This window comes from Trachinotus anak, unplaced genomic scaffold (genome assembly GCF_046630095.1).
Source record: "Trachinotus anak isolate AG129_WGS33_773 ecotype Australia unplaced genomic scaffold, CSIRO_AGI_Tana_v1 ptg000008l, whole genome shotgun sequence".
Lineage (NCBI taxonomy): Eukaryota > Metazoa > Chordata > Actinopteri > Carangiformes > Carangidae > Trachinotus > Trachinotus anak.
The window spans coordinates 7,223,515-7,283,856 of record NW_027273859.1 but is presented as its reverse complement, the minus strand read 5'-3'; the positions used below and the strand labels follow the sequence as shown (position 1 = coordinate 7,283,856).

At 39.7% G+C, this 60,342-nt stretch overlaps 1 protein-coding gene across 3 annotated transcripts; it reads right to left on the bottom strand.

Annotated features, from left to right (window-relative positions):
• Positions 1-26,819: 26,819 nt before the first annotated feature.
• atad1a (ATPase family AAA domain containing 1a) lies at positions 26,820-36,904 on the bottom strand. 3 transcript variants are annotated; one of them, XM_071482153.1, is made up of 10 exons: positions 36,801-36,904; positions 35,792-35,991; positions 35,511-35,609; positions 35,267-35,387; positions 33,465-33,665; positions 32,582-32,688; positions 32,268-32,357; positions 31,475-31,525; positions 31,105-31,277; positions 26,820-29,671 (listed from the first exon to the last, which is right to left on the bottom strand). In XM_071482153.1, the coding sequence occupies exons 2-10, from the start codon at positions 35,963-35,965 to the stop codon at positions 29,542-29,544; spliced, it is 1,146 nt and encodes a 381-aa protein (XP_071338254.1). In that variant the 5' UTR covers positions 35,966-35,991; positions 36,801-36,904; the 3' UTR covers positions 26,820-29,541. The 3 variants fall into 3 exon arrangements, with proteins under 3 accessions (XP_071338254.1, XP_071338255.1, XP_071338256.1); XM_071482154.1 differs by having other exon boundaries at positions 36,728-36,895; XM_071482155.1 differs by having other exon boundaries at positions 29,397-29,671; positions 36,805-36,886.
• Between the last annotated feature and the right edge of the window lie 23,438 nt (positions 36,905-60,342).

Genomic DNA, 60,342 nt, shown 5'->3' with positions numbered 1-60,342 from the left:
TGTACATGTTATTATGTGGGAGGACTTTTCAGCACAGATACCATGGATACTACCATCCATCACTTTTATTAAATTTCATGCTCTTTTCTTCCTCCTATAAAAATGTTCCACTGGGACTAGTCTGCATTAAAAATGACAGAAATGGCCCCAAAGTCCTTTCTACCTGATTTGGGAAATAACGTACAGTACATGCAAAAATATACTTGATACATAAGAACACAGATTTGACACAGTTTAGTTAAATACTATCATAGACAAATATAAATTGTGAAAAGGTGTGAAACACAATTGAGCTATTATGCATAACTCTCAGACATGATAGACTAAAAAAATGAAGTTAGTAATTTAGGTGCTAAATATTATGTAGTTGGCCTTGGTAAATTTTTAATCCTACACATCTAAGGATTATGGATTCCAACATTATCTGCTACTGACTGAAAGGATTTGGCGTAAAATAACCACGAATGAATTTTGCTAGAAACTGTTACACAGCATGGTACATTCAAACACTTGTAATTATTCCAGTGGCTGGTCATTTAAACATTTAGTCACTTGCTCTGCTGGTACATACTTAAACCTGTTGACAATGTTTACCCACAGTGATGGGTTCAGTGCTTAAAGGTGGAGTATGCAGTGCTGTAGAAAGACTCTTGATCTTTGAACTCAACTGCAAGACAAATACACACCTCCCTCATGGGCAGCCATTGCTGAAGCGACAACACAATGATGGAATCCAGAGCAAGTGGGCACTTTTTAATATAAAATGGCATCAAATATTCACACAAACACAGCGTCCTAAACACAACAGAGTAAAAACTAGCAAGAGTTAGTTGTTAAGATTGTTTTTACAAAACTACGGTGACAGACGAGGGGACTGCAGGACTTTGTAGGTAAGCTAACAAGGGAGGTGACATTACCTGGCACAGTATTTCCAACTAGGCACCCAAACAAATAAATCCACTGTGTTAGCAAACTTTGGTCTTTGTGACAATAAAACCCTCTGCATGTTGAAACAGCAAACTGCTACAGTTGCTGCTGTAAAGCTAACATGCAGAGAGGGTGAGGGAGTTTCCCATTGACAGCACACCAGCTCCATACAGTGATACTCACAACTCTCATCTCTGGTACTACAGCTAACATCATACCAACAGCATATCTGACAATAAAATAGCCACCCATCAAAAGCATATGTAACGCAGTCTTATTAATAGTTTATAGAAAAGACATTAATGTGTCTGTTGCTTGCTGCTTTACACAGTTGGGTGCCTCCACAGGGACGGCCAGACATTTATGTTACCACCTTGTTGCTGCATCCAAACGTGCTGGATAGAGTTCATGCTCTTGTCTGCACTGTTACTGTGACAACCAGTCTCTAATGTGTACAATATCTAAAAGCAGTACAGTCACTTATAAATAATAATGAGAGTGGTGGTTGGAGATTCTCATGGTGTTCTCCTCCTAAACATGCAAAGTTGCCAACTGTCTGCACAGGCCTGACCAGAGATTAGCTTCAGAAGGTTAGAGAAACTGTTGGAGCAACGTCTTCTCAGTTTCTCTATGTGCACTGACAAAGGGCAGGACTGGTTCCCATGACATTTCAATCTTCAAGTGATAAACTGATGATAGGATGGATGGTTGCTCCTGGGCCTCCCCTACCTCCTCTGTCTCTCTACATCTCTGACACGTCCTCCTCCCACTAGTAGTCCAGTACTACTTGTATGTTACCTGGGAAATAATAACATAGGGTCTCAGACCACAAGGGAACACAAAAGTCTCTTCTGGGCTTGTAGATGATTTAACAACAGCTTCCTAATTTCTGTGAATGTACCCTATTTGCCCAAGTTAACTCAAGAATTAAGAAAGAAGTCACAACGCTGAAATAAGGATCAAGTCCCAGTAATCATGATTGTTGTTCTAGGACTATAATAGCTTTAGATGCTGTGCATCCAGCTGTGCCAAAAGACAATAACACATCTGGATTTATCACTGTACTCTTTTTTATACAAATAGATTTTTTTTTTTTTTTTTTTTTTTTTTTTACCAAAATACCCTCCAAACAAAAAGAATAAGTGATGTTTGAAATACAGCACTGTGCATTGACTAACTTCAGTTTTGATGATCTCAGAGGGTTGGCAGTGAGATTCATTTCAGAATGATTAAGTAAATATTGTCTCTGTAAAGCAGAGACTGATAAGAGACACAGAAGTTCCTGGTTAGTTTGGAAATGTATGGACTGCTTGTGGCCAAAGGTGAAAAGAAAAAAATCACTCCAGATACAGTATCAAAGTGGGACATAAATTCCTGTCACTTTTTATCTGAATGCGGCTTGCTTGTTATCTTGAGGTAAGAAAGAACACGGATACTTTGACTTTGAAAAAGCCACTCCACGGCGCTCTGCTCACTCTGCCAGATGATAAGATTTACATTAATTGACAATGGGATATTTCTTTTCTAGCTCTGTCTAGCTCTTGTTTTGTATTGCAAATATTGTACCATGATATTTCGTGGCCCTTTGAACTTGTCCCCAAATGAAGCAGGACATTCATTAAAAAGAAAAACCCTAAACAATAGAAGTCACATGATCTGTGAATAATCTGATGATCAGGTGATCTGAAAAGCAGAGCAGAGACAAAAAGCCCTTGAGAGAAAAACTCAGGAAAATTATCAGTCGAAAAGAACATTAAAACAAATTATGATTTTATTTGACTTTAATTTGGAGTTGATTATATGCTTAAAAGTGAGACACTGCATCTGCGTTCATGGTTTTTATCTTTGCTTTCAACTGTCCACAGAGACACTTGACTACAGGGGATAGCAAAAAAACACCAACAGCAGCTTGGTGAAGAGATCCTCATCTATTGATGGAATGAGACATCAGAGCTCAAATGTTTGGACATGTTTGAGTTAGATCATGAAGAGGTGGATGAAGTTGTTGAACTGTTGACAGATGTATTTTGTACTCTGCAGAATCTAAGAATGGACTTCCACTGTTAGGAAACCTTTCCCCGCCTTGTGATAACTGGAGATTTGAGATATTTTATCACTTTTGAAACCATCAAATTTAGATTATTTAGTGTAATTGGCTCACTTGTCTCATATGCTTAGCAACACAATGAGCCATCCATGCTGCCAACTGACTTAAAGTGAATTTCAAGTGAGTTAACCCTACGGTACAGGACAACTGTATTACATGGAGTGGCACTAAGTAAAGAGGTTTTCTGCCTTTTGTATTGTCATAGCTGACAATACCCACAACATAACTGTCAACCCTTTCATTTAACAATGGGTGATGTAAACTGTGCCTGTTTGTAACAAACACAGGAAAACATTCAAAATGAACTCACCAATCTGACATGAGTAATTGGATGTGCAGGCACTATTAATGTATATCCCAAAATCATTCATACTATATGCAGTGTACACATACTGTTTAACTAGTGTACAGTTATGCATCACACCTCTCCAAAGTGATTTCATTTTTTTTTCATTTTTCAATTTGTTTTCTCTTTTTCTGCCAATTTGTTAAGTCTTGCTCTTGCTCAGTACCACATTCCTTGTCGCTGCTGATGCCATTCTTGGACTGGGAGGTTGTTAACAGCCAGGCGCGTCATCTGATACACAAGGGAGTGTCAGCGAAGAGCATCACTGGGAGAGTGTAACCCTCCCTCTCTCTGTGCAAGTGCACGGACAACCAGTAGCCAGTCAGCTGTGCAGCAACGAAGACATAATCCCTCACCAGCTTCCCACCATTAATACTGTTGTACATAACAGAACCCTACTTTCAGCTTTGCTCCAACATAAAATTAGTGAAAATAAGTGAAACTGTTGTTTTGTTGAGGTTATTTATCAGTTTAGGGATTGATTTACCATATATTAACAAGATAATATAATTAGAATATATCCAATGATTTCTTCTACAGATTCCAAACTCATAACGTTGTTAACTTTGCAAATTTGTCATTTCCTGTGCAGAAGAGGGTTTACTTGGAGAAAGAGATCCCTTTGAAAAGCCACAGATTGAATGTCTACTAAATAATATCAAGAGGTAATACAGAGAACTGTAAACTGACATTTATTAATAAGAAAAAAACTAAGGTGCTACAAACCTTGATCCCTCTGTACTAACTGACTGATCCTGCTTCCACTGATGTGGAGCAGAGTGGTGAAATGCTAAAAAGGATGAATCACAGAATTTCATGAAAAAAATAACACCTCTCTGTTTGACACCCTCAGTTTTCACACTTTGCTATTGCAAGATTTCAAAGTCTCACAAAATCGTCACAGTTTGCTTTGTGGTATGTGTGCATGGAAACGTTGCTGCCTTTCAGGTCCTGCAGCTCTGAAAGTGAAACTAGACGAAGACAAAGCGATGTCTCTCCTTACATCTCAGAGCAACTTTCTGTCCCATAAAGGATCTGTTGCCTGTTTGCATTCATCATGTAATTTACTGTCCACTTGTGGTGGCAGCAGGGTATTGTCCCTGCAAGCTAGCTTGCTTTCCAGCCGCTGTACCTATTGTTTCTGTCATTTCTGTCACTTTCGTGGGTGTGACTGTGTCCCGTTGACAAAAACTGGAGCTTGGCAAGCGACGAGGAAAGCAACTTCATTGTGAGGTTTGCGCATGTGCATTGAAGAAAATCCTGGGCTCTGACTGGTGATTAACTACAGCCAGAGTGTGCCGGGCAAACTGTCTTTAGCTCAGCTTCTACTGTGCTGAGATCAGTTGTGATATTGCACGCAGCAGGTGCAAAGAGAGAGAGAGAGAGAGAGAGAGAGAGAGAGAGCGGTGATGCTGGCGACTGGAACAGAGAGTTAGCTAGTTAGTGGAGGTTAGTTAGCTAGTTTCAGCACAGGAAAGACAGGCAACACAAAATCATGAGACAGGACAGGCCCTGAATTTATGAGATATTTGATTTGCTACTGTCATGAGAAGGTATATTTTAGTCTGGTCCATATTTTTGGTATTTATGGTCTAGTTAATGAAAAGAAGATAAGAAACAAGCTGGTAGCTCCACTGTTAATGTTAGCACTGAACACACCTTGTGGGAAATTAAAGGCAGAAAGAAGTCCCTGGATATAAATTCAATAATACACTCCATGCCATTAAAATATTAAAAGAAGCTTGTTTATATTCTTTACATCCTGAGAGGAACAAAATAATGGAAGGTTAGCTATTAAGGTTTATGGGTTACTGTTAATGAATAAATGTATGTTTTTCATTCAGATCTTATATATTACAGAAAGCCTCTCCTGCATGACAAATAGATATTAAGGGTGGGGGTTGGGTTGTCAGGCTGGGGTGGGGGTCGGGGGGTCATGGGGTCATGGGGGTGTGGGTTCTGAAAAAAGAAGTAAACCAGAGTATAAAGAACATAATACAAACATTTAAATCCAGTAATCATACACGTTAAAATACGAGGAGGTTGCCTGGAAACTAGAGAGTAGCTACTCAAATAATAAATCCCCCTCAATAATGATCAAAACTGATACATTGCTACTGAGGTGTACGATCAGAAATGACTGTGTGAATACAACTAACTAATTTTGATAGACAGACCTGTTAATGACTTGTACCAATGAATGCATGTGCATATTAAATATGAATGCAATAATAAACACTTTCAAATGAAACATTATGGAAAAGGACATGTCAAAGATAGTAACATTAGAGCACAAGCTCTGCACCAGTAGTATCTAACACCACTGACATTTAGCTTCTCCTAATTAGGCTTAATTAGCATGAGAAGCTGTAGTGGACATGAAAAAAGAGCAAGAATAATTTTAAGGGGAGTGAATGTTCATGCAACTATATAAATATGTGAGTTAAAGTACTTGAAGTCTTGATCCTATACACTGGGAACATACAGTACCATTCTAACAGGGGGCAATGAGATAAATTTAGTTTAACATTTATTCATTTGGCATATTTTATCCGACTTACAAGTGAGGGACATCACTAAAGCTTCAGTGCAGTAGGAGACCTTGGTGTAAGTACTAAGTACTACATCTTTTCACTAAGTGTGTGGAGAGACTTGTGGTAAACTGAACCCCAGAGAGCAAAGAACACCTCCACATCATCATTATTGTTCCACGTCAATCGTTACAGTCCTGGGGCCAAGCAAGTTCATGATATTTGACACCAGGATGCCAGACATCCCACAAAGTATAATGGCCTTCACAAAGTCGAAGTGGTCTTTCATTAGGATGGCTCCTCTTCCATCATGGGAACAATTATTTCCTGCAGACAGAGCCATATTTCAGGTACATCCACCTTGATGTATTCTGTAACCTGGAGGATTTCCTGCAGTACCTGAAGGATCTGCAAGGTGGGCAGCGTCCCTGCTGCATGCAACAGGCCCATGTACTCATGAGTGTTGCATCTACAACAATTCTTACAGATACTGACAGCAGTGGTGTGCTGTTCAGGCCCATCACATGCCTCTTTGTCTCGGACATATCATGGCTGTAGAGAAAATTCGTCAAGTTTTCCTTGGATACTGTCTCCACCTCATCTTCAGTTAGGGGTTGTGCAGCAGAGGTAGAGGAGACACTGGTGCCTTTTCTGCACAGTCAGACACTGTCATTTTTTATTCCATGCACTCTTCTTCATGGTAAAAATTTGGCACCTACATTACCCATAATGCAAATTGAGTTTCAGGTGTGATATGCAAGTGGCAACTCCACATCCCTGATTGTTTTCATTCACCTTTCATCACCTGAGGCAGTTTGTCAGATTCAGCAAAGCTCTTTCTGGAGTCTCAGAGGCTTCATACAATTTTGTTTGCATTTTTTTTTTTGCATATGCAGTAGTACTTACCTACACCTGTAAACAGATTTGCATATGTAAAGTTTAGTTGTGTCTGGAGGCTTTTCTGGAATAATATTATACTTAACTGTGATGAAACTCATGTACATATCAGATGCATATATGGCTCATTTTCGTCTCTTTTTAGGCTAAATTAGGCTGCTGTCTTTCATACATCTTCATTGCATTAGAGCCTTGCTGGTTTAAGATCTACAGGCTTGTACTGAGGGTGTTGTAGAGGTAAGGCCATAGTTTCGAAAAAATCAAAACGGTACCTTCCACAGTAGTAGTTAGCCTGTTGCATTATGCAATATCTTGTGCCCAAGTGGAGCGTTTTATAAAAGGGTGGTGCTGCCTCTAAAGGGAAGGCCATGAGATGAATATTCACACCAAATTTCATGGAATTCTGTCCATTAGTTATGTTGGGTACAGAGCAGATGATGTAGGACCACGATTTTCCCCTAATCTTAACAAAGGCCTGTGAGTGCCCTAACTGTAAAAAAACCCAACATTTATCATGCTGTGATTGTGATGAGTGGGTATTGCTGGGAAAACAAATAAAACATGGTGTCAGTGAACTGTTTTAGCATATGAGCAACTGAAAGCGATGTTTGTTCTTCGAGAGAAGAAAAGTTTGTGAGCTGACCCTCTCCGGGTAAATAAAGCTTAGAAAAGCCATCACTTGTATTGCTGACACTGTGCTGACAAGAAGTGTAGGATTCAGACCACTTGTTGTGGGCTGATGCTGTGAGAGTGAGTGGTCAACTCGATCCACTTCACGCACTTAAAATCTGCACACAGCTCTGAGCAGGTGAGGAGTTTTGTTCTAAAACGAGGCATCCTCATGAAAAAGTGACACCTACTCTCACAATATTTAGATTGCAAGAAATGTAGGGCTTTTTAAAGACTGAGGACTCTCTACAGGGTATTTCCTGCTTCTCAGAGAAACACTGAACATTGAAGTTCAGTTGCCAAAATGGACAATGTTTGGGGAAATGAACATGTTGGTTCAGTTTCCAGAGAAAAGCTCTCTCAGCATCTCTGGCCCTCTTGTCGGCATCCTTAGCACTGAAGCTAATTCACACTTACATCTTAGTCATATACCGAGGCTCTTACGCAAAGCAACTTATAATCAGTGCCACTCAACTAGGAGAGCTGGTGTAATCACAATCACTGTAAGCCTTCATTAAAAGATGGGGCTGAAAAAATAATATATAAGAGCATGGTTGGCACCCCCATAGCAGCAACAGCCAATGGAGCACACATGTCACAATGCAAAGCGGGATCGCATATGAAACACACACTTCCTTTTGGGTCCATGTGTCTTTGTTGAAATAATTAATGACTTGATAAGGATTCACATTTGGGCGACAAGATATGTAAATCCTTCTCCCTATTGTCCTGTTCATCTCCCAGCCACAGTTATATTCAATTTACACATGAGTATTCTGCTGAGGTACTAAAGCCTAATGAGGAAACATGATTGAGGTGCCCAGGTAAGGTGGCCCAAGTGCCTGGAGGAATAGATTTTCTATCACCATTTCCATCCTCTAATCATCGCTGGATGCTGCATTTTAATATTTCCAGTATCAGCAGTGTCAAAGGGTGTGAACCCAATCTAGTCATGGATTAGTTTACACTTCATAACAGACAAAGTAAATGCACTATATCCCTGTATGTTTTTGAAACTTGGCTGATTTGTATTCAGTTAACTATCTTATGTCAAGATAGCTGCTGGAGGATTTTCATATCAAATACAACCTTTTTTGCATCAAATTCTAAAAAATAGAATTTTTTTCGAAGTTACATTTCTAAAAAAAAAGAATAAAGAAAAATGAAAATCAGTTTTTCACTGATGTATGGACAGCAGATACAACCATAGCCCACCGCAGTTTAGTAGCCTTACATGCTACTTATCTTTTCTGCCTAATACATTTTGAAGAAACACATTTACCTTGTGGATTGAGCTCAATTATCTCTTTTTTCAGAGTTAGACATGTTCTGCATTCTGAATATATCAATGTAAACATAACTATCTAAATTCAAACAATTTAATAACATGTACTTGAAGCACTTTTGCAAATTGTAAATGCAAAACAATGCGTTTTTAAGTTGAATGATTTAATCCCCCTTCTGCCTCACAGTGGTTTAATCCACTGCCTGCTACCTCGATCCCACACACACTGGACTAGTAAGAGTGCTTGTGCTTGTAAGTAGATACTTTGCTAATGTTGATTTAAAACAGTGGATGTGTCAAACATGTGTCTTTGCTTCTACCAATCAACAGAATAACACACATTCACATTTCATCACTCTGTTACCTTGCAATTTACAAATCAACCAAGGACGGTCAGACAGGATGGAGTTTCAGGGAAAGTATGTTGAGCCTTTGTTAATCAGTGTTTTTTGAGAAGTAATAAGTGTTTCCTCTATATCTTATACGAGTTAAAGTGGGCCAGAACAATCCGGCACCTTTGATGAATAAATAAATCAGTGTCTAAACAAAGAGTGAGTCAGACGAGCAGATGCACACACACACACACACACACACACACACGCAAACACACACACACACACACACACACACACACACACACACACACACACACACACACACACACACACACACACACCAACACACAGGCAGGAGAGAGAAGCCCCTCACACAGATCATCACACTAAGTGAGGGTCCTTCTGCTCCTATCATTACTCCAATCATCCCATCCCCCGCTTCTCATCTCTCTCCCCCATTTCTCTCCTCTCAACCCAAATGGTTGAGGCAGATGGCGCCCACCCTCAGTCTGGTTATGTTGGTGGTTTCTTCCTGTTAAAAGAGTTTCTCCTCTCCACTGTTGCCAAGGGCTTTCTCATTGTGGGAGCTGTTTCTTTTCCTTCTATAATATTGTAAGGTCTTGACCTCACCCTGTGAAGTTCCTCGACATAATATAAGTTGTGATTTACTTGGCACTGTACAAATAAAATTGAACTGAACCATCTCAAATGACTCAATGTGAAGTGTGACGTCAATCCGGCATCAGCCCGCCTGTCAGTCTCCCACTAAATCTTAGCTTCACTTGACTTCACAGACTCCAGGATTCTTGAATTCGAACCATTCTGCACTTGGGGAAGAAACCCATTCCCAACCTAAATGGGGCAATCCACCATTCTCCTGCTCAGTACCTCAGCATCGGACATTGAGATGCTGACTCAGATTTTTAAATTATTGACACAAATTTAAATTTAAATCCTACAGTAACATGGCAGACACCGGTAACCTCAGCCTCAGGCTAGATGCTGCGGGGTGGTTTGCTTGTCAAGATGAGCAACAAGTATTGAAACACTGGGGCATACTCTAGCTTTAATATGGAAAGAAATATTCCTCTGGGCTGTTAAAACAACACCACAGAGCTAGCTTCCTTTGCAACATTTTCAGTGATTTGTACAGCGCGACAGAGTGCACAGCATTCAATACTTAGGGCTTTACCTGCCCTGTCATGTATCTGCTGTAAAAGGAGCAGACGACGACACAGAAATATAACCGTCTAGCTTGGGTGTATCCTCTTATAAAGGAAATCAGCAAAACATTAAAAAGGGGGAGCAGACTGTTTTCATTCATGTCACCATAGGCCAGAGCTCTGCTCTATGCACACTGTTTACGCTGCAGATCAACTGATGCATAGAGAATATAATTAACATCTGGGTATTCCATAAAGGTGAAACGTGTATGAGTAAACACATTCGCAGACAGCATGGAGGATCCACTGAATGCAGCTGTAAGTGGTAGAAGTGAGCAGAGCTGTGAGAAGAGATTAAAAATCCTCCTTGCTGGTGTATAGTCCCACCCTGGAGACCCTGCGTGAACAAATGTCTCGGAGGCGTATGAGTGTTTGATTTGTATACTTCTGCTCCCTCCTCTCCAACCTCCTCGCTATCCTCAAGGAGGATCGAATGGGGAAGTGTTGCATGACAGCAGAGAGAGTCAGAATGCAGAGAGGGGAAGGATACGTGGCTGTGTGCAGATCATTTGCTCTGTCTGACCATGACGAAAACCCAAATCACATGCAGGAGCAATGTTTGTCTTGGGAATAAAAATCAAAGCTCTTGTGTTACAGTTGGTTACATCTAGGCACTGGGATGCCTAAATATATATTTCTAAATGACATCTTGGATTTAGAAGAAATTGTACTTGAGTCTACTACAGTTTTACTGCTATATATTCCATTAATCATGCAATATGTTGCCTGCCAGCTGCTGCTTGTGTTGGACGTTTTCTTTCTCTCAGTTGAGAGTTTCCCATCTGTTGTATCCTCTACTACTTGTGGCCACTGAACATCTGCACTGTAAAAGGTTGGCGGTGGGCTGCTTTGTGTTAGGAGCTGCTCAGGGAGGGGAGCATGTTACTTGTGTCCTTTTTCCCACGCAGATTTTCTCAGCTGCTCTGAGGAATGGAACTTGGACTTTGCCAGCTTCATTAAAAAGTAACAGAGTTACGATATCTCTTTGAGAGGTCCAGAAATCTATCATAGGAGACGGTAGGAGACCAGTACAGTTGAATTGTCAGGATTCATGTGACTTTTGGATGCCACTCGTAAATCTACACAGTACATATGAAGCTACAGTCAGACAGTTAGCTTAGCTCAGCACAAAGGCTGCTCATTTCCTTACTGTATAAAAGCTAAAGAGAAGTAAAAATTGACCAGTTGTACCTTTATACAGAGCTGGCCTTCAGAGCGTCAGAAACGTACCACTGTACTGTAAACGTGGCAAGAAAAAAAGATGACTGAACATGAACAACAAAAAAGGCATTGAACTCCAAATCATTAGAAACAAACATAAGCATCCTGCATCCAGGCCCATGGTGCACCTGTATATGTTTATAGGCTCTGCATCTGTTGTCAAGTTGAACAGATGGGTGGTTACCAGGTGTGTTTTCTCTGTGTATTCACTGACTATAATTGGCTGAACTCCAGTTGAACTTAATTTGCATATATCCACACAATTACACAAACAAATTGGATAAGCACTTATCGTAGTTTCCACATAAGCACATGATTGGTCAAGCACTGACACTTCACTGAGCAGCTATGAGCGAACAGCAGACTGCAATTTATAGCTGAAAGCCCTGGGCGGTGGTCTACAGAACCGTGGGAAAATCGCTAATAAAAAGTTCACGCATATTTCAGAATTATTTAATATTCAGTGGTACATAAATGGAGCAGGTAAAGTTGTCCTGACAATATAGATAACACTTGTTGTCACAGAGTTCATTGATGGCAGCTTATTACATCATTTTATGGTTTGCCTACCAACAAAATATTGATTCTCATGCGCTATTTTGTGGTTATTGGCTGTCATGAAACTTTTATGAGAGGGATGAACAGAGTCAAGGAAAATATGCAAGAAAATTTAAAGCACATTTTCATTCTGTCCCCAGAGTGGTGAGGAATGAGTTTGCATTCTGAGTTTCTTTTTATAAAAACGTAACCGTGTGCTCACCTGGACTCCTCACAGGGAAGTGGCTTTTATTCAAAAGGTCGTCTCTGCAGTGACACGACCCTCCATCCACACCTCCCTCCAAGGGGCCTGGCCTCAGGCAGTACCTGGGCTGCCAGCCCCACTCTCTGCACACTTACTATACCAACAAGCATACGCACTCAGAGCTGTAATTACTGTCAGGGCAGGCTGTGCAGAGAAAAACAGGCTGCAGCCAAGTTTTTCCACAGTCCTTCCATCTGGCTTATTGTCCATGTAGATTCACTTTACTCTGACTCTTCTGAGAACAACAGGAGTCTGACTGGTCAGAGACGGTCTCAGGGACTGGGTAGTAACTGCAGAGCGACCTGTTATGACATTAAAGCCTCCATTTATTTGTGCCATTTTGTACTCTGTTATTAACAGCTGTTGTTTTGTGACAGCCATATTATTATCACATCTCCAACCTCTGCAGTAATCAGACTTCCATTTATTTTCACTGTATGCTGAGTGACTGCTCGCAGTGATTGATGCGAGTAGTCTCAAACTGTTGCTAAAAGCTGCAAGATGAAGTCTGCAAATAGTCCCACAACACAGAAACTCAATTTAATTTGCAACTCCACATAGTCTGTTGACATTGAAGTAAATGAGATTACACTTTGTCTGAGTGTGTGTGTGTACGAGCTTGTGTGTTTTTTTCTTTTAGAACTATTCCTTAGTTGAACTTGTCATCAAGCTCTTCTCACTGAAGGATTAGGGAGTCAGATGTGGACGCTTTCCAGCTCCATTTGAGAATCAACCTCACCTGCAGCACACTGACAAGCTATCCTGCCTTCCAGCTGCTGCCATGATTTCGTTTAGGTTTTAACTTCTGGTGGTGGTCTCTAAGCCCCTCCTGTCTGTCTGTAAGACCGACTATTTCATTCAGTAAATTAATCAACTAGTCACCAAGAATCAGTCACAAGTTGCGGTGCGGAAATGTTTGTCTTTTGCTGGACAGGCTGGCAGTTGGGTAGCTCAGTTAGGCCTGTGTTTTTGTACATTTAGTGTAGAAAAAGGTGAGATTTTAAACTATAAGTATATTTTTTACACCATGTATGAAATAAGCAGTTGCTAAGACGCCTGCCTGCTGTTGTACATTGTCATAGTTACACAGCACAGAAGGTGCACAGCATTTATAAATAGTGACTGTCAGAGCAAGTGAAGGAATGAGTCAGCTGAACACCACGAGACATGAAACCAGACCGTGCACTGAAAGCTACTTGAATCACGACTTTTTGTGGACAGGTGAAGGACTCTGTTCAAAATCATTCCCTTAATTACTCATTTTCATTTCCCTTTAAACCAGATACACAATGTGTCTGCAAGCGGATGTTTCTGACACATCACTGCCGTTTTGCATCATCACTGACAGCTCATTTTTGAATCTAAAGTATATAGTATACAAAGCGTGGCACATTGCACTGTGGGTTTGTTAGCAGGAGATGCCACTGATGCTATGCTTTTCATTGTTTTTGAGTGCATACATTTCACACTTGGAAATCAGACTCTGAATTAATGTGGCCAAGGGTAACTGTAGCACACTAGAAAAAATGGAGAGTGAAAGCTCAGAGGACATCTCATGGAATAACCTCTCTTCAGACAGAAAAGATATCGGAAAAATATCAAACATCTAAGAGAGGTAAATGAAAAACAGAAGAGATACATGAAGTCAACTGTGCATGTTTATTGTCTTTATAATCTGAATTAATTTTACTATTGAAAAGAATAGTGTATGGTTTTCGCAAATTGAATTTCAGTGACTCCACAAATTATGTGTTATTTTTTTTACTAGCTAATATTTTGGGGTGTAAAATAGATAAATACATTTGTTTGATTTGTATACTTTTTTAGATACAACTTTATGAGACCTTTTTCTTCTAAGTAACTTTAAAGAAGTCAGGGTTGAGGACGTATCAGCTCAGTTTGTAAAGATGCAAATGGAAGATTTTTTTTAGCATTGCTACTGAAAGATGTGGTAAAGTTATTTTTTGGGTTAAAATTCAATAATCACTTTTCAGCATATTGTAATTTAAATAGTCTGAGCGCAAACTCCACATCTGCACCTCCTTCTAGCTCTGTTTTTATATTTTAATAAATCTAGCGCATGATGGGAGACTTTGGCCAATCACAGGTCTTATCAGAGAGAGAGACAGCGCTCCTATTGGCTGCTCCATGAATTCAGATGAGTGTGTGTGTGTCAGATGGATATGTGTCAATATCTGTGAAGTGTTTCAGAGATGGAAAGAACTTGTACTTCTGGACAGGTAACTGCTAACTTCAATTTCCTGTAATATCCAGATGTGTTAGTTAGTTTACAATGGAAGCTGGCAATAAGTGGCCATATTTAATGTTGCCAATCATTTAGCCTTCTGCTGTGGATGAGTTGCTTGTGCTGTGTACCTGTATGAAGTGTGTGTGTATAAGCCCATGAGGAGAGAGCTGCAGGAGGGCAGGTGTCTTTTCAAATTCAGCCCTTTATTCTTTTTTTTTTTTTTTTTTTTTTCTAGATTTCTGCCTTCCCCAGCTTCAGCTGACAGTGACGGGACTCTTATGCATGAGATCGTTAAAAGTTATTTTACAGTCACGTTTTGCAGTTTTTGTTACTATAAAAAAAAAAAAAAAACAGGACATGATCACTCTATTAGCTGAGATTACAGAGTGAGCCCCCTGAAACATTGTTTACTTATCTTTACAGCACTGGTTGAAGACAGTGTCTTACGTTTGTCTTGACCTGAGACTTTTATCATGTATCAGTTACAGCACAAACCAGAATTAATACCTCATGGTTGTATTACTCCAACAATGAGTAAAGTTGCAGGAAATATGGTCACAATCCCCCCTTCTGTTCCTGAGTTACAGCATTATGATATCATGGGGAAGTTGATCTTTGACTGTTATAAATATATATAAATAAACATATACTGGATATAAAATATACTTTATTGTTTTATATCTGTAAAGAATCTCAGTCATGCAGGTCATGTTATCTCTTAAAACTTCATGAAGGCAACTGGATGTGCTTGAAGACGATCAGTTCATCCTTGAGTCCAAATGAATTTTTGTGCCAAATTTGATGGGCTTCCCTTGATATCACGTTCACAAGAAAACATTCAGACCTGGCATCAATATGCATCTTCAGTAATTTGATTAGATTTAATGAAATAAGATTTTATTATTTATTTATTTAAAATAATAAAATATTTGTGGTTGATTATGAAACTGTGTTGGTACTAATTAGACTGTGGCAGAGGACGTCAGTAAAGTAGGCAGTCCTTCAAGGTGGTCCAGGACGCATTTGTGTTCACGCTGCTGAAAGAATGTGGCCACATTTGGCCCAGAAAACCTCAGAATGTGGTCTGAGTGATTGGATCTCAAATGCGTCCTCAATGCATCTTGGAGGCGTTCACGCCTGAACTTTGAGCTGTCCACTTGTGATCAGAAAACCTGTTAATGTGGAGTCTGAACAGGGCCGAATAGTGTAAATATCTGCCTATGCACTAAGCTGAACAACATCCTCTGACAGCTATGGAGCTCCATGGATGCAGACCAACCCATTCAAAGTAATAACAAGAAAGAAAGACAAGATGCAAAAGGGAGGGAGGAAAAGAGACGCACACAAACAGCTTTTGCTTTTGCCAGTGGGCGCTGGCTGTTTGTTCCACATCAGAACGTCAAGCATGGCAGCAGCAGTCTGAGTCACAGAGGTGAAAATAATGTCAGGCATTGGATAAGACAAGTCACCAGACTCCCAGGACCCAAAAGTCATCATCAACTCAAAGCAATGCAGACAGCTGAATACTACCACTACCATACAATTTCCTCCTCCAGGAGACATGTGTGTACGCAGTGGAAATAGACCCTGAGCAAACGTGACTTCTTTTTCCTTGATACGTGCAGTTCTTCCTTTCTGGTGTGTGTAGCATGAGGGGAAGGGCTGTGAACAGGAGGCTTTGAAAAGGTCTCGGTGTCTTCACACCACAAACCACACGAAGAACCAGCTGCCAAATGTCATTTCAATGAGCACAGACACTTTGTGCTGATGTGACATGTTCACCTTGATTCTGTGTGTGGGAACTTTCAGCTAATCAGCCAGCAGCCACAGACGACATGTCGGCATGTCCCGGCTCAGATCAGCCATCACACAGCATACAGCGATGTGGATGTGAGTGGTGTCAATCTTGTCACTCCTCAGTGAGTCCAGACACCTGGGGGCCAGATGCATAAATGATGTGTACACACAAAAACCATGCGTATGCCAGACTGTGCAGTGAGACTGTGTGCACCTCACACATTCTTTTGATTATATGTACACATTTTTTTGGAGCAAATGTTAGACACTGAAGTGAAAATGCAAAATAAGGAGAAACACACAATATAACATAAAACAAAATAGCCAAATTAACAGAGCCTAATGAAGCCATCCCTAATCCTGACAAATGAAGTTCAAAATAAAATAGGACTTTACAGTTGATGTTATAGTACTAAAGTTTAGTGATGAGCTCCTGTTTGTCTGTTTGAAATTGTGTTTCTTTTCTGTTGTTCTTTTCTGTGCCATGCCTGATAACTTGTGGCACAGACAGTGTTTTTAAATGCAAGCTGATGGATTAAGGGAGTGTCTTCATCCATTTATGGCTAATTGTGACACTGGAAATGTCCACCAATTTCTTAATGAGTAAGATTTACAAAACAGAATCATGTGTACGAACTGCTTTATAAATCTGATGAAAAGAATACATATGTATATTTCTGGTTAAGTGTGTACACATAGTTTTAGCATGAATCCACACAGAGTTTTGTGCATCTGGTCCCTGGAGGTTCTTTCTGTGTCTTCTTGGTCATGAGAACTGAGCGTCTCTGCAACCGATGGCAAGAGTGTCTCATCAGTCCGACTACACTTATATTGGCTGGACCTTTGTATTGTAGGTCACAAAAATAGTGAGTGCAAAGATCGGCAACAAGGTACGAGTATCTGAATTAGTTGACTGTGATGCAGAGATCTGAGTGCGGTGTCATGGTCCTGCTGCTGGCTCCCACAGCATCAGATCAATGACAGACTAAATTAGCATCTGTCCCCTGACACTGGGCCAGAAGACTGAGTCTGGCCTCTGGGAAAAAACAGGATCTTAGATGTTTAGTTTTAGGTACTTTATTGTTACTTGTGTTTTAACAATGATTAGAAATGTTTAGATGTAGATTCATGCCAAAAAAGGACAAGAAATAGAACTATAACTAAAATGAATATCAAATAATAAGAATAAAATGAAGTCGGACATAATTCAGGAAATGAAATCACAGGGAGAAACAGTCATGTCTATGGTTGACCAGCTATAGCTGTGCATTCATTTTACCCCAAAATGTGTTACTGCTTTGCTTCCTTAATCCTCAGACAGAGGGTTTGAATGGATGAGTGCGATTATTTCACAGACAGGAAATTAATTGTGAGGGTCTTCACTCTCTGCTCGTCACTTACATGGCACCTAAAATGTGAGTGCTTGGCCCAAATCCTCTTCAGGAAGTTTGCCTTTGCTTTTCCAGCCCTGAGCTTAGCGTTTGACAAAGCGCCACCTCAGCAAAGGAAATGATTAATTCTAATATGACTTGGAGAAAGTTTTTCCTGCAGTGTGATTATGGCACTTCAAAGGACAGGTTGCCATTAGTGTGGACTCTTTTTGTTGCTTTTATGTGGTTATATAACCGAAGAATATTAAAAACTGTGAATGCACACTCAGGTTTTCATGATACAAACTATTAAAAATTGGCTTGATGTTTTTCTGATGGTAAAAATAGTGCAGTAGCACCAGGGTCACATTCTGATGATGTGATGGAGAATTGTATGGGACTCCATAACCTAGTTTACATTTGAGAGTATTTTGATGGTTGTCAGCAGAACTGACAGTGCTGAGGAGCTCGTGCCTGATTTAATCTGGACTGAATACTCTGTGTGGTCAGAATCTAAAGAACGGTTGAATGGTTTAGGCCAAAGACAATACATTACAGAGTACAGTGTGTGGACATGAGCTTCAAATACTGTTAACAATAAACATCAATAATTAATGTAATGCAGTTGTGATTCAAGCGAATACAGTTCATGAAAAGCCTCTGCTCCTCTAAACTCTGGATGTCCAGTAAGTCTTTCCTGCAGCTCAGGATATATTTTTATGTTTCTTTCATATCTGGAATAAATAATAGAAGACCTGGGCTGTGTTTGAGTGACCACTGTAGAAATAAGACACAGCTAAAGACAAACATCACAGCAGAAAATAAAGTGTAGCAATGAATGAGAACCTTCATTCCCCGATGGACGCAGTTTGTTTCCAATAGTCACAGACCCTCTTCTTTGATAAAAGTCTACATGTCATTTTGATAACAGTAGTTCCTAAACAGTAATTTAGGTTGATTTCAGGGTTTAAGGCAAAAAGTGAAAAGTGCAAGCTGATGTTGAATATTTGAATTGCTTTAAATCATTCTTATTACCTCTGTTGTAAAACCATCAAGGAAAGCTAATGAAGCACAGTGCCACATGTTGTGGTTTTACAAAACAAAAGCCTTCTTTATATTAATCCACAAAACACAGATTCATATGACTGTTAACATTACTGCTCATCTACAAGTACAATTATAAGCCAGACTGACTCTGTCTCCCCACTAATCCAAAGACCCATTAACGACCTGCTCTAAAACCATGAACACGTTTCAACATTTATATCCCAGCCATGTAACAGCAAACATTTGCTAATGACGGAGAAAACATATTCAGCAACCAGTGTCAAAAACAACTGGAGCTGCGTTTACAGCCCCCTCCTCTAAAATCCCTTTCAAGTGCCTATCTGCATATTCATTAGCGAACCTTTCCACACGAAGTTCTGCTAGAAATCCCCTTCTTATTGAGCACAGTCAGACTCATCCGCTTAAATAGCTGCATGAAAGTGTAATGAACTGCACCTCTGAATGTTAATATTAAAGATGGGAGACACTGCAAAACGGCTTTGATATGCATGATGGGATACAGTGCTTTTCCTGATGTTTCATTCTCATGCTCTGGCTGAGGATCCGAACTCAGCTTGTTGTCATTACATAAAGCTTTTGCTGTAATTTATCTTTTATTGCAGTGCCATGAAGTCAAAACATTGTGATACGCATGGCCAACCAGTCCTGTCAAGTCTATTTCTATCCTACTATTGTCTACTTCACTCCTGCTATTTCACTGGTGAAGGTGTAGGTAGACCAGTCAGCCAACCACAGAGACTGTCGAACTGTCAGTAATTATCAAAGTTAACTCACAGAACTCAAATGTCAAGCTACCACTCAGATAGCAGAGAGGGAGAGGAAAACAAAAAGGAAAAGAACAGGTAATTACAGTGCTTTTACTACAGTTACTGTGTATTTAAAGAGTAAAAAGGGGAGATGAGCTGACGCTTGATATTACAGTCTTCATACCTTGTTCTTATGCTGTAGTGAAAATAATTAAAATAACAATGATTAGGTTGCTCATTAAAAATTAGTCATATTTGATCCACATACTTCTACATCTGAGCTGTTTTATTCAATTACTTTATTCTTCTGTAGTTATCCTCCTTGAACGACAATAAAAACCCGCCATAGTTTTACACTCAGGAAAGGTACGTTTGGTATCTTCTCCAGCGAACCTTTTATAAGCTGCTGCACTGTTGGATGAACACACCTGCTAGGAGCACATTCTCTTGACTTGTCCTCATAGTCCTTATTCAAAGTAATACAATGCAGTAGAAGACATAAATATGACAAATAAACTGCAGCGTGTGGGTGCCGCTGCTGGCCAAAGGTAAACTTAGGAAAATAATATTGATGCTTAATGAGTGGAACTTTAACATGTATTTTACATTACACTGTAAAAAGAAGGTATCTGGGCTGTGGTATAATGTGTGGCTGTTCACCCCTGTGCTTCAGTGACACTGTAAGATTGTGAGTATTATCACCATTATATTCCTATTTTTCAGTTTTGTTTCCAGTAATGTACCCTTTAAATATTTACAAAAACACTTTGAGCATAATTTATTCATACTTTCTGACCTAAGGGGCACATGTAGCCAAATCCAAAAAAAATCCTCTCAAATCACAGCTGATGTCTCAAAAACATCCACAGCTGAGTTTCAGCACTGAGATGGGAGGAAATTCTGGGATTTGTGGCTGAAAATGAGTGCTGTGTGAAAACCAGGAAATCCGTGTTTAAGCAAATAAATTAAATTAGTATAGTAAATAAATTCAAAAGCATTAAGCCCCCAGTAACAATAATAATTTGTTGCTTCCACTCCTCTGCTCATCTGAGTATGAGGCTTGGTGCTTGATATAATTTAATAGTCTGCTAAGTGTGAACTTATGTGAGAGATAAACACGTGATGTCGTGTTAAATATACATGCGTGTTAATTAATAAATGATTGGACATGCATAAACAACAGTTTTTTTTTCAGAGCAGCTCACACATTTGCATCACTGGCTGAGACTAATAAAAGGCATCTTGCTGAGATACCCATGTCTCACTTCATTCAGCTGCCTCCTATGTGGAGCCTTCAGCGGGAAGTGAGTCATTCCCTCCTGCTCCTGTGTCGGTGGTGAAGAGATGAGCAGCATGACCCCAGTGCATGATTAATTAGTGATCATTATCCCATCTCCGCTCTTCTCAATGGGTGCTATGCTTTTGTCTTCAGCTTTATTAACATAGCTTGCAGCTCTACCAACTGCCTTTTGACGTGACTCTGGAACGTGGGAATGTGAGTGGTACAGAGGTCTGGCAGAGGCTGTCCGATATTCTGATCAGAAGCTTTGGTGTTCTGTTAGCATTTCTTTATTTCCACAAGAAGAAGATAAAGAAGGGAAGCCAGCAAGGAAGGAAGGAAGCGTACAATGAGTGTCATTAGGCTTCTTTCAGAAGGATGTGAGTTATTGTGCCCCAGATAAATGGTGGCTTATTCATGGAAAAGCACAACTAACAAAGTTTTAAAGACCCCCTCCGATGAAAATCAAGTTTCTAAACTTGTTAACATGTCCATGTGATGTTTTTTATATAATAGAAGACATATCATGAGCAAAATAAGCAGTCAACGCCATGACTGATGACTGATTCAGACAGCCAGGGATACAAATCCTACAGAACCAATCTCATCAACGGGGACAGGGGGCGCGGCAAAATAAACTTTGTCAGTTGAGAAAGAGAGAGAGAGACTTTAGCATTAGCACAACCACTAATTCTGTGTCAGCCACTGCCGGTTACAAGCTAACAAACAACATAAACAAATAAAAGATGCTAACCACGCTTGTGATTCTGATACGTCTACTAGTCTCTGATTCTGGCCACAAGAGACTTCTCATCTGAGTCTGGGTCTGGTTCAAACATTTAGCTGAGTCTATCTGATGTAACCATCTGGATACACTCTGCTCTCTCACCTGCCACTGAAACCTTGTCAGTACAGGGAGCGAGAGTACAAATCAAGACTCAATAGTCTGACAATGGCATAACTGTCAATGCTAGAAAAAAAAAAAAGTTTAAATTGAAAGTCAAATCGAATTATGGATTTGGAGAATCATGACACCCCCGTCATTAATGCCTTGGAGAACTAATGCAGGGTACTATACATGTGGGCTGATGAGAACCCTAGTCCATACTGATGTACTTTTTCACAACTTCCAATGATGTAGTTATTATTCAGTTGTTACTGCACCCAGCTTGTATTTGAATACAGGACTAATATTGTATGACATCACCTTGGAAAGCTTTTATTTTGAAATTAGGGGAATATAAAATTGAACCCACAATCAGCATTTAAATGATTGGCTGACCTGGTACCGACACCTTGTTATTAGCTGAGCGGGGGTTAATTTGAAACTATTAGAAGCATAATCTAAAAACATCTGAAAATGAAACCCTGCCAAAGCATGTAATGAAATGGGTGAATAAAAATACTTTGGAACATTGCATCAAATTAAATGCATAAGACTAATTATGATGAGCAAGCATGAGCATCTATAGAATACTGTATGATGCATCTTGCAATGGCCTAGATTTAGAAATATATTTTGTGTCTTTGCAAGATTTAAATGTTTTGTTGTTTAGTTCACACATTTCCACAAGAATTCCAGTTTGTTAAGTAGCGGTGGATTTTCCAGTTTAACTGATCCAAATAAATCAAGATTACGCTCTCCTCTTTTCAGTTAACTGCTTTTGCTGTATACTGTGAGATTTTTAAAGGAGCAGCTTGAAAGGTGCTATATGTAAGCTGTCGCTGACGCTGTACGTGGCGTCTTGCCAGGAAGAAGTGGTGGTGGTGTTGATTGCTTGCCAAGAACTTCAGCCATTGTTGCGTTTACAAGGCAAGAATATGCAAAGGATCAAGGGAAGACTTCACTGAGGCGAATATAGAAAACAGACAAACAGAGAAACAGAGGCCAGCAAGCGCACAGACTAAATACACTAGGAGGGGAAGACAATTAGACACAGGTGCAAAACATTAGGGCGGGGCAGACAAATACAAAGGAGGGAAACAGGACAAAGACAGGAAGTAAAAACAACAACACCTTCAAAATAAGACAGGAAATTACCAAAAAATTAATAGAGGCTGTAATTGAAAACTGTAGTGGAACCACTGTAAACAACTGACATCATCACGTCACATTTGGATTCTGCCTAGCATCAGCTGGTTTCCACCCTTTATCTGTTTACTTATCTCCTTCTCTCTGTGCTCACATACACAGTATTTTAATACAACCCAACTCCCAGTGCAGCTGGTCTCATTTACAGGTTTTTGTGTTTAGTTGTTGGACAATGGAACAAGTTTGTAATCGTGACTGAAAAACAGCCCATTAAGACTACATGTTAACCAGCCGTCATTTCCAAGGTGCTGCTCTGCTGCTGCTAAATATTATGATTTTATAAGCGCAATGTCGTCTGACAAAATCACCAAACACATAAATTAAAGACAAAGACAGCTGTATTTACTTGTAAAATAAGCACTGAGGGAGAGTTAGAAATGACAGAAACACATGTTGGGCTGGATTTTAATGTGGAGACAATCATTATATGATATAGGCATTACTGCATGTCTGGGCAGTAAGTACTCTGAGGTTGTAACTCTAGTTTTACAATTCGAATTTGAGGGACACTTTAACACACAATATCGCTGTACCCACTCACTCATGGAAAAGATCAGCTGTGCCTCTGATTGTGGAGTGCTCTCAGTCTGAGAGGGGATGCGTAATAACAGCGACAGTAAGCCGGAAGAGCTGACCCTTCTCTTGACAGCCACACACCTTCTGATTACCATTCATTTAGTGTGCAACGGCCATCAGACACTCCAATTACATCCACTGATGTAGCAGCCTCTTCTCCAACCTGACCTTCCATCTAGTTAGGTGTGAGGCAGCAGAGGTGAGAGAAAAGCTGGATTAAAAAAAGCTGGACTGTGAGGACTCAGGATAGTACTTGTTGCTTTATAAAGAAAAAAAAAGTGAATGTTCAAATAATTATTAATGGCTTTACTCATTCAATGCCACAGCTCAGCTCCTTGAAGCTAACAGTTTCATTAAGAGCTAAATCACCACACTGGACAGAAATCTGATCACAGCAGAGGCTTCACTATATGAATCCATTGTTCTTCAAAGTTTCAGCACATAGACAAGCATCCAACAAAACTATTTAGGATGCACTTAATTATACTGAACTAAAGGTTATTTTCACATAAGTTTTAACTTCACCCCTGAAGTTGTGAGGACATCCATTTTTTATTTCATAGCTGCCTAAAAGTTGTGAAACCGATTTTCATTGACAAAAATAGATTCATTGGAGAGTTCACCACATAACCTACCAAGCACTGAATTTGCACAACAAAGTTGTCCACCTGATAGTTTCAAACATTAGCATAAAACTATTTTGGTAAACAGTGTAAGTCAGAGTCTGCTTTGTGAACTCAGATATGCAACCCAGCAGTAACCATATTCAAATTGTTAACCTTTGGATTGTTACCCATGACTAATAAGCTGCCTTGTTATCTATCCTGGGCAGAGACAGCGGATAAGTTGACTCAACATCTCTGCAGGTAGGCAGACAGCTAACACTGAGCGGGGGCGCTGGCCAGCTGTGGATCTCACTGTCTCATCATGCATCATTATGCCTGGGAGCCTATTACACTGCCTGCAGCTGAAGTAAACATTATGTTAAGGCCATTAAAGGAATGTCAATATAAACTCCAAAGCTGTAATAACATGAAGCATGATGGAGCATAAAGCTGATTCCGTTGAATTTTACTTCACATACACTGTAGATCGCATATACAGTACGTTCAAAATATAATTTATGGCATCTTGTTTCCCCGTGTTTGCCCTTTAAGCATAAACGGATTAATGTTTTATTTTCCTCTTAACAATCACCACATGGAGTTTTTACTACAGGACTGTCTCTTGAATGAACACGGGGTGTGTAGCCACCCTTATGCCTTTTCTTGAAACTTCAATAAAACCCAGTGAGCCATAAAGTCTACAATGATTACACAAACCTCAGTTGGTTTGTAAAGACATTTTAATGTGATGTCAGCAGATGAATTGCATCATTTGCTGCCCTGCTTTACAACATCCTGGGTAAGGGTGAGTGAGGCTCCTATGGATTATGTCAGTGACTTTTATCTCTCCATCCAGCAGAGACAGACACCATGCAACCAAAGAGTCACAGACCCATCAATGCTGCTCTGAGGACGCTGCGGCTGCAGGATCTTTACACAGTTGTGGGAATAACAGCACCTGTGGATGATTTACCAGTTATCCAGTGCAGTAATTGTGGCAGACTGCAGTTTTTACAATATACTGAAGGAGGCCATGCTACAAGCCTACATAAGTTACATGAAGATACTTTACATGTCAAATTTCTTCTTAATTACAGTGTCTGTCATTTAAAGAAATAATTTGACATTTTGAGAAATGAGCTTATTGGCCATCTCACCAAGAGATACCACTCCCATGTCTGTATCTTAAATATGAAACTAAAGCCAGCAGCTGGTTAGCTTGCTGTATCTTAGCATAAGACTGAAAACAGGGGGAAACAGCTAACCTGGCTCTGTCTAAACGTAACATAATCTGCCCTGAATAGCAGAATATCTAAAAATCTAAAAGCATAGTCAGTCCCATAACGCTCTATAAAAACAAAAACTGCTGTTCTCGTGCTTTGATTTTGGTACGAATCAAACAAATGAGATATAATGTTAATAACTGATCTTCAGAGGTGCAATTGGTCACCTGTGGACAATACCAGCCTCTTAACTAGCTGCTGACTGTATCATAGAGCCATGAGAGACACAATGTATTTAGAATTTAAAATATTGTATAAAACATATTTAAAAAATTGCTACATTATGAGTCTATTTACATATAGGTGTGAAGGTGAATATATAGTATGCTCTACATATCACTCATTTCTACAGTATGTACAATATGCATGTGCAACATTTCGGGCCTGTAACATCTGAAGGACTGATGGATAGTTTAAAATGTTCTCTTAAAAGCTGGAGCGGTTGCTTGTTTAAAACGTCAGCAGTGACAAAGTCCTAGATGTTACTTTCTGACCCAGCAGGATTTGGAACATCCCTCTCATGCATCGCATGATGCAAAGAAAACGCAAAATGATCACAAAACAGGATAAATAAACATTGTTCTCCCACCCAACAGTTCCTTTCTAGGACTCCTTGAATCCTATTTGCAGCCCTTCATATTATTGTGCAACGTGGCTTTGTGAGTTATGTGCTCCAGCTATAAAACCCCGAGCATCAGCAGGCAGCAGGATATCCTGCTGAGAAATATGTCAGGGATAACAGCTGCTGCGGATTTCTCTGGGCTCGCTCGATCATGTCTGATGGCACTGAAGCTTTCACAGGACTGTCACAGAGCAGAGTGGGGCCATTATACTCTCTCTCCTCTGCTGCTAATGGAAAAAAGGTTTGAGACCATCAGAACAGCGCTGAGAGCTGCTGTACTGTCAAACCGCAGCCAGACAAAAGTGAATCTATCTGTGTCTGAGCTCTCCTCTCCATGGGAAGTCTTTGACATCTCCAGCCAGCTGTGCTGCGGGGGAGAGCTTCTTCCATCATGTTTATCGACTGGGAGCTGTCCTCTAATTGAAAAGAGCTGGAATGGAGACTTTCATTTCGACTCCCTCTTCATGAATAACTCATCAATAGGTTTATGAATAACTAATCAATGGTTCTGAGTCAAAGATCAGATACGCATCTTTGCAGAACTTAGTTGGTGGAAAACACTCCAGACTTTTCCTTATTAAAGGCTGAATTGCAAATATTACCTTACCATCTGTCTGAGCTACGGGCAACATTTATCTGCACTTACTGGCATCGCTTGCTTAAAATACACTAGTTAATTTAGTCGGGAAATCCCAGAGCACGGTCAGGCTTTGGATATTAGAGCAGACGAACAGGCTTAGAGTGACCTTGCAGTAAATACTGCTGTGTCATTGAAGTGCTAACGACTTGATGAGACTTATTACATTTAATAGATTTAAACAAGGACAGGACAAAGACAAATGGTGAAACCCCTGCTGACATAATGGTGGTAACATCATGTTGTTGGTTGAAAACAACAGATACGTATTTTCTTCAGCGTAATTTAATAAATACACTTGACAATAACATTTCATATTCAACATGTACACATAGCTGACAGTATCATTTACAGTAACTGCATATGGAGACTGTATTCATAGAATTAAAGTCTCTGGCACATAACTAGTGAACGACCTGTCATGTGAGATTGCATTGAGAGAAAGCATTTACGCAGGTGTTACCTCACTCCGAGCTAGGTAACTAAGACCTGCAAGCTGAAATGACACAATGTGGCAACACAACATGACAACACTTTGACCTTAAACTATCACCTGAGGTCTTCTAATGAAGAGTAACAGATGTCTAAATATCACTGAATGAACCAATAAGGGAGAAGCAATCCAGTACGAAGGTATCTCTATTTCATTTTCTCGCTATATTATAAAGCTGCTCTAAATAAAAGCAGTCCATAACTCAGCCTCTAACACCTGCCTCAGTCACAGGATAGTGAGGCTGCAGTGCCACCACATGGTCATGGTTGAATGACAAACAGTCCCTGGCTTGCTCTGACTGCGTGGGAGAAAGGTCCGTCTGAGACCCATGAACAGATCTCTGAACACATGCTGTGACCATATGTAAGCTAACGAGGCTTTTTATACTGAGGGGAGGCTGAAAAGCATGTCACAGCAACTTCAGACTGACAGCTGATTGAAAGCATTTGAATTTTGAAGTCCTACTCTGCATGAAGTGAAAATAAAAGTAACCCTGATGTGCAGCTGTGACAGCCACTGCTGTCAGTCACTGATTGAACCATGAAACATGACAAGAAAAGTTCATAATAAAAACATTCCAAGTAAAACGACAGGGACTCGGCAATAATGATAATGGCATAATAAATATGACACTAAAAACTTGCTTGTGAAAACCGGAAAGATTTTGACATGAAGAAGTGTCAGCTATTGTCTTCTTTGATGAAAACATTATGAAGCTCCAGAGACTTTGTGTTACAAAGCAGCATTAAATGCACTAAAAGACCATCCATCATACTTGGTAACTTCCGTTGCATTCAGTCTTGGCCTTTACTCTAACCCAATAATTTGTTTCCACTTTTACACACATGCAAACAGCACAACACACGATACACCTGCTAACAGCTGGGAGGGCTGAGCAGTGAAACAACAGTTAGGTATATTTTTACAGCCACTTAGTAGTAGGATAATGATTATTGAGATAATAGGATGTAATGGTATGTTTTATTGCTGCCCTTGGCTCAGATCATTATAGCTGTGGTTTATGTTAAAAGGTTTTAATGGTGACCCTGTTTACACTTGACACATGAATATCTGCTTTTGTCTACACGTATTAACTATCAGCTCTGGGAAATAACTGTGTACAGGCTGCATTGCTATTGGCCATTCAGACCCAATGCATTGTGTTGTGATTGATTTTATGCCTAATAATGACACGATGTACGATGACTATGGTCTGACAAAGTCCCAGTGGAATGATGCAGTGGTGTTTCTCTGAGCTCTTTGGCAATGACAGTCAGCATGTTGTTTCACCTTGCTCTGCTCTTTGTCATATACATATTGTGACCTGACAGTGTCCACAGCAGTGTTGACTTCATGACTACAGACATAAATTTAACTGTTATATGAAACATTTTGAATTAGAGCTCCTTGGGAGCAGTAACTCATGACATGATTGATATCGTATTACTGCAGATACAACCTCATGCTAGCTAAATGCATCCTCTCTCACTTTTAAATGCAGAGATGTGATCAATTACAGTTCAGAAGACAACAGCAAAGCAACAGAAATTGGGTTCTTTTTGAATATTAAAGCTTGAATCTGACGTTTAAAAGGAGTAATACATTCATAATGACTGATATTTTGATACTGATATTTCTGAAAATGAAGTGGCTAATTTCTTTGTTAGATACCTTGTTATTTGGAAGGGTGATATTACTGAAAAGCATTACAGAATAGTTTGCTATCATACAACAACATTTGCAGAGATTATAGTGTAATGAGACTTAAGACCACCAGGATCAGCTGAGTCATTTCTTTCAAAGTGCTTAGATAACATCGCTTCAAATTGATTTAAGTCTTTTTCATTCAAACGTGTTTGCACAGAGAGGAATGATGGGAGTGATAGTTGATTTAGAAATCAAGCAGCAAACATCAAAGGATTACACTGATCTGGAGTCCAGACTGAAGGACTCATGAGTCATGGTGCTTAATCCCCTCACGATCATGTGTAAGTATACCAGTTTTGGGGTGGTATATGAAACTGTACAGTGGAGTGGTGGAGTAGTGTTTCTAGCAGCAACTTCAGACAGATTCATGAAGTTTATGAAAAATGCTGTCTCCTCTTCCAAACAAACTGTAATGGTGCCCTTGAGCAAGCCACCGACTGTAAATCTCTCTAGTGGAGCTGTTGGTGGTCAGTAGGAAGAGACTGTAGCATTATTACTGTACACGTGTGCTGGGGCTGTGCTGGAAATGAGCATGCTCAGAACAACCCATCTGGATAAATAAAGTTTAAGAAAAATATGGCTGTCTTGGTGTCTGCTGGCTTGCTCAGATGCACCTCACACATGTGGGAGGAGTCTCTGCTCGGTGAGCTGGGCCACACTGTGCGCTGTTGGTGTTTAGTCCAGGGGAACGTCTGACACACTGGGTAACATGGAGGCTGTTGCCCGCTTAGATTCCTTCATCTTGTCCAGGCCGAAGAGGAGGTCCAGCTGTGTGACGGGCCGCAACCGGTCCTCATCCACAGGTCTGGAGCAAAGCACAAGAGGTCAGAGGTCAAGAAATGAGGCTGTTTTCCAACTCCATACTACACACTATACTACTTTATATAGTACAGTGTTATTACAGAAGTATATAAGAAATCAACATAGTGGTCTGACATCAACTGTGACCTCATCATGTCACTGACTTTTCATTTTTAAAAACAGACAACAGAGGTGTTCTCGGAGCTGTTTCACCTCCACCCAGTTGGTTTAAATTTTTTTCCAGTCGAGAGCAGCTCCTTGATTTCCTGCTATGCATCGTGGGAGCATAGTGTCCATTAACAAACAGCCCACTCAAAAATCAAGGGGTTTTTAAGTATGGATATGGACTGTTTGGAGTATACTCAGTGAGTGTACAGTCATTTTGTCACACTTCCTGTGTGAACCCATTCAAAACCAGTTTTGAATTAGTATGCAGGATGGATTTGGGACACACCAAATGTCCTCTGGAAATACCCCCATAGTCTCTCTCATTTGAATATGCTTAGTTACCTTAAATATCTATGACTTACTACATATTTCATATCACCTTTTCATATCATTTTATTGTATTTTGCACAGCTCCATGCTGATGTTGCATTGCTTTATATTTCTGATCCTGACAAGATTACAAAGTCACAATATGACTGATGCACATTCCTGTTTGCAACATGTGTATTTTTCTTATGTTTATCATAATAATTCTGCTGCTGGGACAAACTAATTTCCCACTGGGCATTTTTAAAAAGACCACAGGATCAACTCGGTGCATTGACGACTGAGAAACACAGTAAGGCTGCATATCTGTAGAGAACCTTTAGCATTTGCTTCTGCATCCCATTATTCACTTGAATCCAGAGAGCTCAGCCATGTGTTTAGGTTATTGAAAAGTTTAAAACATTTCTTCTTTTAGCAACAATGCCTTGCTCTAAGAGGGGTTTCAGTTGTCGCTTAGCAACAGCTGAAGCTGCATGGATTACACAGATCAGATGTTTAACCTTTTATAAAATATCAATGTTTTTAAAACCAAATCCAGCTCTCATATTGCTCAGTTTAATGACACACAGTACTTTGTGATTAGTATTCCAGTAGCTGTGCATGTGAGGGCTCAACATGAACCATGAATGCATGAGTGTGCATTCATGTTTTATTCTATTCGCTTTTACTTTTCCACAGTGCCACAGTCTAAATACGGTTTCAAAAGCTTGAATTCTTTACAAAGAAAAGTAAACAAATGTTTAATTCTGAGAAACATTATCTCTCTCTCTCTCTCTCTCTCTCTCGCTCTCGCTCTCGCTCTCGCTCTCACTCTCGCTAAAACATTTTCAAAAACCTGCACTGGTCTAACCTCACACTGCTGAGTGTACTGGAGTTAAACAAAGACATGTCAATGAACACAAGAGCTATGAAATCTTGTGGGTGTTTGAACATGAATCATACTTTTCCTCCTCCTGGAAGTCCTGGAGCTGCTGAGCGATCTGCCTCATCTGCTCCTTGCGGACGTAGTCCCGTACGCGGTACATGGCAGCATCACGGCAAAGCTCCCGCAGGTCACTGCCAGAGTAGCCTTCTGTCTTCTCAGCAATCTCCTTCAGATTAATGGCATTGCTCAACTGAATGGAAAAGCAGGACAGCAATATGAGACAATTATAGATCATTAATCTGTTAGCTGTTGCTAGTCTTTGGCTTTACTTTAGTGTGACTTGACAGTGAAAATGCAGATGTGAATGGTCTATGCGGATGGCATAAGAGAGCTGCGGATGGAACAATCTGTTCCCTCTGACTAGGATGAAAATAAATCATATCTTACGTTTTCTCCTGCTAAAATCAGCCTCAGGATGTCCTGTCGTTGTCTGACGCTCTGCAAAGACAGAAGGACAGTGGTTCTTATTGGGAAAAAGGCAGATAAATGTGCAGCCTGTGAGTCAATAAAAGGAGGGACCTATCATAAAGGAACTAATCACAAGTTTAAAGACTTTCTAATCATCAGACACAGCACAGTTTAAACTTCCTGAACATATTACACATAAACAATATGCATGAATACATTTAGTGCAAAAAGTTATCATTGAAATAGAGTAGAGTTTAGAGACACCTCAGTCTTTAATTCTTATTTACTGTTTTCTCCTGTATCTCCAGCATCAACAGCTCACATACATGTACTGTGCATCTGACATAATAAGGGATTGTTTATTGTACAGGATCAAAGACACGGTCCATGCTCTTTGTGGTTTGGCCAGCAGCCATAAGACAATCTGAGACACACAGTTCAGTATGTTTAAGACATTCTCTTTTGCTTGATGTCGACTTGAAAGCACTCAGGAAAACACACCATTTCTATCACTGAATTAAGAGGAGTTCTTGTACAGTAGGGCCTCGTGTTCATTATCTATTCTATTATTACTATAGTGTTTTTCATTTAAATTATTGTGAATTAAATTGCCCTGTACATTTCAAAAAATTTAAAAGTACATAAATCTAAGATATAAAACAAAGTGGCAGCAAATATGATTCTTCCTACATATTACATACTGTAGGTCTGTATGTGTTAATTTTGCTTACATGGATGAGAGTTGTGTAGAGTGTGTTGGTGTATGTCTTACTGGGAGGCCAACATGAAAAGTAGCAGGCATCCTGCGCAGAATGGCTGGATCCACATCCTGCGGCCTGTTTGTGGCTCCCATCACCATCACCTACAGTTGAGAGAGTCACAGAGAGAATACATTTTGCCATAATAACCACCTGCTGCATTAACTCCTCAAACACAGCACAGGCACCATGCTGAACAGATACTATGTGCTGCATGCAAGGTGGGATAGGTGCTTTTTCATGTACTTTTCCATTTACCCAGCACCTACCAGTATGACTCAGTCTAGTGGGTTTATTACAAAACTGGAAATAGCACTAGCTATGTCACCTGGGTGGCTGAGGAAGTGTCCATGCCATCCCACAGACTCATGAACTGGGCCTTCATCATTGCTGTGGCCTCATGGTCCAGGCTGGAGCGATTCCTTAGAAATGACTCTAACACACAAGAGACAAAGAGCAAAATCAAAGCATGAAAACAGTATCTACACAAACCTCACCATGACTGACTGAGATCAACAGGCTGAAATCAGTTTGGGCTATTTCATGGGAATGAACTGAGCTAGTCCAATTTGGCAAAAACACTACATGAGTTGGGGCGAGCCAATAGCCGTAGATTGTGCCGTATACCAGATGGGCACAAATGCCCGGAGCAGAGAGTTCACTGTGTGTCAGTTCCATCCAGGAAGTCATTCAAATGTAAACACTTGCACATAATATACACATATTTTTATAATCATGTGACTTGTACTCTCTGAGAATATAACTGCAATAAATGTCCACAGTAAATAAAAAGTTCATAAAGCCACTTAGAAACCTTAGAAAGAAAGTCGTCCCTTATATTGTAGACATTGACTGAGAATCATCACATTCTAAAGTTTTCTTTAGTATGAAAATAATCCTGTGATAGTGGTCTGTGCATCCATGGGTACACTGCCAAACGCTACGGTTAGCAAATGTCTAATAGTTGATTCAACATTCTTTAAAATATCAATTTATAAAAATTTAAACAAGTCTCGATTTTGTCTGTGCCCCTGACATTATATTGAGGACAGTATGAATTAACTTAACAATTTGAGTGGTGGCAGTCTGTCAAACTCAGTGGCTAACCTATAGAGAGAGTAAAGATGAAGATAAATCCCATCTGACAGTGTGATAAAGTGATATTTTACATGTAATCAGACTTGACAGGTGCCCTGTTAAGATACACTCACCGATCTCATCAATGAAGATGATACAGGGTTGGATTTTGACAGCCAATGAGAAGACTGCAGCAGTCAGCTTCTGTGATTCACCGTACCACATGTCTGTCAGCGTGGAGGCCTGAAGGTTGATAAACTTGCACCCTGAGGCTTTGGCTGTTGCCTTGGCGATCATGGTTTTCCCACATCCCGGAGGACCAAATAATAAAACACCTACAAGGATAAAATATGAACAGATATTAGGAATCATAGTTTCTTTCAACCTCCTGTTAAGTTTTTGATTCAGACTTCTTCTTAAAATCCCTGACTATATCATTCAAGACTGCACAATAATTGTATATCTGTAAAATATTCCCTATTTAAGCAAAACTGTTGCAGATATAACAATGCAGATATTTATTCTCAATTTTCCAGTTTATATCAACCACTGTTGGAGACTGTGGAGACTTTTTCCTAATTTGGTGTTCTCTAGCACATGTACCAATGGAGAGTTTGGCCCAGCTTAACCAATCTGTTCCCACGAACACACTTTTTATAAGTTACATGATATAAACAAAGCTTGAAGTCAGGGGATGGAATTGGATTCCCAAAGCAGCTAATTGTGGATGTTGACTCATCCGGAAGCTCTGTATAAAGCTTCGTGCCAAACAGTAAAAACTCTCTACAGAAAGTAAAGTATTCCTCTAAGTGATCCTCTACTGTCACGCTGCCAAGTACATAAATCTTGTCAGACACTTTTTGGCACATAGCTCCAGATGGAAGTGTAATGTAGTGGATGGCTTTCTAACAATAATGTGAAGGGGAGAACAGCAAACTGAGGAAAATCATAACAACTTCTGATATCTGTAGTTTTAACTCAAATTTCTAGTATCCATGATAAAAAAAATGCTGTTAGAAACTGTCACAGTGACTTACTGTTTGGTTCTATACCCTAATGCACTGGCTTTAGAAAAAAAAATACTGACCATGAGGTTAAAAAATTGACTTTCTTCAGCACTTTGAGGGTCTGCACATTCATACCTAAACAGCGTAGCTGTTTTTTCACAGTTGCACAGTTTTAGTGCAAAGAAGCTCAACAATGATTCTGCAAGGTAACCCAGGAGTTTTTATAGCTAAACAGCAGTCTTCACTGGCCAGGTCAGTCTCCAGAGCTCAAGCCACCTCAGCATGTGTTTCACTAAAAACCTGAATGAAGGCACAAAATTCCTAAAATAAACAAGCTGGCCCCAGTACAAGCCTGGCAGATCACTGGTTAAGAAACCTGATGCTGATAGTATTAGCAGATCATCTATGGCAGACGATTTCTGTATTCATTTAATGTGAGAAGGGGACACGCAGCACGAGATTTTCCCTTCTTAGTCGTCCTTTTCATATCATGAACCTTGTATTATTCTGTTACAGATCACATTGTATAGTTTGTGTGGAAAAGTTTTTAAGTGTATGTTGAAGTGAAATAACAAATAAATCACATAAAAAGAAAATCTGTTTCCTAAAATTGAAGGAACATGTGTAAAAAAGATCTACAATTCCTACAAAGTAGACTGAATGTGGATAAAAACTACAGGATGACAGTCAGCACTTTAACCTTGTGTCATTTCAAATATGTTTTGGAGAACTAAGCCAACACAAAAAAACACATACCATTGTCATCATACCTTCCATAAGCATTGGTGGTTAAATAATTCCAGATGTGAATGAGTAGTTTTCAATCCATTAATGCATCTCTCACAATTACTATAATCTTATATCCTAATAATCTTTGCTTATACCATAAAAATTATGTGTAACATTTTTTAGACGACAAGCTGTGATACCTTTAGGAGGCTGAAAGAGTTTGGATCCAGCTAAAAGGTGTCTTTTCTGAAAGGGAAGGATGACGGTGTCTTGCAGCTCATTGATAACCTCATCCAGGCCTGCTATATCTCTCCAGGACACCTGCGTGAAGGTAGAAAAATTCTGCCTGAGTTCTTGTCTGGGAAAGTGCAATTACAAAAAAGGCACAATTGTCTTCATTCATTGATAATCTCAGTGTCATGGAGTGAGGATTAGATGTGTTACCTTCATAGTTTGTGGATCGACTAGGTGAGATGCGATGTTCATCTCGTACTCTGTTAGTTTGACCCCCTCCACGCCAATCCTCTTCATCAGCTGTTCTGCCTGGAGAGATAAGCCACACAACTCCACTGAAGACACACATGGATAACAGACAGGGTGGAAAATGCTGCTCTAGTCATTCCTTTCATTTCTTAACAATGTCTGTTACACTGACAGCAATCTCCACCTTGAGCTCGTAGTATTAACAATTTCATGCTTATGTTATGTGCTATGGTTCTATATACCCTTTTCTTGGCTTGGTTTTTCTGTTTGTAGGTAGGATCCATTGCCTCTACAACCCATTTGATGCTGTAGTATGTGGCTGCACCAAAGATGGTCAGCCTCACCAACATGCCCACCACTTCATTCCTGGACAATGGCCGCATCAGGGCCTCTCTGGGGAGATCTTTAAACAGCATCTCTGCTACTTATGTGAGACCATTGGCTGGATAAAGAGGAGGGAAGCAGAAGAATGAGAGACAGAAACTGAAAGAAAATAACGTAGTTATAAAAAAAGTAGGATTAACACTCAGCTCACCAGGACCTGAAACGCTACTTTGATTTTGCTATTCAAATCTGTCTGATGCACACAGCTATGCTCCACTTTGTGAGGCGAACTATAATCCCATATTGACACATTTAATAAATGGCTCAGTGTTACTTTGTAGTATATTTCAAGTATGTAAATACCAGTTGACCTAGCTGACCACCAACATGCTCCATGAATGGCAGTGAATAGCGTGAACCGATTCAAAAGGTATACATTTTATTAACATAACTGCTTGTTAGATAAAACGTACGCCGAAGTGAGGAGTGAATCGGGGTAATCAGCGATAGATCGCGAAAATGTTTTTGCGGGATAAACCTCAACATTATTTGCGCCACAGTTTCACTTTTTTAAAAGTTGTGAATGAAGATTGGTTTAGCGTAAGATGCCAGTTCTCCCATCCAAAGCTAACCCCTCTGTCCTTTGTTTGAAATATCTTCTACTACCACTATTTCAGTAAGTTATTTAGATACCAACACAAGGTCGCTATTTTACAATAACAGATACACCAGTGGTTTAATGCGAAGAAATCCTATTAATTCCCGTTAGCACCTCCAGGCAAGCTAAAGCTAACAGGTTCAACTAGCAAGCACCAAACTGTCATTTTGTTTTAATATAAACCTGAACATATTACCTCTGAACTGTATGCTGGCACACATAAAGGTAACGTCCCTCGTAATATAAAAAAACAAAATAGCCCAACTTACTAACTTAGAAGCGTAGAAAAAGCTTTGCTTTCGTTATCGAAAATGCAAAACAGTAGCATTGAAGGTGCGCCACATTTTGTAACTCGGGTAGGAACAAACACCTTGGTTCCGGAATTTGGTTCGTTCCACTCAGTCACTTGGCAGGCAAGTTTTATACAGTCAACCACTGGATGGCAGAGGTTGCACACAGATAATACACGTATCAGCACCATGGACAGCATCTACATGACAACAGATGGTACACCAGACAGTAAAGGAAGGTAAGAATGGTGAAAAAAGTAGTGAACATTGGATTAGACATTCAATTCGATTCAGTGCTGGTGATATTTTGAGGTAAAGTAGGTTGTGAACATGGAGGTTTGCTGAAAATATCAAATATCCAGATATTCTTTTAAGAGGGTAGGTGGCTGGAATAAGTAAATATCTACAGTTCTAAATGACAGAAAGGAAATATGGAATTTTGGAGGAATACATAGACAATAAAATAACAATAAAAGACAAATATGTGTGTACAGTTTCAAGTGTTGCATGGGGGTTGAATCTAAAATCATTAATAATTTTTCATTAAATACTTATTTTAAAAGTTTTGTATTTTAATTTTGTATTCAAAATGTACTGAAAGTTATTTTAAATTCCTGTTTTGGAGCAGAGCAGTTTGCTGGGGCTGTCTGTGATTGTTGATTAGACTGTTATTGGACACCAAATACCCAAGCATGTCCTGGGGTAGACTACATGCAAATGCAGATAGCTCAAATCTGGAGCCCTAATCTGTGTTTGGTTTCCACTCATTTCCAGTGCTCTCCGATAATGGATAATTCAGTCCTCCTAACAGCATCCTCAAAGATAAGGCTGTAACAAACAGGCTTCTCCTGCAAGCAATTTATCACACATGGGCCGAAGGGATTGTTAATTGTCACAGATTGTGAGCTAAATTTAAAAATGCTGTTACAGCTTGTATCCAGACTGGTCTCTGCGTTAGGATTTCATCAGTGAAATACAGATGCTGCTGAGAAGAAACTGAAATATAGAGGTGCAGAAAAAAAATCTACAACAACTCCATAATTTGAAACATTTTACATCAAATGATTTAATGAATACACAGACTCCATTTGGTGTTCCCCCCCAAGACTCACAGTTCTTGCATCAGCTGAAATGCTGTCCCTCAAGCAAAAGTAAACAATAACATTTCATTGTAATGTACACCTCAGAGTCCACAGGAGATGGAGTACAATCTGGCCCAGTTTACCACACTTCTCTCAAAGCATAATTAACTGGATTTTGAACAATGTGCTAGAAAAGGGGATTGTCTTTCTTTTTTTTGTTTGTTTCCATGTTACGCTGTACTTGTGTGAGCCTCTCCCCCCTTTGTAGCCTAATTAGTTGTTCAAATTGGATGCAAAATTCCTTCCAGCACAGTTCCAGCTTTAAGAGTCCAGCTAAGTTAAGTCCACCCTTGTTGCAGGAAATGGCACACAAGCTGCGCACACCTTTGGCTGTGAAAATGCTTCATAAAAAGCTTTAATCCCTCTGTACTGTAGCAGCAAGTCCCAAGAGATAGCAGCCTGACAGGGCCATTTTGATGGGTGTGGGCATGAAAGCACAGGGTTGTGTATCTGCAAAGTGCAGCTGGGGCTCCACAATCCCACAACGCCTTGCAACTTGCCCAAACAACCACTCTCGAGCGGCTGGGAGCGAAAAAACAAAAACCCATTAAACTCCCATGGCTGTCTACCTCCACCCTGCCAAAGCTGAAATAAAACATCAAGCTGGTGACTGATTATTTTGCAGCAAGAGATACAAATTCCTGATGAAAGGCTAAACTTTGTCCATTATGGTTTACTGTATTTTTTCATGAGTGTGACTGGTGGTCAGTGGATATACACTGCAGTTAAATTGTTTAACACTTCAGTAAATGTTACACACAGCAGTTAATTACCCTTTCAATCTCCCAGGAAGCAATATTACCTCTGGCAGGGTGAGGAATCATTTGGGAGAGGATTATTTATTTTCCCTGTTATCCAGAGGAACTGGAAGGATTTATTTTTGAAAACACTTAAGTGCTGGAACTGGACCGATCACACAAGTATATTTACTAGTGAACATGTGTGGGCTATCTTTTAATAGACCTACCCTCTGGAAAAACAGACAGAGAATCTTGATCAACATCCATTTATCAAAAGCTTATTATAATGTGCAAGTGTTGACTTGATGGGTTATTAGAAAGAATGAAATCCTCAAATATTTATTAATGCACCACCAGCAGTAGCAACAAAAATATCAGTCATGCAGTTACTGTATATTTTTAAAGACACATTGGTAGGAGCAAGTATAAAAGCACAATGTACTGCATTCAAATACTGCACTTTCTCTATAACCAGACTGCGACTCTGGCTCCTGGTTGCCCTTTTTGGCACCTATCAGCTGCCAACTGTTCAGGGATGTAATATAAATGATTCATTTCTATTATATGTCCAATAAGCCTATCGTTGTCATTTGGCAGAGATGAAAAGACAGAGGGATGAGCAGACGAGGGATGCATGAAAGGACCAATGTCTGGGTGAGACTTGATACCGCTCAACACAGGGATTTCACATGGTGCTGAGGCTTCCTCTGGCATCCTGCAGTCTTTGTTCATTCTGCCAAGGCAACTCACGCAAGCCGAAAATCCACCGACATCACCACAGAAAGATTACAGCTGTAGTTGCAGACTACAGCTTTCTTGGGTTCCCTCAACTCCACAGGCCTCGCCCTGGTTACAGAGACACTGATAATGTGAGAAAAAACTGCTTAAAAAAGGGTGATAATTTGTTTTCTCCTTACTCCTCCTCTATCACCTGAGACAGGTGAGAAGACTATGCATTTCCAATGGCACATCCATCCATGCATATAGAGAGGGCTGATTTCAGACTTGTTGGTTTGAAGAGGAAATCAATTTGTTTGGTGAATCACTGGGCTGGAAATTTGTTATTAATAAAATGCTCTGATATATTTAACACAATTACAACATATGGTATGCTTTACTGCTTTAAAAAGTAAAATAGTTCTTTATTTATTTTTACCATCAAGTAGAGTTTGACAGCAGGCTGATAACGATGGCAATGGCAACCTAACTATCCACTGAAACTAAGCATTATATTGTTAAACATTAGAACAGTGACAAGAGGAAGAAGGCAAATTATAATAGTGTAGCATGTCATTATAATTGCATTAACAGTTGTCAGAAATCCAAACACAATGTCACATAAGAAGCAGTACAGGTTTCCCAGAGACAACAAGTATGCCTGTCATTTTGTAGAAGTTTTAAAATGGTAAACACCATCTAAGAATAAAAGTGTTATTTCTACAGTGTGGACACAGTGATAGGAGATATGAAGCCTGTCACACTGGATGGACTGTAAACACTTCTTTCTTCCCTATGTATAGAACGAAAATGTGTTACCGTCCGTCATCAGCTACAAGCTGCTGGCCCTTCTCTTTTCAAATAACATGTTCATCTACAGTGTCTGTGCTTCAGCTCATATCCACATCATATCACATCCTCAGAGCTGCTGCGCAAATCTCCAGTTGAATGTCATTATCGTTAAGAAATTAAAAGGCTAGTGCTCATGCAACATGCCTTTTTACGGTCAGATGCAGTTTATGTCGGGCTGACTGAGCAGCTTTATTGAATGTTCATTGTCTTTACTGTTCTCTGAGGCAATTAGTCTGCATCATGGATGTGCTAAAGAAGGTCAAAGGTCAATTGCTTCATGTATGGTTCCTTTCTGTGTATTAATCATACACATTACCATGGCAGAGTATGTAATTATTGTTACCACCATCATTAAATACAGCAGCAGTAGTGATTTGACAGGTGGGTGTGATCTAATCTCCCGCTGAAATGAAATCTGACATTCATGAGTTTTACTTCCATTTTAATTCAGTCCTTCACTTCTGATCTTTACTCTCTGTTTCGCCTCTGACAATTGCAATTTATTCATCCAAATGGCTCCAGGTCTTTAACATAATCTGACTTTAAATGAAGTCGAAGAACTGTGTAGTAACCACTTAACTAATATCTCGGACTGGTCTAATTAAACTGGATACCAATGTACCAATAATGAGTGTGAAAGGAAACAATATTAAATGCTGGGTTATGGAAATTTCAATGACTTCTAATGTTTCTGTGTTTCCGACTTTGACCAAATGAGCTTCACTGATTCAAACCAGCTTCAGGCAGCTAACTGGCTCTCTCAGCTGCCAACCGAGACAGCAGCAATCGCTCCGGGGCCTCACCACACTGCCTCCACACATCCACCACGGTTACGTCCTCACCACTCACCTGAAAAGCCGGAGCTGACTCCATAATCTCCATCTGGCATGAAGCATTCTGAACTGTGGAGATGAAATTGAAGCGAACAGCTCCAATTCCTCAGGTAGATCCTAATAAGAAAAGCCCCAGGGAAGTCAGTTGGGGGGTGTGGGGGGATGTGGGGGTGTGGGTGTGTGAGGAGGGGGGTAGCTGGTGTCTGCATATGTGTGAGAAAGGTGGTAGTGGTTATGTGGGCTTCTAAAAAGCATGAGAACAGCAGAGCTCCTCTGACAAGATGGATATTTAAGTTCAGGGTGTGTGAGACTTGTCCCGTCGAGTGAAAACAATCGGCCAGTTCCAGCTCCCATTCATCACTGTGACAGCACTTGGCCACATGGAAATGAATGAATAAATAAGGGAGAATACATTCAGTTTGCGGATGAAGTGGAGCCTGCTGGGTAGACGCTGTCAGCGCGGACTGTCAGTTTGTGTACTATCCAGCCTTGTTGCCAAAATGACATCCCCCCCATGACTGAAACGCTCCTTGCATATGGTTTTCCCCTCTCCAACACACTATACATCACATACAAATGATTTCTGACAGTTAAAGTAAAATTTCATCTCTACAATCCCCCTTCCAACCTCCCATCTACTGACACTGTTGCCCCTGCTGGGCTGCTGTCATGACTGGCCTGTTGTCTGTACAATGATAAAACAGGAACAGTTAACCCTGGAAAACTCAAGCATATCAACATCCTTTTCTTGACTTTGACTGTGAGAAGAAGAGTATTTGTATGCACCCCATGTGGATACAGAAAACTACACTTCACCCCAACTACCCTGCTCTTGAGCTATGACCTGCCACATATTCATTATTGATCACTGCTTTCTGTTGCTGCTGAGTTGCCTCAGCTACCTATATGCATCCATGCCGGCCTACAAGTCTGCTTCCATGTGCAATTCAAAAGAAATAAGAATGTCTTTGATAGGGAAGCAGTTTGATCTGCTGAGGTTGTACTGTAGACACATTGGGGTCATCTCACTGAATTCTTTGTCTCTTTTATCTTTAGAGTGAAGAAAGTTGAGGAAATCATTGGGAATATTTCCTGCAATCCATTAATGCTAGTAGAGCAATTTGTTGTTGAGTTGCACCAAAGTAAAGTAAAGTAAATGCAATGGGATGTTCTGTTTGAATACTTTTAGTACAGTCATTGTTTGGGTATTTCAGCGTCAATGTGTTAAAAACTGAATTGAATCAATCCAATCAGAAGTGAAAGTGTCCATAATCCGTAGTGGCACTTATTTGTTTAGGTGAAGGAGTATTGCACCATCTCAGGAAAAATGCTTATTTGCTTTCCTACCCAGAGTTAGAAGATACTAGCATGTCCATGTCTGTAACTGGGGTTGTCACCCATCCTGGTTTTCCCAGGATTGTTCTCTTTTTCAAGTGACTGTCCTGGAAAATTCATATTCTTTCCCTGGACATGAATTGTGTGAAAATGCACTTCTAATTTAGAATTTCATGGTTTCAAATAAAGCTTATCTATTATGTTTTCTTCCTAGTTATGTCCGATCCTGTGTCCATAAACATATGACAACTTGTCAATGGCTGTGCCTATACTTTTATTTGATTGGTAGCAGAAATACAAAGTTTACTTTATTGCCAAGCAAATGCTGTGCCCATCCACATCCACCACCCCACCTTGAATTCAGGCAGTGAGGATTGATGCAGGTGCTAGTAAGAGTGTTATTAAAAAAAAAAACTTCAATTTATTTTGTCAGCATGGTGAAACGGTGGGAGAGAGGGATGAGAAGGATGTTGAGACAAAATCAGGTGATCAGGCGACAACATATGATTGGGTGAAAAGAAAAGCATTTCCTGAAAGGTTAAGGCCCAGAGGATAACAGTAGCGTAAAAAAAAAAAAGTGTCCCAGCTGGTGGTGTCAACTCTATCTGTAATTTAAATTTGAGTATGAGTGTGACGATAGAGCCAGTTAGCCAGCCAGCTCAGCATAGAGACTGAGAATGGGAGGAAACAGTTAGCTCAGTTAGTCATCAACATGCACTTACCAGTACCTCTAAAGCTCACTAATTAACACATTATTCCTACAAAAAAAGTGTAAGATAAACTGCCAATCAGCTGGCTGTAATTTAGCATTTAGCATACACATGAGATAACACAGTTCCTCGTGTCATCTTACTATTGGCAAGAAAGCAAGAAAAAGAATTTGTGTGAAACTATTCTTTTAGACAAATATTGTAAATTGAAACGTTAACTATTCTGCAACACAGGCCTGAGAACATTTCATCTGTATCATTTGTCATTCACGGCCACTTTAAATGCATGACTTCCTTCTAACTTTTTATGGGATACTTTGGATCAATCCATCATCACAATTCATGAACAAAACAGAATTGAACAGTCTTTTTTCCTGTGCGAGGACAAAAAGCTCTTATTTTCATTATGAGCTGGGCTCAGCAGTGGTGTATCTCTCTGAGAGTGACACCTTCATCATAAATTACATACAGGCAGTAGGATGGCACCCAACTCTAGCCTGGGGTAAGCAGTGGGTGGTTGCAGGGAGTCTTATGTTGCTTGGCTGCGCAGGGAACCATATTGATTACCACTCATGTTTCTTTTGAATCAGTCTCCATCACCCATCGGCCATTTTCTCCATTATATTTCATTTGGGAAGACAGATGATGGAGATGGCTGGCTGTGTGAACCGAGCCTGAGTCTGTGGCACAGCAGAGATTCCATCAGGAGCCCTAGCATGGTCTCCATCACACCACGATTGGCTAATGGAAGGAGGCACATCACTGTCACTGCCTGCACCCTCCATTCTCCAACATCCTCCCTCACTGCACCCCCTGGGGGACCCAGAGACAACATTTACTTTGGCTGATTAAAACCCCTGCCAAATAACACCTTGGGTTCAGGCTAGACACTGTCAGTGACAGATGGTTTTGTCTATTTATATACAACCATACGTATTTGACATGTTACATGGTATATGTATATTTATATAGTGAAAGAGCAATTTCTCGTTTTATGCTCCTGTTTCAACCATAAAAGAAATGCTTGGTATTGACTATTCACTAAGGATTTTTTGTTCAATGCATCAAGTCTTTCCTGAGGCAGGTTTGAAATAATAAAACATTTTCCATGTCAATCAAAGTCCAAGAATAATGAATATCTTTCCATATTTCTTTATTTATGCTTGGACAGGAAATTAAATCAGAAGCCATAATTTGCCCTTGTGATTGGAGACATTCCTCACTATGACAGCGACCACACATGGTATATTTATCCTCAAATGCAATCTAACTTTTGATTGTTCCTTGATAAGCCAGAGTTGGTGGATGGAGGCTCTGTGTGGAGCGGATCTCATCCGGCTTGTGTCAGCCAGATTTATTTGTCTTCCCAGCAATGGAGCTGGGTCAGCGCTCCACTCAGCCCAAACCTCCTGGCTCTCCCACCAATCTATCAAGTTCATCAGTGTTCCACGTAGCCTGGGGGACACTGGCTGGCAGCCCAAATGAGCTCACCCTTCCTCCTCCTCTTCCCCCTCCTGCCATCGCCGCTTCTCCCTGTGTAACATGTCTGAGCCACAGAAGCCTGCTGATGTTTGCTGGCTGTATAGATTTCTCTCCTCAGGTAGACCACAGGATGTTTTTTTTCCTGAAATGTTCAATACCCCCAGATCTCCTCTGTTAAAGTACCAAGTAAACTAAGTAAACTACTACACTACCTGCATCTCAGATTAAAAATGGATTTGAAATGGTAAAGAAAGGTCATCCAGATGGTCTAGTGGTTACAATGTGTACCATATAACTGCAATTTTCCTGACTCCCCTGTTCACTTCCAACCGTGGATCTTTGCTGCATATTACACCCATCTCTCTTTCGCTCTCCATGTTTCCTGTCTGCATCGATACTGTCAGCTGTCTGCCTAAAAAAACACGAAAAAGACATAAAAAAACAATTTAGACTAATGCATTTATCAGTAATAAGTGAAATATCTGCTCATTGGTGACCAGCAGAAACAAGCTAGAAACACAGCACTGGCATATTATCACCCTTTAAGTGGATATAGCTCTAGCTTGTGTTAGCAAATGATTGCTTATATTTACACATCCAACAGACACATAGTTATGTGTAAAAAAGTAATGTTCATGGTCACCTGCTGAATGCAAGTCCAATAACCGTAATCCAGCAATGCTTTTATTTCCTCTTTGAAGTATAACCAAGGGTAGCTGTGCTACAGTTTATAGGGCTATAAAGGGCATTGCAGAGAGCAGTGATATACTACAACTGTGGCTTCTCATCCTCTAAGATTGTTACTGTAAAAATGCACAACCTACATCTTACCATAACATGCAGCGTAACATGCTTTTATTATTATTATTATTATTATTGAGAGCAGCAGTGTTACAATGTGCGGTACATTGAAAGGGGCCCACACATTTACTGTGTCTCTGGCCTAGAAAGATAGAAATCTTTAATACTAGACCCATTTGTGCCATGTTGTACCCCTGTGGAGAAGAAAAAATAGAGATCTCTCACTCTGCTCCAGTTTCTGTATGCTGTAAACCTCCAGGTGCTGCATGATCAGTTAGTTAAAACTTTGAAGATGAGGATGCAGATAACTTCTGTTACAACATCTTTTTCATGTGTTGGGTTTGATGCCTCTTTTTGCAGACTGGTAGCCCTTTTTAACAGTGATTTAGTTCTAGCATTCATGATCTTTGGGCAACTGCTGGACTCTGAAGGAACACATTTACACTGACTGTGATTATGCTCTTAAAAGGTCACCACACTAAAAAGTGCTTGTAATCATGTATCTAGTCTAAAATCAGTTAGAAGTGGATTAGGACTACTTTATGAGGTCTTGGCTCTCTTTCCCTCGTGTTCTTGTGGCTTAGTGATGGGGGTTTTGTGTAGTTTTTGGAAAAATGTGAACCTCTCAAACTGTCATGCCAAAAAACTAATTTATTCATCTTATTCGCGTTATTCATCATCAAGACTCATTCATTTTTCGTGAGCCTATAAGGGCATGTAAGAAATAGTTGGTAGAAGAAGAAGACTGAGGATGAAACTGCTTTGCGTTGTGCCTTGGATGTGAGAGCATGTTCCGTATGTCCTCAGTTCAAGTGAAGGTTGTTTAGTTTGTTGCTACAATAAAGAAAAGATTAATGCAGTTTGTTCGTTTCCACAAACCCAGAAGCTTCTCAGTCCCTGAGGGTGCATAAACTTTAGATACATGACTAACCACTTTGAAGTAGTTCAGTAGAATTTAACTAAATAAAAAACAAATGAATGAATTGAACAGGAAGCCAGCTAAATAATTCCACACACAAACAGATGCCATTTGGGATCAGCACTAGAATTACAAGGATGCCCAAGGCTACTTCACTACTCAGCTGTCTGGAGTATGGCTTCAAACCAAAACCACCAAGGACCTTCTTTAACAATATTTCATGTTGAGTAAATGCTAGAGAGGTGCTGAGATGCTCAACAATTTTTGCTAAAAATTATTAAATACAGAACTAAAAAAAGCTGAAGCTAAAAAAATTATTCTGAATTATTCTGAAAAGCTATTGTGTGAATCAGCTGTGTTGTATACCTCCATCCTGTTTGAATTCCTGCCATTATTGTTTGTGATTACTGCAATATTTTTCATTGTTATGGATAATTTTCTTTTAATGTAATCCTCTGAAACTTAGTCTTAAATTCAGTTAGGAAGAGAATAAGATTATACAATTATAATTTGGTATTACAGAAGCAAATCCTAGCTAGCACTGGAAATCCTGTCTTATCTTATTTCATCCTATCTTATCTCAGGATAGGAAATCCTAAATAATCAATCCAACATTATCAACTTCTATTTCTGTTAAGATTTCTCATTGAAACGTACAAAAAATGGTAGGTTTATTTCTGAAAATTTCCTTTAAAACTAAGTACATGTGTCAGGTGCACCACAACCAGAAGGACCCCATGTCGTAGGATTGGCCTCTCCAAAGCTGGTCATAGTAGCCTGGGGTAGCCTGTATCTACTAATGAGGGTTCAGTCATCTGACCACAGCATCCTTAGGGTTTGCCATGAGCCTCTCTATGAATACGTTTCTGCTGACATTTCATTGGTTGTGTAAAAGCAATAGAAGAGCGAGGATATGGATTAAACACACAAACTATGTGGTAGAAAGTGAAAATTAGGAAAGATTACTGGCTAAGTTATGAGAGTTTATTTAAGATTTTGGGAAGTTAGGAACCTTGTGTGATACATTTTTGTGATCTTAAGTTAGCACAGGAGCATTGACTTAGGAACTTTTTGTCTGTAATGACTTCTTTTTACCTAAATCAGATCCTAACCCTAATTACCATGGTTACCAAACAGTTGCGATAAAATCCGCAAGTTTCTGTAATAACTAACTATTGAATTTATAAGCAAACTTCCGAAAAAGCAAACATGAAGACAATTTTAAACTTTATGTGAAAACACGTTTTAAATCCACTGACTCCTGCCTTTTCTGTAAATGTGGTTTCAACCATTGCAGAATTTTAAAGACAATGTTTAACATTTTGGGAAATGTGTTTATTTGCTTTCTTCCCAAGATTTAGGTGAAAAGATTGATAACACTCTAATGGCTGCACTGTAAATATACATCTACAGCCAACAGAGGGTTAGCTTGAAGACTGGAAAAAGTTGGAAACAGCTAGCAAGTTGACAACAACACTCCAGGAATTCACTGAACCCGGCCAAGAAATAGTCTGGAACAGAACTCACCATAAAACCACAATTACTCAATTTTACACTTAGTTTCAAGCCAAATTTCATGATGAAACAGTGTACAGACATAAGAGTGGTATCAATCTTCTCATCAAGAAAGCGACTAACTGTATTCTAAAATTGTTCAACTACCTGTGTTGCTTTAAACAATGCTACAAAGGTGCCGTGTCCCGAACACTCAATTTAAACACTAATGGAAAGTGTATCATTAAATTCAAGCGATCATGAAAGATATTAAAACTCCATAAATAAGGAACTAAATGGTTCTCCCCCTGGGTTATTTTTTTTAAATACCCAGCCCTCCCTTGGGCTGAAATTAAACAAAAGCATTAATCTCTCATAAACACTGTAGATGCAGAAACATAAGCTGCATGCAGTGCCTTGATAACTGAGAAAACGTTTTCCTTCAACTGAAGCATGCTGGCCTGAAAAGTATAAAATATAAAGGAGGACTCAAGAGGAAAAATAGGACAAAGAAGACAGTAACTTTGCATTATAGTTTATTTACCAGCAATAAGGTCAGTGGACTTGAGGACTGTGAAAAAAGGCCAATGTGTTTTGACCTGTAAGAGGTAAAAAATAATATTTAGGTGCGTCAAATACTATACTGTCTTGTATAGCGTTAACAGCGTTAAACTGAAATATTTAATATTTAAAATATAATTTTTTTTTTAAGGCAAGTACCAACAAGCAAATCTCGTGTAACAATGCACTGTTGCATAAAACACTTTGAAAGTAAAATAATTACAATTTCAACCTGCATTAACTGATATTTGGCCGTTTGGGGGCCATCACAGCTGTAATACCACATTGCTATAGCAAATGTTTTAGCTCTTAACCATCAGTGCTTACACAGACGCAGTGTAACATAAGTATTCATTTGAAGTCAGTTTTCCGGCCACCTGACAAATGTTAGATGAATACTTATCCTCGTTTACATTGTTTTGGTCTCCACCAACTCATGAGGGCAAGTATCTGTTGCTTTAGCTGCGAACAGCTCCACTATGCTCCCCTGCTAGTTGCTAACTTAGCCTGTCTCCTGTTTAGGGCCTTGTGGGACTATTGTTGCTATTTCACTGAAAACAGTTGCCTGCAAATATCTGATGTATTACACGTCAGAAAAGAATGGTTGTGTATTTGAAGTACTGTGTTCATGCTCCTCTCACCCAAGTCAGTGGATGATCTAACATTTAATGGATCTGAGAGCTGAGATGGGTTGGTATCTTAAAATGGCACAAGCATGCCTCTCCTCAGGCAGTTCTTTTCCAAGCAGCAGCATGTTACTCTCTCTCCTTTTAAGCAGTCAGTGCTCACTCCATCATTCAAGATCATCTTTGCAGAGCCAAACATTTTCCAGCCAAGACAGTTACACAGCCAGGCAGAAGTAGTCTTAACATCCTTGAAGCTTACAAGTGCCCATCTGTTATTGTTCACTGTACAAGCATGAGCATGTTTAGCACAAGAAGCGCAGTTGCAGTGAGAACAGAAAACTGAAGTTTTTTTCTAACTCTAACCTTGTTATAGTCTGTTATTGTGCAAAGAAAAAATCATCATGGTTAATTTAAAAGAACAAATAACCATTGGACGAAGTATCAGTAAGGACAAACAATCAAGATTTTCAAGCTCCTCTGTCCACAATATAAAAACACAGCTCTGTATCCATTGTGCATAGACACAATATCTTTGATAAAAGACTCTCTTTCAACATCTGGGCATGTCTGTTAGGTGTTCTAAAGCTGATAGGAGAAACTGTATGTTCTTTAATCAGTATTCATCAAATTCAAATTTATTTAAAGAGGTGTCACTATATTTAAACAAATTGAAATAAAATCAAATTACATTTAACAGTTTTAAGTCAAAACATTGCATGTCTTGATCAGTCTTACCCCTACATGTTTATGTGTATGTATGTTGTGTGTATGTATGATTTGTGCTTTCTCCAGACTGAATCATGGCAAATATTGTGCTACATAACATATGAAAGACAGCATAGCTACAGGCACTGTTTTCCTCTACAGCATTCAGGTGGTTCTACGTTTTAGTGGACTCTAACTGTGTTTCTCACTGCAAAATTGTTGGTCGTCAATGCAAAAAGGGTAGGTACAGATTTTCCTATGATTTTCATCGACTGACACCAGATCATTGCAACATAGCAGAAAACATTCTCTGCTGTCAAGTCTCCATTGTAGCTGCACTGAAAATATGCAGGTTTTCTACTGATTACCAATCAATTTTGTTTCCATGTTTTAACCACACAGGTAATGTTAAATTAACACTTGAATTACTCTTTAACATCTACCAAACAAATCTCCAATCTTGTTATCTCTGAATAATTGCTACTGAACAATCAAACACTGATAAATACTGAGGAACCAGCAGAGTACCACATTAAAGAGGAAAAATGATATAACATCAAATGATCCATGACAATTCATGCCTAACTGATTTATTATTTGTAAAATCAATATTAAGCCTTTCACTTGTTGGGAAACAATCAGCTGAAAATTATAAATTATCTATTCAACTAAAATATGTATCTGTGGAATTTGATATATCTCCTTCAGTTAAGTGCTTTTCAGCTTTCAAATAAACCTGATGAACTGAGTCTGTGTGTACTGATTAAACAGTAAGTGGAGTCCTCTCATCTTCTGGCACTGAAGATGCTTTTCTCGTGCCAACTGTATTTGACCTGTGACACCAAGTCTGAGAAGGAGGACAGACTGCACTGTGCACTTTAATGACTGCTCCTCTTCTATCACTGGCCAAAAGCTTTTCTTTTTTTCTTTTTTCATTCCTCCATTCATCATCAGACCTTTGAAGGCAGTTTTGCTTTCACTTTGTATCTGTTGCACTAAACTGTTACTTTCCTGCCTCCAGAGCTGTAGAGTCAGGATCTGTAATTTCAAGCATATGATTCTGCTCAACACCCACTGCTACAACTATTATTACTATAACTTTTATTATTATTATTATTATTATCCATCCATCCATTATCTATACTGTGTATCCTTTTAGGGTCTGGGGGGCTGGAGCCAATCCCAGCGGACAAGTCGTCAGTCTATCACAGGGCTGGCATCACACTCACATTCACAAATATGTGCAATTTAGAGTCACCAATTAACCTAACCTGCATGTCCTTGGACTGTGGGAGGAAGGCAGAGTACCTGGAGGGAATCCAGGCAGACACGGGGAGAACATACAAACTCCACACAGGTTCGAACCAAGAACCTTCATGCTGTGAGACGACAGTGCTAATTATTATTATTATTATTATTATTATTGTTATTATACAGCTCTTTGTCGTACTTTAATTGTGCTATATTCTTTTGTTTGCTGTAAACATGTTTATTTCTGCTATGAAGATTGCCATTTTAACATGGGAGTCTATAGTGACTCCCTCTTGGAGCCAGCCTCAAGTAGCCAATCAAGGAATTACAGGTTTTTGCACTCCCATGTTGGCTTCATTCTTCAGTTCAGTTTTTTTTTGGATAAAAGTATGAGCACAGATGAGAAGTGAAACATTTCTTCTATCATAGAGAGCAGCCTGGAATTTAACACATAGCACTGTGGGAACTGAGTAACAGGCGGTAAAGACAATTTTGTGCACAGTCATGATGCAATGATTTAATTTTTAATTTTCGTCAAAGTTTCATGAATTATTACTGCACTGGAAATATTTCCATTAATAAGTAAGGAGTGCCATATGGAAGGCAGATCTTTTCACATCTGGGTACAACACACGAATGCCAAAAACACTTCAACAACCTTTCTGACATCTGGATTACAATATGATAGGCCAACAAAATGGCAGAAATTACTTACAAGAGCACTGTAGTACAGTTTGTGGGTAGCAGACAATGTAGAAAAGCTTAACTTTCTCAAAAATATGGCTGACATCCTACTATTTAAGTTGGATATTTTAGCATCACTGTGCAGAATGATGTATAGAGCATGAAGAAGGCTGTTTTCAATAAGGTGATGTGCACCTACAAGCATGACTAGTGACATGATAACTATTGGAAGCAAATTGTGGTTCAATATACAACTTACACACAAGTGATGAATAAAATTGAGGCCTCAAGTGCACAGGGACTTTTCAGTGAAGGACACATCTCTCATCCAGTAATGAAACTTATAAAACAAAAATACATTTAAATATTCATAGCCTCTGTTTTTTTCATTGAGGGAAAAAGGAACAAGTGCAATTTTAAACAAAGTGAAAGGAAATTTTAGTGGAAGTATTTTTATGTGTCATAAAAATGGAGAAATTAAAATACTATTTTAAAGATCCCCTCCATTACTTTTCAATTAATCGAGAAGCACATTTTTTTTTATAGTTTGTTTTATCTTTTTATATATCAGTTGTAATTAATTTTGTATAATTGACTAAATCATTGAGTTGGATTAACCACGTAAGCCCTATTTTATACTTTGTCATACAAGTATACAAGTGTAAAAGAAAAAATAGCCGATCTATCACAACACATAGCGAGCTTGTAGATCGGCTATTTTCACTATTTAATAAAATAATTACATTTGATTTTCCCCTAAAATTGATGATTATTTACATTGAATATTTTAAAATAATTTATCAATTGATGCATTCGATTAACTGTTGTCTCCCTCTCTTCAGGAATCAACTGTTCGAAAATTGATGGCCGATACATATTCCATCCAGCGTGAAACTATCAACAAAGGAAGCAGCGTAAACATCATAATGGAAGAGTGACCATTCCTTTTTGAAGCTGTTCACCTCTTTGATCACACATCTACCCTCCTTGGCTTTGCGGTCCAAACAAAGCTGGCAGAGGAAGTATCCAGAAAAGGAACAAGCATCCAAAACTTCCTTGACTCAAAAGGGATGAAGATAGGTGACGATCCAGTACAGCTGATCTCTGGCATTGCGAGATACTTCAAGGAAAATCCCGATCACCTTTTCTACCAAAATGAGGTAAGTTGTATGGATTTGAATCCCAGATAATGATCACAAGATTATTATCTGTATCTAGTGCTTCTCGCAGACTTTGGAATCTTACTGTAGGTGTTGGAGGAACTACACGCTTAAGAATAAAAAATAAAAAATGAATTAGTTTCCATTCACTTTTGACGCCCCTTTACAGTATATGGGCTACTGTCTGTTTTTTCTGGATGGTATTATAAGTTAAAAATCAGCAATCATAGTTGATCCACTTTGCACTGCTCTCTACTACTACTGCCACTACCATTGCTATTATAACTTGTACCACTATTACTACTACTTCTACTACTAAATTACTATTGGTACTTTTGTTACTACTACTGGTGTTATTACAAAAAAAGTGGAGCCAAGATAAAAAATCTCTATTTGTGGGTGTGTTTGTGACACCTGAAAGAGGGTTACAAACCTGGTAGGACTGGGTCTGTCCACCTGCCTGTTTCTGTGTACATTGTTAACATAGTTCATCACATTCATTGTGCATCTTTGTTTTATCTTCACAAAAATTATCTGATGCTGAAATGAGGCTCCCAACTACCCCGTGCATCCTAATCACAGGTTTGTAGTCTGTTGTATCATTTGTGCATCCCAACAAGCTCAATTGTTTTTAGTTTTGCTGATGTAGTGCATTGCTGAAAAGGTATGAGTTTGTTGATTTTTTTTTAATGGTGCTCAGATCTATGTAGATTCTTAAGGACAAAATCTTAAAATGTATATACAATTTAGAGTCTGAGAAAAAAAAAAAAAAAACTTTTCAAGGTATTTTATACTTGTTCTTCCTAAAACTTGTATATAGTCAGAGTATGGAAGATTTACAGTGTTATTTTGAAGTGCATGTGATATTATTTTTTCTTTAATTAATTCATTTTCTTTTTGTTATATATACGTTTAAGGTGACCCGCATTTCAAGATTGCTGTCGATCAGGAAGTTGTCAATGACCACATCACTTCCCCCATTGTGGCCCTGAGCTACACTTTCTCCATGTTTTATGTTGGCAACATAAAATACCCAGGAGATGTCACTTACATTGGAATTCATACAAAAGTAAGTGTAACAGTTTAAAGATGCAAGATCTTCAAATTTTTCTTCTGCCTTTTTAACATTTCTACTGCTTTTAGCACTTTAAAAGCTATTCATCTCTCAGCTTACAAGTTATACTTTTCAGCTATAGCGTCAGCCTTTTCACCATTGCTTCAGCAGTTTCTTCAGCTGATTCAGCATTGCTTCAGCAATGGCATTCACCCTTCAGCATTCACATGCATTTTCTTCAGGAAATGCTCTCTCTAGTTCATGTCTGTTGTGCCATAAATTACACCCCCTAGTCCGCAGTACGCAGAAGTGCATGTTATTTTTGATGATGACATTTTTACATTCATTCACCCAAAAAAACATCTTATTTGCCATTGGTTGATGCTATTCTGGTTGATGCCGTCTGGTTTACTGGTTAGCAACATTAGTGTTCATTTTCAGCTGAATGGTGGTGGGAATGAACAGGCCAAAAATTAAAGAATCCCCATAATTAAGAAAGTACGATTATGGCGGTATTTTTGCGTGTGTCTCGATTACCATCGATCAGATGACGGCTGGTCATTTGGGACAGATTAGCTGTAGACAGACAGAAGTCTATAAGAGGGTCGGTCTGTGTGCCTGTCTGTCCATTGCGAATTTCACAAACCGCAGGACTGATCAACAGCTAAATTCTGGAGTATATGAGTATTTATCCATCTCAACCTTGTCTGCATGTTACTCTGTAGTTCAGTTTCATTCATTTAATTGCATGTGTAACTAAAATATTTTCCTTGGAATCAATCCTGACCGAGGGTCCAAGGCTGATAGGAAGGGAACAAAACAGCAACATGTTCCTCCAAGACTGCTGAAGTTCCAGTCTGACCTGAACAATTTTGAAAATCCATGGAAAATCTGACCTTTTCTCAAAGGTCAAAATAGAGCCTTTTGGACTGAATGTACACACACGCACACACACACACACACACACACACACACACACACACACACACACACACACACACCGACCTCCAGGCTTCATGTTGTGAAGAAAAATCCTTTTTGCTGCATTAAGATAAGATAAGATAGCCTTTATTAGTCCCACAGTGGGGAAATTCACAGTGTTACAGCAGAAAAGTGGCAGTGCAGAGAACAGGAAAGCTGCAAGAAACTGCAATAACAAATATTTAGAAAGATAAGTAATAACAATATAATAATGTACAAAATATATGGACACAAAAAGTTACATATTTAGAAGCGTTTGTGGGATATTGACAGATGCGTGAGGTTGTTACGGTGGTGAGTTGTCCATTTCTGGTGTGTGTGGTTACTGAGCACAGTGTTTGTTGTAAAGTCTGACAGCAGCTGGAAGGAAAGACTTGTGGTATCTCTCCTTCACACACCGTGGGTGCAGCAGCCTGTCACTGACGGAGCTGCTCAGTGCTGTCAGAGTGTCCTGCATGGGGTGGGAGGTGTTCTCCAACAGGGATGATAGCTTCGCCACCATTCTCCTGTTGCCCACTACCTCCACTGAGTCCAAGGGGCATCCCAGAACAGAGCTAGCCTTCCTGATCAGCCTGTTCAGTTTCCTCTTGTCAGCAGTGGAGATGCTGCTGCCCCAGCAGACCACACCGTAAAAGATGGCTGATGCCACCACAGAGTCGTAAAAGGTCTTCAGGAGTGCCCCCTGCACCCCAAAAGACCTCAGTCTCCGTAGCAGGTACAGCCTGCTCTGTCCTTTTTTGTAAAGAGCATGTGTGTTGTCAGTCCAATCCAGTTTATTGTTCAGGTGAACACCCAGGTACTTATACGAGACCACAATCTCAATGTTCATTCCCTGGATGTTCACTGGGGTGGTTTGAGAGTGTTTGTGCCTGGTGAAATCCGCCACCAGTTCCTTGGTTTTCCCCGCGTTGATCTGGAGGTGGTTCTGCTGGCACCAGTTCACGAAGTCCTGGGTCAGTTCTCTGTACTCCCTGTCGTCCCCATCAGCAATGAGGCCGACAATTGCAGAGTCATCTGAGAACTTTTGCAGGTGGCAGTTGGTGGAGTTGTAGGAGAAGTCTGCTGTGTACAGGGTGATGAGGAACGGAGCCAGAACCATTCCCTGCGGGGCCCCCGTACTGCAGACAACCCTGTCAGACACACAGTCCTGGATCCTCACATACTGTGGCTGGTTGGTGAGGTAGTCAAGGATCAATGCGGTGAGGTGGTGGTCCACTCCTGTACACTCCAACTTGTCCCTCAGTATCGTGGGTTGGATGGTGTTGAAAGCAATGGAGAAATCAAAGAACATGATTCTCACAGTGCTCCCAGCCTTTTCCAGGTGAGAGAGGGATCGTTGTAGGAGGAAGATGATGGCGTCATCTACACCAATGCCAGGCTGGTAGACGAACTGAAGCGGGTCCAGAGATGGGCTCACCAGGTGCCGAAGATGAACAAGGACCAGCTGCTCCAGGATCTTCATCAGGTGGGATGTCAGTGCCACCGGCCTGTAGCTGTCCTTGGGGTCTTCGTTGTTTTCGGCACTGATACCACGCAGGATGTCTTCCACAGCTGTGGCACTCTCCCCAGCTTCAGGCTCAGGTTGAAGATGTACTCAACTATCCTGCACAGTTGGTCCGCACAGGACTTCAGGAGCCTTGAGCTGATGCCATCCTTGGCTTGATCCTCCTGAGTTCCCTCCTCATCTGGTTTATTGTGAGGGACAGATTGGAGCAGGGTGACTGTGTGCTGGAGGTGGTGGTCGAGGGGGAAGGGCAGTGGACAGGGGATGAAGTGGAAGTACAGGGTGACTTTGAGCTGAGTGATGCGTGAAGTGGAGCTGAGGTGGGGATGGGGCAATCCACATGGGGCCCAGACGGTGGTGGCATTAACATAGTTGAATGTATTTTAATGTTATTTTTTTCATTTTTGTTGTATTCTCATTTTGTAGAAATTCATTTTAAAAAAAACAATCAAGTTTTAGGGTGCTCAAGTGGCACAGGGTTTAAAGTACCTGAAAAGCACATGTTCAGGGTGAGAGAAGCCAGGCAGGGAGGGTGATTTGTCACTGCATGTACTCCTACAGACAAGGGTGGCGCCTGTCAGTGGGGAATATTGAGTGGGATGAGTAGGATGGAGACACTACGTCCTCCCAGTGCAGGCTCCTCACTCCTCACTGGCAGGTGAGCCGGTAGGGTAAAACAGTGGGAGGAATTAATTGGCATTACAACTAAATTGGGGAGAAAAGAGGGTAAAAAAATTTGAAGAGGTTTAAAACAGTATAACACTACAGTTTGAATGAATGTTAACTAAAGTTAAAGATTAATTAATGTTCTGTCGTGAAAATTGAACATTGTACATGTTGCTTTAATGGTGCTTTGCACATTGATCATTTGTTGTTTGTTGAGTTGTTCTGATAACAATATCGGTATTGGAAATATTTCCGATACTGTTTAAAATGCTGGTATCACACAGTACACAATTCTATGCCATAATGATACCAAGTTTTATATATATATAATTTGTTCCCCTTTTTTTAACCGCTTTTAACGTGGCATTGCCATATTGACAGTGTCATAAAAGACGAACATGTAAAAAGAAAAACAATGTTTTTTCACTATTTTATTTAAAACAGTGGTTTGCACATGTATATTGTTTTTTGTTAACCTGTTTATAGCAAACATTGAATGCACTTTGTTACATCAGAAAAAAAGTCAATGAATGCACTTTTATGCATTGTTTTAATGTTTACCATGTTTACTATTTTAGTTTAGCATGTTTCTAACATTTGCAACAAATAGAGCTGAGGTTGATGGGAATGTCTTTAGTTTTGTAAGTATTTAGTCATGACCACCAAAGTGTTTTGAGGTGACATCTCAGCTAAAACAATACATTCTAATGTTATTTGTAAAAACGGGAGATATCAGTAAAGATGCTCAGACACAAAGCTGTGAGATGTATATCAGATATTTATGCAAATAAAAATTAAATAAAAATTAAATGTGTTGGAAACAAACAAAGAACTCTTACCTGTAAGAGTAAAGTGAAAAAAAGAAAAGTAGGTTGCAAAGTTGACCTTAAAATGGAAAGAAAATGCACTGCTGGAACATAATACTGTAGATTCTCAGAACCAGAGAGAAAGCATTGTTTCTGAACATCTTTATTGATATCTCCCCTTCTCAGGGCGTAACAGTGGCACTAGGTTTCATCCTCTGGGAATGCCAATCTAACAGTTGTTGATATATTTCAATAAGTCAGGACCAAAGTAGCACATGGACTGACAGTACTATCCAAGAACCAAATTAACAAATCAATTTAAATTATTGTCAATTCTTATATTTCAAAGAAATATTTTCTCTCCTTAAACTCGACTTGAATTTACTGGTAACAGGAACAAAGGGCAGAATTATCCTTTAAATTAACCCTGGTGACATTCCTGTATGCTGACATTTTGAAAAGCCAAATAATAACCTTTTAGTGTTGCATCAATAAGATATTTAATGCTTGCAGGATGTGGTTTTATGGAAATTATAATCCCAAACACCAACAAACAAAACACACAGTAATGAAATCAATCTCAAGCAAATCTGCATTTCCACTGAAACATCTGCATAAGGAGCAACACAACAGAGCCCGAGTGCCTTGGCTTTTTCTTGAACAGTTAGAGGGAATCAGGGCCACACGGGAAGCGCAGTGAAATGCTCTTGTTCCTCCCTGACAGTGCATGCAGCCCTGTGCATTGTGTTTGTTGGTGTGCCGAGGTCTGGGGAATGTTTGGCCGTTGTCGGAGGGAGAAAATGCTCAGCTCACATCTGAGAGCAGTGGCTGATACTCGATCCCTTGGGCTCTGCAGCACTGTCGCTGTCAAACCCTGGGGCCCGCGCTTCTTCTCTTGGAGCCAACGGATCAAACACTTGGCACAGGACTGTCAAAACCCATCTCGTCAGGGGGGAAGAGCAGACTGAGACGCTGTGCCACAGTTTACTGGTGAGAAAGAGGGACAAAAAGCATTTTGCTTTGACTTTAAGGACCAGTGTGTTCCACTCAGCAGTTTCTCGTGTCTTGCTTGCATTGCAGCATGTTTATGTATGCGCCCTACTTACTGACCATACATGCGGAGCATTGAGCGCTTTGGGAGGCTTGTTACAGAGCAACATATTTCATGTCCCTGCATGCCTACAGCAGTTGGGAGAGTGTGTCCTGTATAGCTATGTTTTCTTGAAATCAAAGAGCAAAAACATGGAAATGTGGAGACAAAGCATGAACACATCATATAGTGATACAGGAAAGAATAAACAGAAAACAACATGGCCTAGGGCACTAAGCAGTAGCTCAGAAAGATTAATGAGTGTTCCCTAGAACCCCAAATTAAAATAGCATCGCTTTACATATCATCTTGACAGGAGATAATTAATTACCAGCCCCCATACAATTGTTTTCAGAAACATTGTGATGACTGTATATGCACAAAAAGTCATAGCTTCCATTAATGTAATTCACTACTGCTCTAATAGATATCTTCATTGTTGGAGTGCCAGCAGGTCAAGAGAGCATAACCTGGCATCCACAGAACTGCTGGCTCAGTTACTTGCTCTTCAAACTGGAACGTGGAAAATAGGACTTGTGATCCTATTTTTTTTTTTTTTAAAGAGGGAGAACAGTACCTAGAGGAGAAAATACACTCAGAATGCAACAAGGACAGTGCTGCAGCTATTTAAGTCATGGGGACTTATGGAAGAGCACAGTACCTTTAGAGCAACCTGAATAAATTACGGAGAGTCTAACACAAGAGATAGAGTTCGCTAAGAAAGTGGATAGAGTGTGCTTGTTTCACCTCCTCATCAATCAAGCATGGAAAGCAATCTAACGGCTGTCAATACGGGACAGAGAATAACATTCAGAGGTCTTTGGTGAATGGGAAGGGAAGATGTATGTAGGCATATAGCCAAAATGTAGGCTGAGATCAAGGCAGAGTTAGATTTCAGCTACTTGATGCAATACTATATCTTTCACTTCTTGCCAGGATTTTTAGTAAAAATACAACTATGCTATCCAAGAGGAGAAAGCAGGGCTGCCATCAGAAACAACTGTCCAGTCTCTGTGTTTGAGAGGCTTGGATTTGCCCCATTTGCCCAAATAAAATTATAGTTTGGGCATCTCTCTGCCCCTTGTGCAAATTCATTTAAAGTTTGAGAACAAAATGCAGCTAAACCATCATCTTTACAAAAACAGCAGCAACTGTTGTCTTTACAAACAGACAAAAAAGACCTACACTATAGTTATGTTAAGTAGCATCTATAAGTCTATGTCTACAATGTACTTAAACTACCACAGAAAATCTTAGCGATGGTTGCTATCATCGGCTGTACTCAGGCACAGCATTGCTCTGAACTAAATGCTAACATCAGCAAGTGAACAAGCTCACAATGACAACATTATTCCTGTTTAGCAGGTATGATGTTTACCATGTTCAGTGTCTTTGTTAGTAGTCCATG

Bases quoted from the DNA above. Each gene is read 5' to 3' on its own strand.
- atad1a (XM_071482153.1), bottom strand. From the start codon at position 35,965: ATGCTGTTTAAAGATCTCCCCAGAGAGGCCCTGATGCGGCCATTGTCC. The intron at 32,689-33,464 runs GTGAGTGTATCT...CTTGTGTGTTAG, and splicing joins CATCTTCATTGATGAGATCG to AGTCATTTCTAAGGAATCGC. The intron at 31,526-32,267 runs GTAAGACATACA...CTGTCTTTGCAG, and splicing joins CTTTTCATGTTGGCCTCCCA to AGCGTCAGACAACGACAGGA.